Source organism: Sinohyriopsis cumingii, chromosome 9 (genome assembly GCF_028554795.1).
Source record: "Sinohyriopsis cumingii isolate HCF-2022 chromosome 9, ASM2855479v2, whole genome shotgun sequence".
NCBI classification, from domain to species: Eukaryota; Metazoa; Mollusca; class Bivalvia; order Unionida; family Unionidae; genus Sinohyriopsis; species Sinohyriopsis cumingii.
In genome coordinates this window covers 34,234,294-34,284,987 of record NC_142969.1, presented here as the reverse complement: position 1 = coordinate 34,284,987, position 50,694 = coordinate 34,234,294, and the positions used below count along the sequence as shown (strand labels likewise).

The window sequence follows — 50,694 nt, the reverse complement described above, 5'->3', positions numbered from 1 at the left end:
ATTAAGGAGCCATATTAATACCCATTATTTGTATGTAATTCCTATTATTAATTTGAAAATAATTATTTTCCAAGATAAGTTTTATTATTATACGAATATCTTAACGAGATAGTGTGCTATTATTAGGATCGTTATCAAGAAAATATTTACACACTTCAATACATACTGCATGCGGAAAGTTGGTATATAGTGATGTTACATCTAATAATACCAGGATTGAAAATAACAGATAGCTGTGGAATAGACTTCAACTTTTAAATAAAAGTTGTCGTATCTTTAATGTATGATTTAATTATGAGTTTTGGGTAATATGTAGATTTGAGGTGTATGCATGTTAAGAGGGAAAGTATCAAATTCCTCATATATGGAATTTTTTTTTAGTCATCTCATTAATGCATGTTGAAATGTTTTATTTAATTTAAAAATCTAAATACGAATCACGTAAAAGATGTTTTAATTCTGTTATAAAAAGGTTATCTGGGTTTTGGGGCGACTTCTCCAGACGAAGTGGGGCGACTTCTCCAACCACGTTGGGGCGAGTTCTCCCAGGGCGAGTTCTCCATGGGGCGAGTTATCTGCATACCCTTAAATAATAATGACTGCAAGTTGTTTACATTACTAATAAATACAAATTTGAAGTTCGATTGTCATCAGCTAAATTCGAGTATTCTGGGACACTTAACGAGATAGATTTCCGGCTCTAAATATATTATTCGCAAGCACAATATTTCAAAAGTGTCCGGTGACACAATAATATTGTATGTCATAGACAATGCTGAGATATTTGGTTATTTAACTGTTCAAATTTTAATGCTACAACTTTTTATCCATATAACTATGCAAATGTTTTTCATTATCTTCAACGGGGCATTTTGAACATTGCAAGCAAACCTGCGTTAATTTGCATTCAGCGAAATGATCAAACTTTACCAAAACAGATTCTTTTGTCCGAATTATATTTCGTAATTATAAAATCTCACAACGTTTTAAAAGAATTTACATGAAACAAATCAAGGTTGTTTATGTCAGGATGTCCACATTGTTTTGTATATTTATTACTGGACTTCCATGTCACTTTAAGAACTATCTTTTAAATTGTCCTATATTATCATCGTCTCAATACAGTTTGCAAGACTTCTCTTTAGAATTGTACCTCAAGCCATCATTTGGATGTAAAGTTTACATTCCCATTGTAAACTGAACAACATTTTTCGACCAAGATTTACAATGATAAAACTTAAAAACCAGTGCAATAGTGACCCAGTGTGTCAGTTTATACAATCGGTGATTTCGCCATAACTGATTTAAGAGCTGTTGTATTTTTTACATTCCCAATAAAATACGGTGCTTCCCTGCGTTGCGAGTACTTGAACTTATCATTTAAGATGCCTCCATTGTTCCCACTGGTTAAGTAATCTTTATTCCTAGCGTGTTAATACTTGCAGCGTGATAAATTACACGCAGGTCACAATATATTTTAGTGATACTTGAATGCAGTTCTGTTTACTAAAATGTTAGTTCATAAAATCTCCAAGTTACGTGTTTACACCTTTCATGTTATACGGTGATTAACTTTGGATGATCACGTGAATCAGAATTTTTATAGACTGTGGCACGAAACCTATCCATAGCCATTTTGAAAGCAAAAACATGTTGGTTTCGTCACAAAATACGTGCATTTTGCTTTTTCTGAAGGAAACATTCAGTTATTTGCAACACAGGTTTGTGTCTGTGAGACTAAGTAGTTTCGCATTGTAACTTCATCTTGTCGTATTCGTATTGTAGATTTGAGTCTTCACGACTTCTCATCTTCGCATCGTAACTTCAGTAAAAATATTGTTCAGTTGATAAGAAAACAAATTTAAATTTCCCACTTATGTCCTGAATTAAAAACTATTAGAGTACAAAACACTTATCGAGACAGCGATGAACACCAAGAGGCAGACAATGAACAACGATGAGACTTAATTTCCATGTACTTTATGTCACAAAAACAATCTTCCAGACGAGTTTACTGAAACTGTTGAAACAGTATTAATTGTGTTTGTATTTGTTGCATGCAAACCATTAAAATGAAATACCGTATTTAAAATAATACAGTTCCTGGAGCTTTTGAACATAAACGCTGTATTAATAATGATTCCAGCAGCCTCAAATAATTATTACTGACAGATCATCAAAGCATGGTTACTTCAGTAGGTTTATTAGTATGAAATAGTAACTATGGGCAACACAACAGTTCAAAATAGCTAATATGTATATCCTCAGTCAGTTTCTATGAAACGAGGGAATGTACCAAAAAGTTCTGAGTTATCTGAACAACATTTTTTTTTGTGTTGTCAAGTGGCATCAGTAGTCGACAAGGACGCACGTCATGAAAGCGTGATTTTGTAGAATCTTTCCTCGTTATGAACTCATCCGACTTGCCGAAAATATTTATGCCTGTTATTATTACAATTATGAATGAATTTATACAAAGAACTTGTCATGTTTACCCCGACCCAGAGTAGCCCAGTTGAAACATGTATAATCAAGGTAATTCTGACAGGCCAATGTTTGATGTTGAACATTGCCGAAGGCTAGCACTAATCCGTTACGTAAGATTGTTGTGGCTAGAATAGAAGAACCGGACATCGGAGTTGCAAAGTCACAGACAGCCAATTATCACCTAGGTGTCGAAATGTTTCCAAGATCAAAAGAAATTGCCTGAAGAAGTGGGAGTGTCCTAACTTCTTTCCCATGCAAACAGACAGACAGGTTGAACTGGCCGCTAAGACGATTGGACAGGTGCACAGCGCCACCCAATCAGAATCGAGATGGGGGGAGACCTTGATTTGGGTAAAATGATATCCCCGCGTTTTCCGGCAAAAGTTAGTTCGCTGAAAGAAATTACCCAGAGAAGAGGTTAGCGTAACTCCGAATAGCCATTCGTTATTGGCGGGAAAATCTTAGAGCGGGAAATTCTAAGTACAGAAAGCTTCATAAGGTCAGTATATATTTGTTCGGTCTTTGTGGAATGCGACTGCATTTTAATTGTAGGTCGTATGTATACTTTATTATTACTAGAATCGTAGTACGAAGAATTACTTTGTTTTGTTAATATGTTTGCATATTTTGAAGAAATGAGTTGATATTTGTAAAGAATTATATAGCTTGCAGCCGTCGTAAGAGTTAACATTGTAATTTGCTATGTTGGTATTTTATAGTAGACTAACACATATGTTCATATGATCATAGATTTTGCCATTGTTGAATATTTGTAATGTACATACATGCGTCTGATTGTTGTCAGATTGTAGTACGATGAGATTAAATATATATGCGTATATACTGACGTGACGCAATGTATTGATGTCTGTATAACAATTCGCCGATACTGTGTTATTACGCCATTGTTTACCCTGCAAGAAGTGTGTGGGAATTTCGATGTGTATGCATGCGTGGCCGAAACAGTGACAGCTATCTGATGATTAATTGTCGATATAGTGTGAGGTGAGATTCAATAAAACATATGTTAACGCCTTGTGGTTTTTCACAGGAAGCTTTGAGGGACAGACCAGTTAAAGTTGGTCCCGTAGTCTCGGATAGAGAGACGGAGGAAAGGAGAAGAAAGGAGAAGAAGGTGAAGTTGAAGTCTGGGAGCGAAATTGGAGGAGGAGATAATAGAGAGGGAAAGGAGAAGAAAGGAGAAGTTGAAGTCTGGGAGCGAAGTTGGAGGAGGAGATAGTAGAGAGGGAAACAGAGACAAAGGAGGAGTTAGAGGAACGGAAAGAAGGAACAATCAGCGGGAAGAAATAGATGAGTAGATGCAAGGACAGGGGGAAAATCGAACTCACACTGTAAATCACGGGATGAATTAGGCTGTCACTTGGTCGAGGGAAAGACGAGTGATTGGAAGTTATCGTTTTTAAATCATCACATTTATTAAATTGTTATTGATTGAATTTCATCTTCGTGTTCTCTATAATTTAACCTTCGGCATTGCTGACTGGGGGCTCAGAGCTGTAAATCTACATCATCACTAATTTAACTTTCTAACCTAACGAGCCAGGGTGGAACTTTCATCATAATTTAATTAAATTATATTGGAAGAACCCCATCCCAATACGTCAGAACGCCACAGAACTATACACGAGAAAAGGTTTGAATACTTGTAATGTTTGCCTAATAGTAAAGTTTAAGAGATCCAGTAAATGTTGCTGCTTTTAAAGGGGATTACATTACAGAGTAAAGATACCTGCCAAAATAAGTTGAAACACAACAATCTTTCGTAAGGTAATGCCACATGGAATCGAGTCACAATTAATACTTCCAGTTCAGTACCCACGAATGTAGTTCTAGTCTATTTTTAGAACATTTTTCCTTCTCTCATTTTGGTGGTGATAGAAGAGTTTTATTTATGCTTTTTTGGTAGGGATTTAAAGGTAATTGTTTATTCTTGAGAATATTAGCTCAGGGTGTTGTTATCTGTGTGTATTTCGGCGACAGTGCACAGTGAGTAATAAGGCCTTGGTGATGATCCGGAAGTGAAATCTGTGTTCTGTTTACATGCTGCTATGTTGACAGTCCAGCATCTAAAAAAAGAGCAGGTCAACCTTTGACGAGAACTTTACCTTGAAGTCATCTTTGAAGGTATTTTAGGTTAACATATGATTTGTATTGATTGTCACACAGTGGAAAGGTCAGTACTGAGAAATAAATGTAGAGTACATATAGTAAAATTAATTGTGTTATATGCCCACATAAACCAATGCCATTCAAGGGGAATAACTCCTTAGTAACGTTATGCTGCGGAACCAAAGTCAGGAGAACGGCCTATTATACAGCATACTCCTAATACAGTTGTCGACACTGTTGAGGAAACCAAAGCCAGATCTAATTCGTTAAAGCGAATAATCACTAACACAGCATCGGAACCTTGAGCTGCACCAAAGTGAAGTGTATCAAAAAGTAAAATCGGTGCAACGAAAAGCAAATGTCACCTGCTGTCTAACAAATGTTGCAAAACCAGCTAGAGGCTGTCGTAAGCAGCAACTTGAATACACGCAATCCAGTGTTGACTTATAAATTATTTGCCAGTTAACTGTATTTTAGGCTGCAAACCACAATAAATACTATAGTATCATTTTTTTTTTCGTTGGGCCCAATTTTCGTGGTTTTTTAAAACAAGGCATTTTCGAGGGTACTTAAATTCATGGGTTTGCTAGGCAAACTTGGCATATTAGTAGGTATTTAATTTTATGGCATAACCTCTACAAATACATAAAATAAAGAAAACAAAAGAATAAAACTATGCCGTTGCAAACGGCGGTCACTTTCATGTTTAAAACAATACTACCACATGTATGAGCACAAATTAAAGACTTGGCAAGTTCAATACTTACACCGTGTTTTCGACCAAGTGAATAGCATCAGTTGAAGCCGACGCAGCCAACAACACTAAAACAATACTTCCATCTTTATGAGCACAAATAAAACACCTGTCAAGATTCAGCACTTTCGCCATGTTTTTATTTGAGTACACAACATTAAAGGAAGCCGACGGAGCCGGCAACACTAGGCCAATCGGTTATTAAAGTACATATGAATGATCTCTTACTTAAACCAGTGTCCATCAGGTTGCACCATCAGTACTTTCGGACGATCATGAAGTTAACACAGTGGTTTAAGAGTGGTAAAATTCAACTTAGACCCCACCCCACCCCCGCTGAATGTATAATTGCAGCTCACGCGAAAATGAGTGAAATATTGGATCTTATTATCAGTGGTTTTAAGAAAGCTGGACTTATTTAATTCAGCAATTTGGGGATTATTTATCTGAGAAGCAGCTGTGAGTACCGTGAGACTTGATTGGCACGATGCTGATACAGAGGCTATGTCCACAAATGTGTGAAGTGTGAGCTTTTATACTCTGCTGTAATTAGTGTGTATATATATATATATATATATATATATATATATATATATATATATATATATATATATATATATATATATTGTTTCATTAGTAATAGTGTTTCAAGAAATAGTTATAATATTTTATAGGATTGTTCTTTTTGGATTAAAAATGCATGAATAAAATGTTATGTGCTTTCAGAAGGATTTAAATGTTTCAGCAACAGTTGTACTGGAATGAAGGATGGATTTGAATAAGTATTAAACTTAATTTTCATATACTGTTATTTTGTATTATTTCTTTTCTTTCATTTTCATTATTACTATTGTTTGAATACAATAATATTTTTCTCTATTTTCTCTATATCCTTACTTACTTCACATATCGATTTAAGGCAGTGCGTGTAGAATTACGTCTATCAGATACCTTTTCGAACGTGTGCATTGAAACAGTATAAAATGATTTCTAATTCTTGTTTCAAAAGGTTTAAAAATAAAACAAACACATTTATAAGCTAATATTTAATTACTAGATTACAGTATTGATATTGATTTATCACATACTAGTAGCTGTGTTAATCTCTAGGAATGAAAAACTGTACAAAAGCGGGGGAAAAGGCATCACCCTACGTGGCTCATTTTTCGTTGGGAATTTAATTTCGTCGTTTGAGGCAACAACGAAAACCACGAACATTGGTCCCCCACGAAAACTGATGATACTACAGTATCATGTAACATACTAACTTAAGTAAAGATCTCTAATTGTACAACCGCATTTGGTGGCCTAAACATGCTCTCAATGCACATGACTAAAACCAAACATCCTATAACTGGTACCCATCTCATTGTCATCATAAGAATGTTCCATTAATTTATATCTTAATAATAAATATCCTCACATGAAAAAATCAAGTTTCAAGTACAAATTACATCTGCATATACAAAAGCTCTGTGCTTGGATCTATAAGGAAGTGTCGATTAAAATTAGCGTTATGTTGTTAAGCTATCTTACTTTACAAATGATATAAAATACTTGACAGTTTGGTACAGTTTGTTCGATATAACTGTTTTCTACAAATGATTGTTAGAACAGATAAGCAGCTTGACTCCGCCCTTTTATCAACACATTGGAAACGCCTTGTGGTCTTAACAGTTCTATTACAACTCCCCTAGCATACCATGGAAGCTACCATTATATTAAAATTTGAATAACTTCACATTTTTAAGTGTTCGTAATCATTTTTAAGTCTCTCGATAAAGACCCGTACTTGATGGAAGCTTCTATGCGGAGAAAAATACACGAGTTGTAACATTTTCTTGGGGTACGTTTGTTTGAAACGTGTATTTCAGATTCGGTACGGAAAGAATCAGGTGTTAATTCCAGTACTGTGTATTCCAAGGTCACGTCTGTAAAAGGACTGCACCATGATACATTGTCTTTATTGTTTTCAGTTACAAATAGGGAAAGCTCTCTAAAGGTTAGTATAAAATTGTTACTTTACATTATCAACCAATCATGCTTTCTCAAACACAATCACACTCTATTTTATGTACACCTATGTTAGACTAGTTTGTATATTTCCAGCTCATTAGTACCGTTAGTCATTTAATGTTTAAGGTAGAGGTGTTTTGTAAGGAGTAACTGATTGGTTGATATTGTCCTACTTTAGAACCCAGAAACGCTAGGCACGTACTATATAAATGCATGAACATAGTATCATCCCGTGTCGGACTGCATTACCATTGCAGCAATCACAAGGTAAGACGTTTTAAATTTTTGTTGTTGAGATAGCATATAGAATGAACATAAATGCATAATGCTTGTATGAGGCATGCAAAGGGATAACCATAATGCAGAGTATTTATGATGTGAGCACTAGAATAAACATAAATTCAAACTTAAAGTATCTGACATAAATGCTGATTTTAAACTAACTCGTAACAATGAGTCAAATAATTGCTTTTTATGCAAGTTTGGGGGACAAGATGAGAATCAAATAAATCGACGAATCTATTCATTTTATTGTTCTTGTCAGGTTTTAAATGTTAACATACATATAAATGCAAAGTATAAAATAGGAGCGAAAATGCATATAAAGTATTATAAATGATATTTTCACGTTGAAAGGGTTCTAGATTATTTTTTGCTAACTGAATCGTAAATTTAAAATTTAAGTTCTATTTTAATTATGCAGTTTTCAGACAATATTATAAGTAATCAGACTTCCTGCATATTTTACATTGGATTCTTATTCCCAGCAAATGCCACTACCTTCACTTAGTTGCTCTTATCGTCCATGCAGTATACTGTATTAGTTTCCTTATATATCAAGGTCCTATTTCTTTAGTACATGAAGACAAGAAATAACACAGAGAATATATCATTGTCATGCAGAGCAGATATGGTGTCAGATTCTTTAAAAATATATGATCATCAGAAATAAGCATAAGCCAGATTCTAGTCTATTTAAAACAGAGATTAATTAACAATGTATAAACCAATTAATAAATTCTAGTTAAGCTGTTTCTTACCCAGTATGTATCTTCACAGTATTTTACATACGACTCTGTAGCGAAGTTAACAATACATATACCGACTGGGGGAAAGCACCGTCACGGGAAGAGTACACAATTTTCGATATTAAAGATATAACTCCGTATATGGCGTTATAACTTGTACTAGTGTTATTCTTGTTGCTATTTTAGTGTCCTAATGAAAAACTCTGTTGCTAAAGCAAAAAAGCAACCTCTCAACGTAAAATGTTAAAACGTGATCAAAAGTGACTCTTTGATGCAATTTAGTTACATAGGTTTAACGGAAATGGCAGTCATGTGACATAAGCAGTATCATCTCATTATATCACTGCCTGCATCTAAGAATATGTTTTCCGCTGAAATCTGAACTTTCCATAAAGGCAATATTAGTTATTTACTTAGATGGCAAGACCAAGAACATGGTCTGACCTATGTCAGAGCAAAGAGCGCGAAGTAGATATGACCCTACTAACCGCCTTCAAACTGCAAGTATAGAATTTTGTTGAAGAACAGTTCATGGTCCCTTGATATTTTAAGCTAATTAATATTATTAGTTATCGAGTATTTAAATGACCAGATGCCTGAGTTGTATTCTGAGGCAACAGCCATGAATATTATCCATGATAATTCATCACATAAAATAGCCCCGTCTATGGTAACTAACGAACCAGATTGTATTAAGTAAACAAACACTTAAAATTAATATGATGAAAACCACTCAGTAAAGCATACATAAATATATTTTCCAGAATAGTGGAGTTTTCTTTGAAAATATATTTCTGCGATAACATTTTGAGATACATCTTGTAATAAATCTATTTAATTTTGGGCAGTTTTAAGTTTTAAAGCGGACAATGTGGTCGTGTTCTGTACTTTGAATGACTTCATGCTGGTGGAAATCCCGTAAAATTAATCTTTTATATTTACTGAACAGACCTGTATGCATATCTACACTAAACTTGTTTCGAGATTTTATCTTATTCAAGGCCTAAACCAAGTCCGGTAGCAATGTACACTAATCTCCATATGACTTTGGTTACCAAAGCCAATGCCAGAACACACAAATTGACCGCACGGATGGTCTACTGTTGAGTTGTTACTTAATTCTTTTCCCATTGCCAGAAAAACATTAAAAGAGGAAAAGAGAAACTAAAGGGATATAATCTCATCCGATAAAAATTTAACCCAGATATCAAACGTGATACTTCCTTATTTTATAATTTCGTCATCTATTGAAAATGAGTAAAACGCATAAAAAAAAATTCTGCATAATGCTATATACCAGGATTTAATTTATGTGCGTATGATTCAGAGACCTATGGGTTTGCAATGACGTAATTTGTTACAATTATATTTCGGACACACTTCACCGTATTTGACCATGGCAACAAGTCGAAACAATCCTAATAACACACCACATCTAAATTTTAACCCACATTGTTGACAATGGAAACAATGTTGTAAATAATCGAACGGTGGTGAGTCAAATGTCTTCAGCAAAAACAGAGTTTAAGTTCCTTAAGATGACGCAGTGTACATAGTTTATATGTTCTGGGTCACTCAATTAATGAGTTTCATATATGCATAATTCCTGTAGGCCACACGATTAATGGCTTTCACATATGCCTAACTCCTGTAGAAAAGTGTATTCAAGCTTTCCATGTCATGATGTGGAATCTTTACCTTTTATAATGTCCAATAATGTATACATGAGCAAATATTCGAAAATAATATTCTTTATTTCGCTCTTAAGTAAGCAATCAAAGTATAACTTTCCATCATTTCACTTGCTTTAATCTTCTGCCTGACAAATTTGAATCTTCTAACTGCCTTAAGCACAAGGCGTCATTCCCTTAGCACGTACCTGCTTTAAGATAGGAAAAGAGAAACCAAAGGGATCTAATCTCTTCCGGTAAAAATTGAACCAAGCAAAGCGTGCACAATCCAGATATATCCACATTCTTATCTAGTCATCGAACGTGATACTTCCTTATTTAATTTTATCCTCCACTTGATGCTGCTACAAACGGTTCTCTATATTTATCCCATAAGACGAAATATTGGATACCTGCTTTAGCTGAGGTGAACTCTCCGCTCGGTCTTTTCATATAAGATTGCTAAAACGTAGAAGAACCACGTGGGATCCACTTCCGAAAGCATGTGGAAATTGTTGTTGACTTTAATCGGCGCGTGCGCAGCAGTCGAGTCTGTACTCATATCACTTGACCCTTTCACTCAGGAGAGTAAGTATCTAACAAATTATAGCATTTCAGGATACAGAACATGGAAGTATTAATGTCATCATAAATTGTACGATGAAATGCCATCCACCCAACCGTGCGTCCGTTCATCCACCCATTTATTCATCCTATCATACAGCCATAAACACAAACTCACATACGTACATATAAGGATAGACAAAGTATATTTTTTTTTAAATGGATACCCAGAACACCCACTACACCTACCTTCCACATTATGCTTGTATGCCCATTCTACCTCACTGGGTGAAAAGGATACCTACTAAAGTATACAATAAAAAATAACTATCACAACTCTTCCGCTAAAGCCGAGTTTTATAAAGGATTCCCTTTAAATTTATTTCAGCAAGATTTACTCTCATTTGGTACTATTGTTATACAAAAACAACTGAATTTCGTATTTAAAGGTAATTAAGGTAAACCTTTTGCGTTTTTTTGTTGTTGATGTTGTCTTTGCTTTTCGGTGAGAGACTATTTCTCATTGTATTGAACTTTGCAATGAGTCATAAATTACATCTTTTTTTATACAAATAGCAGCATCCAGAAGGGAGATCATTAAACTCGGAGCATACGTTTAAGATTAAGGTTTACTTTTCAGCTTATGAATTTTAACGTAACGACAGTAAAACACTTTGTGATTGTTTGGTACAAAATCACAAGTTTAAATGCATCCTCAGAAGTCATATGATTTCGAAACCAGGAATGGAAATTTGTAATTCCAATGAATACTCTGAATACATAATTCCTCTCAAATTTATTTATAACTGCATTAAACTAAAAGTGATTCCAGACTGATATTAAAATTGGAATGAATAATCTTGTTGCTCTGAACGTTATATACATCATCACTGGACCTATGTTGCACCATCATTTTCTGAAGAAAACAAAACTCAATCATCATAATGGAACATTACTCCAAAACTGTAAGCAAATCCATTGTTAAACCATCTAGCGTCAGAGTCAATGCTACGTCATGAAATCAAACCCATCTATTTATAACTTACAAACCAGACACAAAGTAGATACGTACAAAAAAATTATGTTCAATCATGGACAAATGTCAAGCACACAAAATAAACTAAATAAATATAACATTGTCTCAAAACACAAACTTCCAATTACTAGAAAGGAGTCTAGTTGATTTATTATTTTGGTTAAAATGGTACAAAATCAATAGAAGAAAAAGTTATTTCCTAATGCAAAATCAGAAATTCTTCAAAATGCAATCTCATATTTCATATATCTAAGGTTTACGAAAGAAGTCAGAATTGCCGTTAAAAAATTCTAACAATCATAACTATTTAAAGCACGAATATCTTGAGAGATACTTTATCTCCAAACGAATGAACTAAATATTTAGAATGTGTCTACACCGTGATGGAAACTGGCACTGCTTATACGAAAATCAGATAATACTTATGAATGTGTTTATGTATATATGATTGATGGAGGCATGGATTTGAATGGATGGGTGGGTGGATGGGACGTTGGATGGACGGATAGATGGATGGGTGGATAGAGACGAATGTATGGGTGGATGGATGGATTAATGTATCTGAAGACATATTGTATTAGTTTGTAAATCTCTCTGCATGTACGAAAAAAGATAATATGTTTAATCATCCGTTCTGATAATTAGTTTAAGCCATAAAATATTTAATTTAATGTGCAGTTTTCGTTGTAAATATTTTTAATTTTGTATCTAATTGTATATAACGAGGTTTGTAGTTTTACGTAAATACTTCATTATCCATGTGGACTGGCGTATTGAAGTTTACAATTTCATTATCAAAATAAACATTTTAAACTTGCATTTAACGGACTGAAGTGCATACATACATACACATACATACATACATACATACATACATACATACATACTAAGAGACATGGCCATAGTTCCTTTATATCTACTACAACTGCTTGACTTGATCGCATTCTTACAGTGTACTAACACATTAATCGCCTCTAAATTCTACTGAAACCCGAGCCCTCTACTCATAGTACAACAGAAGCACCAAACTAACAAACTGCTTACAGGAAAGACAAACAAAGCCCACAGTATCTTTCTCCCTCATTTTGAAAGGATTCACGCCCAATAGTATCCACTGGCTCGATATGATGTTCTCATAAATATCGGAAGCAGGTATTTGTAGTGAATCAGAGAATACTTGCAGGAATCAACACTGGAGCCTTAAACATTCACCGGAGCGTGACCTATTTTGCGGGAAAGTAGAAGATTTGTTCCAGACTTCATGTTTTTAAATGTTCTTTGACAAACACTAGGTTCGATAAACAGGATGAATGAAAGACGAACTTTTACTGACCTTTCTTAAACTGCATTTCCCATTAATTCGATTAGTTTAAACATCTATTTATAAATATCTCGTCATCAGTAATATTTCAGTAGCTTGCTTGGAACGCTGTTATAAAAGAGAAGTTGGAGCAAACAGAGCATCACAATGATCCTTGCTTATGGACCCAGTTTTGCGGTCTTCTTCATATTGTTGGTACCGTCAGCAAAAGCACTGAGGCAGGGCAAACTAGGTATGTAAAGTTTAAATGTGAAATACAATCTCATTAATGATAGATAGACAGATAGATAGATAGATAGATAGATATATAGATAGATTGATAGATAGATAGATAGGTAGGTAGGTAGATAGATAGATAGATATTGCATGATGAAGCGAAACCGGTTGAGATAGAAGGCGGGTGGAAATAGGTGGCCTATTAGTATTATAGAAGGTCTTCAAGACCATACTGGAATAAGCACGCACGAATTCTAATACAAATAAGCCGATTTGTATTACTGTTAGCCAAGAAACGTAGACAAACATGTCATCTGACCATTCAGAGAGGGAATCCATCGTTACCATCTACCCAGTTGTTTAGGTCGACCAGGGTGGTATCTTAGAACTCATGGTACTAATTTAGCTGCATTAGGAAACCATTGCAAACACCATGATATTAAAAATACACTAACTTTAAATTTCTAAATGCGCAAGATAACACCCATATTTTTTTCTCTCAGTATAAACACATCCTTGATGACAGCTTCGGTATATCAACAGCATATGAATCATTGTCTGGATCGGCATGTGTTTGAATCACGTGCTTTCATTTCTGTGCAAAAGAGTCATGTGCTAATTTCAGTAATGAGTTTTCTAAACTCAAATCTGTAAAAGAACTGAGGTTGTATAAAAAATAATGTCCCTGTATTTTTTAGATACAACTAGGCTAAGCGCTCAATATATTCTTTCCACTAAAATATTATTTTCATTATCAACCAATCTGGCCAGCCAGACAGCTTTATGCTCTATTTTTTGTTCACCCATTGCTAGTCTGGCTGTCATTCGTCCATGTCATTAGCACTGTGAGTCCGATATCTACCCTTTATTTACTTGAGAAACCTATTAATAGTAGTATAATACATAAGTAAAACAGTGTATATAGTTCTGCTTGTCAACTATTTGCATAGCTCTGCTTGTCAAAGATTACGTTAACGAATATTAAATTATATTGCAAATTAATGTAGATCAAATATAACAATGACGAACTGCAGGCATTTAAGTATTCGAGCATCGTGTGAGAAACCTCAGAAAAGAATGTTAAAGTAAATCTTCTCTGATAAAGAATTGTCTGTTTTACTATCACCTTTTAACTCCTTTCAATGTATGATTGAAATATAATAGTCATAGTTTTCAATAAATGAGTAAAAGAACAAGGTGACCATACATATATGCATATGTCATCAAAGGAAACAAGATTTCAGTGACAGAAATTACCTAAAATATCCCCCACAGCACATATAACTTAAAACTAAAGTAACGCATGCATAAGTCAATAAATACTATGAAGTTCCAAAACGTTCACTGAATCAAACTGGTGTGAGACAAAGTCATGAAACTTCATCACCATTAAGCATGTTGCCAGAGACCTAAGTGATCATATCTGAAGCATAATGGTTCACAACACAGCTAGGAAATATTGTATTGCTGACCATAAATGTTCCCATTCAAGAGTGCTCTCAAAACTCACTTATTTAGACTGCAGGAACAAACTTAAAGACCTAATAATGTTTCCTACCTTAAATATTCTCAGCATGTTTTTTATGTTTTCTAATTTCATGGTGTTTGTTTTTGTAATCATATCATTAATGTTTTTTATCTTATAGGTGTTGTCTAATGTTGTAAAGCGCTTAGAGCTTCTAAAGATTAGGCGCTATACAAAGTCCTCATTATTATTTTATTATTATTATTATTATTATTATTATTATTATAAGTACTCTTTAAATGTTAAATTATATCAACGTTACCTCTCTGATTGCATAGATATTAAGCAATGTTCAAAATACTCCACCTAGCATAGTCAAATCTACACACTTTGCACACGGTCCCCTTATCCATTTTCATGGCAACCGTTGTCATATCTAAAAAGTGTTTAACATCCTACTGACAGTCACTGAGGTTTACAAAGGCATTCATTTACATGTAATCAACAAAAAATAACCGTAAGTTTGCATTTATTGTAAACCTATTTGTACATGCATATGTGAAATCACCGCAGGGTTGTTCTCCTCTGTAGGATTATCGAACAAGATAAGTTCACATAGTAAACCTATGAAAAGATCATGATATTAAAAAATTCAGTAACTTTAAATTTCTGAATGGTCATGTTCAATCCAGGACACACGGTACTAATTATACGGAAGAACTGTGAACCAGTCTAGAAATGGGTGAAGAAATGATAGAGCATTTACAGGTTTGGTGGTCCATAATTGGTTAATAATGAAAATTAAAATTTTAGGAAAAATATCTTTTTGAGAGCTTGTCCTATATGCAATGTAAAAAAAATATTGACAAATTTCTACTGATACAATTTTAGCATTTTTACAGGCTTGACTCAGGAGTACTCAATACTGAAAGTAGCACCTGATTCATTTGGTACAGAATCAATAACACGTGTTTCATGCACATGTATGTAAACAAATTGCCGCGGGTCATATGGTGTTCTCCACACATAAGCTTGCACCAAGGTTAGATGTGCACGAAAAATTATAGGTGTCATTATCAGCACCCATAAATTTTAAGTTATTGAATTTTGAATATGACAGTGTTTCCATATGTTTACCATTGGAGTGGAATTAGTACCGTGAGTCCTCCAATAGACATATCTTTGGTAGCAGCGTACGGCATCCCTGCAATCGCAAGGCACAGCATCGCACTCAACTTGCGAATGACTCAAACTGAATTGCGTCTGTCTCAAAGGATTCATCTTTCTAGCTTGGCGTTTGTAGTTACAATGAACCATCGGTCTTGGACGTTTTCCCTTTTTATATGCTGACCAATAACAACGTGTCCGTACGGCAAAATGAAGTGATTCGGAAGTCGCACTCGGTTCTTGTACACGTATTGATACAGTTTTTCCAAGGGTCGACTGACGGTTTGATGTGTAGATAAACGTACAATCTTGTGTGGTTCGTAGGTAGGCATTCTAAAGTATTGATCCTCTACAGCTTGTAAGGCTGCGTTCACCATTCACTTTAAACTCGGTGTGCACTTCTCCTTGATGATTCCGCTATTCATAACGTTATTTTTTATTACAGCCACTAATAAAAATTAGAATGTTGTCGTCGGGGTGCTCGTCCGTCAAAGCTCCTAAAAGGTCTTCGATGTCAGGATGATAGTGACCAAGGCGATCAATATAGATGCAACTGTCCGTATCAAAATACATCACATAATCTTCTAACTAGTGTAAGACTTCATACAATTTTAAACGAGCATGGGCTGTCACGTAGGCCGCAATGATAACATTTTCAAATTCGTCGGCCTGTACAAACTCAAATTCTTCTTCGTAAGTGACTAAGATAAAGACTTCACGAACGATGTCCACGTGTTTCATGTATTTGGTTTTGTCATGAATCATTTGGAAATAGCGGGAAGGTTCTGTCAAATACTCCGTCTTGGGTAAAACCGGACGTTGTGCCATTTTTCTCCACAAACAATTCAACATCATTTTGGCAGACGATCGCCTTCCTTCGTTTTTCTCGATATGATCTAAAGTGACGCTTTCCTGCTCAAAGTATTTCTATTTGAATTTCTTTTGGTCTTCAGGAGTTTGACACCAGGAAGGATATCCGCTGCCTTATTGTTTCAGATTCAAAAAGTCATCCGTAGTCCGAGCAAATGCCTTTCTGAGTCTCGTCACCCTTGTGCTACTGTTCTGTCTTGGGAAAGAGGTAAATTTCGTACACTTCTAACAATTGGTATCCCAGGTCCAGAGCTTGAAACAATTTCACGTTGACACACGCTCCCGTCAATGCTCCTTTTTCCTCAATGTGAGCTTGGTCTTGGTTACAAATTTCGGCACAGGTGCAACACAAGGGGAATATCAGTTTTCCTTGACATTAGTGAGGTAAGACGGAATGATACAAGTCCGTGGGAGGCAAAACTTTGCACTTGATTAATCCTTCGTATTGTGGAATGTTTTCCTGGTCGATGTGTTCTGTCAGCAATTTCGGGTGACCTGATGGAAAGTGACGATATTTTCACACATAAGGATACAGCGAACACACGTCCAAATATTTGATTTCCTTTCCTTTATCCTCGTCGGCGTGGTACAGCAAACAGGTGGCATTCGTCCGTTCCCCATAAAACTATCCCTCGGATTCAGAGAGTCTACCAGTTTGTACATTTCCACGATTTGTTTAAAGTCGGGATCGGTTTTCAAACGGTGATTGTATTCTTGTTCCCACATTTCCACGCCTTGGCATCCTTGCTGGTCTAACTTTAAGTACCGCTGACAAGTGGCCTCTTAGAAGTCTTCCATGGTGCGTTGTCAAAACTTATCTTTGGTGTCCCGTTGAGGGTAGCAGATCGGACATCCGTGAAATAAGCAGCCGTTAAACTCGTACTCGTTCTTAGGGTTTTCTAAGTGCCAGCCATCCAATGAATACATTCCGATGGTCTTTTCGTGTCCTTCGTTTCGGGCATGTTGGATCCATTTGTCTTTCTTGTCGCAAAAAGTTATGCAACCAGCGCAGAGCTTTGACCGAGTAGTGATGCTTGACAAAATGGGTTATTTGAGGACGTATGACAGATAGGTTTTTTTTTCTCGGCACGAATGATTTGCGGTACACTAAGGAACACGCTTTGGCTATGGTGCAGGCGTTTTGTAAAGGACCGATCCCTGCGAGCTCCATGAACAATTCTCGAAATTTTGCACAGCATTGCCGTAAAATGTCCATGTCGGATCGACAACATTTTACCATTTGTTCGAAAGTCGAAGGGTTCCGAGGTGTGAGTATGGTACCAAGCGTAGAAACCTTCACGTTGTTCGGTGCACATATTGTAGGTGTCGTAGTAGTGAGCATCAGGCATATGTGGAAGAACGTAATGTTGATTACTGTCGGTATTGAACAAGTGTGGAAATAGCCTTTGGCAATTTATGTCATTCGACTTAATGGCATGGTCAAGTAATTTATCGAATCTTTAAACTGCACTTATTACACTTGCATGGAAATGAGTTAGGCTCCATTCACAATGACTTTTAGACGTTAGGTGCTTTGTTCCATATAGTATTTCAGAAGAAACTGTCCATCGTATCCCGAGAAATTGTGAGCCATCACCGTGGCATAGCGATGCAATCTTCGTAACGTTCGATGTCCTCTTGACTCCTACGTCAATGGGGTCTAAGATCCATCGGGCGAAATCGGCCAGTGTGTTCGGCCCTCGAAAGATTTTTTTTGCGTCTTCCAGGAATCTTGCGACAGTGAGGGCAATGACAAAATCTCGATGAGCCACGCATAAATTTGGAATGGGGCTTCTGGTCTCCGCATGCATTCGAAATCTAAAAAGATGAAATTCCTTTTCTTCTAGTCATCTTTTTCCTCATCCTATTTGGTGACAAATGTGACATTGTTCTTTCCTGAACATACATATGCCTTATCCACAAGTAGGGCGCAATGTCAGGACAAGCACTTTTGAGCTGTGAACCTTGCGTCTTCAGATGTTGTTGGTAACAGGTAGGGCTGACAAAAGTTCGCCGACAAGCTGGGCAATGTACCTGTTTTTGCCTTTCGTCAAGACAGAGATAACACTTGGAATGAAGGTTGATAGAGGAAAGTAAGTATCTGAAGGTCTAAATAGAGAAAGAACATCCTAGAGATGGGAAACAACGAAGCGTAGAAGGATAAAGGACACGATACAGAAGTCAAAATGAGGAGCGGAAGAGACAGGCACATGTATAAAGACGAACCATAAAATGATGCTAGCTTTGCCTAAATCGTGCGGATTATCAAACATTATACCACACAGTGAAAAATCTGTTTAGCAGCAATAGAAAACAGGGATGCCAATCAATATACCAGTGGAAAAACATTGTCAATGAATGAAGAAAAACTGGAACAATGGAACAATACTTCCATGCTGACCAAAACTTTCCTGAGCCAATATTTTCCCACAACTGTGACACTTAAGCGGCTACCACGTAACTAAAAAACAACAAATAAGTAGGAATTGACAATATCCTAGCAGAATATCTGAAGGGCGGAGCTAAGAAGTACTTACCAGACTATGTAAGAAGGTATGGAAATCAGGGGACGTTCAAAATTGGAAAGTGGAAATAAATTTGTACTACCAAAGCAACTAGATCTCGCACTGCACCAACTGGAGAGGAATAGTTTGGCTATCTATCCCTGGAAACGTTCTGGCCACTGGTCGGCTTAGCACGATGATTGAAGCGGTTGACAAGCATTTACAGCTTCAGGAAGCTGGATTCAGGCGAAAACGATCCTGTTGCGACCAGATCGCCACTTTCCTACAAGTCACAGATAAGTATCTCGCATGTGAGAAACTAGTGTTAATTAACTTCAAAGGCAATCGACCGATGTATTAGCATAGGTTACCCGTGGCATGAATATAACCAGGCATATTAGTATTGTGTTGCATAGCACTAATCAATCTGTGCGTGGAAAATCAAACTGAGTCAACAAACGGACACAAGTTTTCAGGTATACAATAGCTGAGTTTTGATATCTAAAAAAGTATCAGTTAGAAATAGCTTCATATCTTTCAGGTTTCTTATTTTGCAATAAACCCAAACATCTGAAAACTGCACAAAGCCTCTTCCAAAGAAATTTCCTTGTGCAAAGGTACGTTCTCACAAGACAGCACATCGCCTCTGCCTCTTCTTCAACACATCTCAAACTTTTTTTAGGATTAAGGTAGAGGTGTTTTACAAGGGGTACCTGATTAATTGGTATTGTCCTACTTTTGAACTCAAACACACTGCCTAAGCACTTTAAAAAAACAAGGAAACTGCATCATCCTGTCTAAAAAGAAAGCAAAAAATACATCGCTAGAAACTCTCTCAGGGCTTTGCAGCAATTACAAGATAAGACTTTAATTTTTCTAAATCAGATGACCGCTAGAATGATCATACATGGAAAATAAGAGTATCTGACAGAAATTCTGATTTCAAATGAACTTCATAAAACGAGTCAAAGAGTTTGTTTTTTATTCAAGTTTTGGTAACCCTGCGAGGGAAATGATTCGTAACCCCTGTCAGTGAACTATTTGTTTCAAGATATCCAAATAACGTTTAGATCATCAAACATATTGAATTTGGATCAGTATAAAGAATCAAGGTTTTGCCTTAAAAATGTAAATAAATCTATATGTGAATCATGCCATACAAGCTCTGAAATAAGTTATCCAAAGCGAGGCAAACATATGTATGGACGATTGTTTATATGATTACGCATGTCCCTTGCTAGACTCAGTACTATAAGGTTGTCTTTCTTATAATGCGTGACTGGTCATTGTTCCCATAAATTTGATTTAAATGAGTTCTACTGCTGCGACTTAATGTGTTATACTTTGATATCGTTTCACATTGATAAGCACGCAATCTATATCCTTATAGTATTATCATCGCACGGTCATGTTAGAACACAGTTCGTATAAGGTGGTTTCACATCATTAAATATGTAATTTAGTGTTTATTCAGTATTATAATATCACGTCTTGCTAGAAAAAAGTGGTTTCATTTATTGCTCTCATGAAAAACGTTATATAGAGGAATAATCTTTCAAATACAGCTGGCCTAATTGATGAAGTGCGAAGTCAAATTGAAGAAAATAATGTCCAACCGGACGGCAGTGAAAGCAGACAGGCTGCTACGTTGAAGGACGTAGAAAAGAGACTTCGCACTTGGTTCCATGAAGAAGACCTGATATCCATACGGGGAAGATACTTAAACAACATCATTAACACTTTAAACAACCTCAGCGCAACCTTGGACGAAATAAAAAAATGCATGACATGTGGGAAACGTAAGTAAAAGTTTGCTATGAACAAAGGCCTATGAAACAATATATTCGTGATTCAAACAGCTTCACTGACGAGATACTTAGAGGATATCTACTTGTTTTAGTAGATGCAATGATATATTTCACTAGTGAAATGCGAAACATTGTAGTATCACAAATGGCGAAATCGCCAGTGACAAGACAAAATGTTTTCCACTTCAAGAATGAATTATTACCTTATATCTATTCAAAAATGGTAGATTTGCTTTTATTATATATTATATTGCAATAACCATTGATTTACATGTTTTATTTTTATCCGTTCTGTGTTAATGCGAAAAACGGATTAATTACTACATCCATAGAAAGATGTGATGTGATGTGATTTTTATTTGTAACGTAGCTTTAACAATTTTTCAGTCATATCGCTACGATGTCTGCAATGTGGCAGTTTATAGTGATGTCTAGCACTGGGGCATCATCCCGGAGACATGTAGCATGATGTCCCACCCAGTCACATTATCCTGACACCAGGCCGACCAGTCCTAACACTAACCTCTTAATGCTGAACGCCAAACGAGGCAGCTGTTAGTACCGTTTTTTAAGTCTCTGGTATGACTCGGCCGGGGATCGAACCCACGACCTCCCGCATCCAAGGCGGACGCTCTAACCACTAGGTCACCGGAGCGGTTCCATAGAAAGAACTTCGGAGATTTACAAAATTTTAGTATAGCGACCTTAAACGAAAAAATTCTTCTAATTGGGTATTTTTAAAAAAATCAATTACTTTTATTTTGGTTAACACGTTCTTGCGCGGATTAATGCAGTGACAATGGTTGGGGTAGGGGTACTGTAGAAATATCACAGCACGTAACATCCTTCAGATCATTCAACAAAAGACGTTAATGATTGTCAGTTTACCTGTATGGATTTTGGCTTTTAATTTGTTGTGTTGATTTCTGCTATCAAATGTGAATTTTTGGCCTGTGCATTCTTGCAATCTGATTTGGAAAAAACCGCAGGACCGAAATTTTGATTGTCACTTAAGTTTGGTTTACAAACAACGCTCATCAATGCCAGATTTATCCATCGTGCTCAAACATAAATTTTATTGTGCTCTTAGTTAGAATCGTGACTTAAACAAATTTCTTACTATATTCAACCAAGCGTTTTCACTTAAAATGTGCCTGCTTCTGGAATGGAAAGTAATGTGCACGCCGTATGGGTGATGGAAGATATAACGTCGAATGTAAAGGGCACATCGTTTGGGTTACTACATCTAATAGCAATAGTTCATGCAAATTCAGTCACTATTAATTTGCAGGATTGATGCTGAAAACTAATTTAAGAAAAAGTTGTCGTGCTAAGCTTTTTGTTGTTTGGCGTTTGTTTTGGGCATATTGTTTTATGGCGCCTTCTTAATGATGAAATAAATGAATATTAGAGGGTGTACATGTACATTTTAAGATGTGTTCATCCTGAGAAAGAGAGAGAGAGAGATAGGAGGACGAAAGGTGAAGATACCTGTTAAGTACATAAGGGCAGAGGTATTTTCTAAACGGCAAAAAAAAATATTTTCAAAAATGATATTGCCATCGAGGCGATAAACGTGATATCGCCACTGTAGCGATATCATTTTTCTATCAATTTTGAAATATGTAATAAAGTGTAGTTATTATCTAATTAACGGAATTTAAGTTGATGTGAAAACGAAAGCAATCGTCATCATAATCTTCACTGCCTAAAACAAAATAACATCATTTATTCAACAGGTAGAATTGTTTCTACACAGGTTTGATCACGGAAGAACTTCATTAGGGCTGCAAATACGGGAGGTAAATGTAGAATGTCTAATAATGTCTACAGGATTAACTCGAACCTGTGGCACTAAATGCGCTGTATTTGTTTATTTATTGTTTTATTTATTTATTTAGCTACTCCACCAATGACATGTCCAGCAGGGTATAAAAAATATGTAAACGATACATGTGGGAACTCGTGCTACAGATATGAATCATCCAAATGCAAATCCTGGAATGATGCCAGACAAACTTGTCGAAATGAAGGGGGTGACCTCATGATCCCAACCGAATGCAACTACCAATTCTTTAGGGAACAAGCAAAACAAAATGAGGGTAAATATAACTCGTTAATATCTACCTCTATTTACAGTACGGATTTAATTAAACTTGACATCTTTGTACATTCCTTATTCACTACGTTTTCATACAGTACTGCTTTACAACAATCGTAACAGTTTTTGTACTACGTACCCCATCTTGCCGTGAGCATAACATTACTACATAGTTTAACGCTGATTATAACAATTTGTGTGTGTCGGTGTTGTAGCTAATTGTTCACCAGATAAATCTTAATATAGTAATTTACAAAACATATTTATTTATTGTATAAAAAAAATGTGTCATTATTGGCAAGTGCTACAAACTGGGCTATATGTTGTTTAGCATTTTGAACTAAACAATCAATGAGTTTTAAAAATATAAACAATACATCAATATTTAGCCTTTGTGGCTATTATTTAACCGTTCCTGTCCGATTCTGACAATTCTTGCAAAATCAATTTTATCTCTTTGATTCTAAAAGCACTTACCACATTTACACTCTTACACTATAGTTTAAACAGTCATTGCGTAGATCTGATTTTATAGTGGTAATTGTTAACACATCTCAAAGTATTATTTTCAACAAATATATACAGTCAACTTGACAATGCAAAACACCCAAAGGACTGTGCGAAAGAATCCTAAATTCTGATGTGTTTTTCATTGTCAGAGCTCGTCTACAACAATTAATTTTCCATCAGGAAGATGCAGCCTTCTATAGAATGAGATACCAGTAAAAAAATGATGTATCATATCGAAATATACCTTATTACAGTCTTATCTTCTAACAGTCTAACTCTATGAATAGTAACCTAACGAGTGTACATGTCGTCTACAAAGCAATGCTGACGTTGTACGTTCAAACAAGACGTCATATTGCAAGTACTACATGGAATAATTTCCACGACAGGAACGTAAACAATAAGGTGTAAATGAAAGGAACTGTATAGGCGTTTACACAAAGCTATGAACAATAAATATCCATAATGGTACGACTATATATGGTCAAGGATTAGAACCACGCGCATAAAGAAACTGCATGTATGAATGAAATAATATGAAATGCAAATCGTTCACTATAAACTAATGTCCGAAATGCTCTCTCTCTCTCTTTCTCTCTCTCTCTCTCTCTCTCTCTCTCTCTCTCTCTCTCTATATATATATATATATATATATATATAGAGAGAGAGAGAGAGAGAGAGAGAGAGAGAGAGAGAGCGCACGATGCTAGTGTGACATAGTAGCGTAAAAGTGAGTTTAATGTGTTGTTCTGTGTTTAGTGTACACAATTCATATGCTGAAAACTAGACTTTAACAGACATAGCAACTTCAACAAAAAAAAACAGTTTTAGACTTACAGAACTTCTGTGCTAAGCAGTGTCAGAAAGAAACTGTACTCAAATGTTATTAATGAAACGTTATTAATGAAACGGCAGTATACTAATTACTTTTACTGTTAGCCATAAATATAATGTAATCGAAAAGATATTACGGGATAATATTAACAAAAACAAGATCTTCTAGATTAGCAAATTAGAGGAAGTAAAATTTATTGCAGAGGAAAATTCATATTACCAATAAATACTAGAATAAAATTCCTGATTCTAATATTCCGCAATCAAGCCACAGTGAAGATGTAAATGTTAGCCAGAACCAGATTCATGTTTCTGTTCCTGCTGACCAGGATGTTAAGTCAAAGTTATTAGCGATAATTATTTGTCTCGCCATTATATTTCTGGCTTCTTCAACTTGAAATGCAAGATTGGCCCGAATATCCTTCATGCAAAGAGCAGCGTTTAAAATATGTCGCACAGGTACACGAGTTATGAGCCAATAGTTGTACATTCCATCGCAAGCCATAACTGAACCACCAATAACAAAACTCTGAAATTATGTACAGTATACAGCTGGTACTGCTTCTTCTGCGGCTTTCGGTACTACATCGCAATTACCAACACCATCAGCACCACCACTGTCTTTATCATGACTGTCACCACACCACACTACTACTACTACTACATTGTATCACATTGGAAGGCAGCGATTACTGACAAAACTAACGACACTTAACCTAACGATGAATCGAAGCGTGCTTTGCGAAGCTTGTTGGTTTAAATACTATTGCATATTTCATTAATACAGATTTGTCCTTCCAGGAACGTGCAGTCATTTTTGGATAGGTGGCAATACCAACACACCTGGGAAAAATTACGTAACGGTAAAGGGTGATCCTATTTCCACACGTTTCTCCTTCTGGTCAGTTGGCCAACCGGACGGTGTAGGAGGAGAGAGTTGTCTGGAGATGAGGAGTTACTTCACCAACTACCTTATGAATGACTTTCAGTGTAGTGTCGCAGAAGGCTTCATTTGTCAGATATCCCCATAAAACCTTTGCAAAATTAGGTGTGCAGATGAAGCCCTGGCTAAAATAGGAGCAGTTATTTGGCGATTTTGTGAAATATGTTCCTGTTTATTTTCCCATTAAAACCTCCTGATGGATAAGATGAATTTGTACCGAAATCCATAAGCTGGTCTCTACTTTTAAACAGACAAATCTATTGCATGTCACCTATTTTGTTTTTTTTCTATAAATTATTTTCGTCTCCTTTCTGCTCTTTTTGGACAAGCACCAGTAGAATTAAATTTTGGAAATCAACAAACATCAACAAACATCAAAATTCGAAGTTTGGTCTCAACCATAAGTTGAAAAAAACCCGGAACCTATTCAATTTTAAATACAGATTGATAGTGGTTCTCTTACACTAGTGGTCATTTCAAATGAAAGTTAGGAAATGATTCTAATAATTGTGATCTTTTAAACTTTACCAAGCAAATAAATGAAATAATTAGACGAGTGTCCATACAGTTCATTGAAAATGGGCACATATTTAAGATATGTATTTATTACATGACGTACAATGCTGATCTTATTTTAGAAAAGAGCAGAACAGTTTAGTGAAATGACTTTGGAAAACATTACGATGTCTCGGTCATTACACCTTTGGTTTACGTTACGTTATAACGTAATTGGTTCTGAGGTGATATTCCACTTGTTACATATATAATGATGGTATGGTATTATCATAACATTATTTGTCCTGTCTAAAAATAAATATAAAATTGAAACAAGTAATAATGTGCTAACATAATCTAAGATCACTGAGTTGTCATCAATAAAATCTTCAAAACATAACATCTTATTTACTTCAGAAAAGTAATCATTTGGTAATAAATTTTGTACGTGTGTGAATCAATTAAGGTTATACAATAGTGAAAGTTACAAATGTGCGTCTGCTTAACAGCACATTTAAAGTTGGAAACCTGCAATGTAAGAAACTAGTGTTATAAGGACACTCCCGAAATGACCTGTATATTATCAATTACAGCTGATAACTTCTACTTTCTCCTTCTTCATTTATATTGTGACATATACACGTTCTGCTTATGTTAACAAATGTAATTATGTATGCCTTGGTATAGTCCTATGTATTTATCTCAGTGTCCATTATCTGATGCATCATTTAAAGTTTAAATGTCACTTGTTTTCAGACGTTAATATGAAACTTTTCATAAATTGGAATAGTCAGTTGGAAATTTTCATTGAACTCATCAATTAGGATTTGAAATCTGGTATCTAATTTAGAATCGCCTTTTTGACAAAATGTTACTTTACTTTGCCATTGTTGAAATATTTAAAATTATACACGTTAGTGTGTTTTCGTCCACCATTGAATAAGTAAGAACTTCAGTAAAACTCGTCATTTCCTTTGTATCGAAGGCATATTAACGGATTAGTAACCAATACTTTGTATCCTTGTGCAAGAAGTAGACCTTCAGATGATCACTACGTCTGCAGAGAATTACCAGGACTAATATTTGTATTCTTGTGCATAAAGTAGATATTCGGATTATCGCCATATCAGGAGACTCATACCACGACCTTGAATCCTTGTTCATAAAGTAGATCTTGTGATTATCAGTATGTCAGTCGTAACATACCACGACTAATACTTTGTATCCTTGTGCATAAAATAGATCTTGAGATGATCGATGATCAGTATTTAATTTGCGACACGATCAATATCACGCAGGAAAGGCAGAAGATATAACATCAATTTTAGAATATGTGATGAACTATATTAAATTTATGACACTTTATGCATTTTATCTCCTGTCATTTTCCTTTATTCTATACCACTGAAAACAAGTAAAAGTACATGTTAAGTAGTTAAAGCATGTTTTGTGATATTGCTCTGCAGTCCATCATTGATTTATAATGTCAGATAAAGAAAAGAATGACCTGATTGTATGGCAGTTTGTGAATACTTGTGTGTTCAAACGACATCTTAACACTGACATACCGTATGGGGTGGCGAATATTCATAACAACACAAGTCCTGGGACAGCCTTTTTGTAATGATAATTATGACGGGATAGGGAACACTAATAACAATAAAAGTCCGGGAATCGTCATTTTGTAATGATATTTAGTGTTAGTAATTCAGGTTATTCATGACTGTGCTTCACATAGAAGCACGCACAAATTTCATCGATATATTCCAAATCACATGTGTGATTTTTAGGTGTTTAACCTGAGGCTGACATTCCTTCGCAAGGGGCTTCAAAAATATGGGGTCAGTGGATTATGGCTTACCGGAGAGTTGAAAAGGTATTTGATTTTCAGGTAAATGAATTAACAACATTAAGATTTTTAAGACGCTTTCAGCATTTTTCTTTGATTATAATTATGAGCGCTAATATGTCAAGCTTAAATATATAAAGCAATGTATTTTCTTGATTCAATAACATTTTCTTTTTTGTGTGCTTTGTGTGTGAACTAGTGATATATCTTGTAATTATTCGGAGGATTTAAGTTTCAATGAAGTATTTTCTTCAAAAATGAAAATATCTATGATATTCTTTCTCACATATAATTAACGTTTATTTCTCATTTCTCAGGTATTTGTTTTCATTTTTGTGTTAAAAATACCATACGATATGCGAGTACAGCATGCAATAGAAAGTTACAATAAAGACACTCATTTCACAATATGCATAAACTGATTCTCTCTCTCTCTCAGAGTGTATATGCAGTTAATATTGTTGGGATCGGTTTGCTGTGTAATAGGAATTCGGTATGAAAGATACGATACAAAAATCAGTGATGATTTGGTCAATAGATAGAGGAAGCGTGGGATATAAGTGCACTTGATAAATCTTTCATCTCGTCACTTTAAAATTGATGATAGATATAAACAAATACAATTAAACCAGTAAAAAATATTCCGAGGGTTTGTGATAACCTTTTAAGCGCAAACAAACTGCAGACACCCCTGAATAGTGTACTATTATTTGACTGACGGTTTGTCCACCGTGCGCCCGAATTACGCTTTAAAACGCTATGAATACATTTCTTGCTGCGCTAATACCTTGTTTGGAAGTTCTTTCCATTGATAACTGCTGACATTTCATAGATGTCTTTAATATGCTTTTGAAATGACAGATCTCATATTCCTCAAGAACTCATAAACGACATCAAATGTGTTTCCTCAGCTACTTAAGGCATCCACAACGCCGACTTCAATAGCACAATGTGGCAAGCTATACCTACATGACACCAAATTGCATAATTATCGTTAGGTTTTTGGTACAATGTGTGTGCTTTGCTCCGAAAATATCCTTGCTAAAATCTCTGCAAAGCCCAAGTATATAACTGAGCTGAGTCGCGCACAAAAATGAAAATGGGTCTCCTTTATGTTGTCCTCGATTCTGTGCGAATCCAAGGCCGTAATTTCGCAGGAAATTTGAAAAATAGAACAAGACAGTCGTGGGTCCAAAACGCCACCTGTGCAAGTTGATGAAGGCTATACGGGTTAAGAATATGCATCGTAAAACACTATGGACAGGACGGATGATCTTGCATAATCGTCACTGTATCTTGCCAATCTGAGAATTGTCGTGGCAATATCAACATTGCTCAAAATATGCTTAAATGTTCTTTCCATTGATGGAATCACGTACTTTCATGCTCATGTTGGTTGTCCATTCTTGGAAACAATCCATGCGCTACTCTCCCCGACTTAGGTCTTTACAGATGCACTGGTTTAACTCTCTCTGATACGTTTCTGTTGGACGGCACAGGTGGCAAACTGATTGCCATGGAAGTAGCATCCATGTTTCAAGCTGACTTACACTTCGTGCAGCATCAAGTTCCCAAGACTATGACCACGATACCAGAGTAACTCACCTTCCATAACCTGGATTTACATGGCGTCAGTTTATCGATCTTATCCCAGTCTTCTGATTTAAAATGGAAATTAAATGTATTTTAGTATGGAGCAAATAAGAATAAACATACATAATTAATATCATGAAGGTCAGATTTTTCATGTACGTATTTGCCGATCGAAAACTTTAAAAGCCACGATATCACATCACTTCGGTATACATTTACCATCTCTTAGGTAGCCCCGGTCTTACTACTATAATCAAATGGACACGATCAAAGGCTACTAAATGTGGCACTCAAAACGCAACAGACAATATGAGACAAATAAATACCAGATACCATTGTTGTGTAGGTAAATCACTATGAACACCTCCTCACTGTGGAAGCTGGAAAGGTTATTTTTGCTCGATAACGAATTTGATGACTATGCATTTAATTGTTATTGGAGTACAATAATAGAAATCATATTTCTAGTAGCGTATTAACAAATGTGCGCACAAAGCACGAACAGCAAAAAGTATAATACATAGCACAGGATAGAAAGAATGATGGCAGAAAAAATAGAGAAATATAACGCTGATGTTAAAATATAACCACAAACAAAGGAACCAAACGCAGGGTGCAAATGTATTATAGTCTACGGACTAACAGATTCACTAGCATAACAGACGAAACTTAAGCTAAAGGAAATTGCGATGCAGTGAAATTAGCATACAATTTTGGATGAAAACGGATTCCATTGTCGTCTGCTGTTTCAGAAATATCGCACAGCAACATGCAAAACTTCTTGATTTCTTTTTAATAGGGTCTTTATAAGCATGGTCGTTAAAGATGGACAGTTTTGTGGGTCCCTTGCCAACGATGATTTTGGTACAGATAGTGAAAACCACATATAACCCTCTTCATAGATTTATGGTCAATAATGACAATGTCATTGAACGGAATGATATATGTCTAAGAGAGAATGACATATATTTCAGTGCCAAGGGAATGATGTGATATTATATCAGGATATAAGGCGTAAGAAATGGTTCGTTCTGCTTAACAGAAGGTATTGGATTATTGACATGCGTACAAGATGCAGTGTTTCTTGAAAACAGTAAAATTCTTTTCCACAGATTTAACAAAAAATGCAAATTGTATATGCTTACTTGTTGTTGAAGTAAGTGCCTTTTTCTTTCAATATATATCCACAAAATTACTCAGATTATTCAATGCAACGATCCTCCATCCATACAACCCCTCCCGCCCCGTTGGTAGTCTGCTTCCAGCGCATGCGTGACATGTTAAAATACATTTGATACCTGTTCCATTCCGAACACAAAGGAGAAATTAATAACCGAACATTTATTTCCTGCTTCAAAAAAGTATGTTTTAAGGATTTATTACAATAATAATTTTTAAAGATTGATTACGATAATCCTTTGCAGAATCCAATGTCTGCCATAGAAACTACGTGTGTATCTGTCAAAATGCATATATCTGACTGTATGTCTGTCTGTATAAGCAATGCATTCTTATTAAACTATACCTCGTTTTGCCTGCATGTCCAAGTATGTCTCTTATATGTAGGGTCAAGTCGATCTTCTTTTACTGATCCAACACTGAAAAGGTATGTGACGCCGATAAACTAAAAAGGTAGATCTCGACATTTTCAAAACTTGACAACGTCCATGCAGTTGCGTCGTGTAATTGCAAAACGTGGGGAGGGATCACACATGATAGTGAAGACAGGTCAAAAGTTCACATAACACATTCTAATCTTATACTTAACGTGGTATAAAAGAAATAAATAATAATAGATTCAACAATCAACGTTTATGTTCAAGAGAATGCGAGTTCATAAGTGTCATTAAGAAACCGAGAAAACTTGTATTCCCTGTTAATATAATTTATTCGACTGTGCTTCGACCCATTTACTGTCGATATATTTGTAATGTAGTTAATTAATTTAACTTTGTTTTATTTAATAAAATATTGAAAGTTTTGCATCTGTTTCCATTTTTTCAAACGTTCAAGAATATTCCCCCGTATATTTCACACCATTGCGACAGTTTTACAACTGCTTGGAATGTAGGAAAATATTAATACATCAGTGACAGTAATCACTACTCTCTTCTCTGTCTTCCCCTCTATACCCTATATATCTCCTCTACATCCTATATATCACTGCCTGTGATGACGCATACACTGATGACGTTTCTGTACAGCCGTGTATTAAATATGTCCACTAAGACGTTTTGTTACTTCGATACTTAGAGCATTATAATTTAGCCTTATAACGGAATAAGACACATTTTCAAACCGGAAAATGAGAAATAAACAAGTTGAAATTAAAATGATAAAGTCATATTTCATTGTCACTAGGATTACCGCCTGGAAAGATATTTCTAATATACGTTTGTCGACTTCATCGTTCCCATCAGATCAGAGCGGATCCAAAATTATCAATAATGATTTTATATCAGCAATGTACAACTTAAGTTTACGTGATTCCCACGGATATGTTGGAAACATTATGGGTTTTGATAAGCTCCCTGGTGATTGTTATACATATGTAATGAGTACAAAAGAATCCTGCAAGGACTAAAAACAAAAATTATTAAACGAATACATTTACGCCCTTACGCATTTGGACCTCTTTTATGTTCTCCAAATTCTAGACCCTTCAATGTCAAACGTTAGAAACTTTAGCCTGAACAGTTGCCAGCTTCTATTTACAAATACCACCCAATGTATTTTTCAATCCCAAGGATGACTAATGCAGTTATTATATGCACAAAACAGGTAGATGAAGCAACGTAATGTGCTAATCGAGACTGAAATACTCTCTATACTAAAGTAAGAAGAATAATTTTGGTACTTTAGAAAGGTAACGAGAGAGGACGGAAGAGCAATGGCATGTAACAAAACTATAACTTAGGTCAATATGCAAGAAATATTTCATGGGGATGAAATGTACTATGTTCGATGCATGTCATTTTTTTGTGTGCATGATTTGCTTTGAACGGTATCTTTGAACACATTATTCTGTATATGAAGTCATGTACAGAACAGAAATATTTGATATAAACAAGCTGAAGTTTTCCTATCTCATAAATAAAAGTATGATAGAGCAGAAGGAAACAAAATTAATTTGAGGAGAGAAAGATAAATATTACCTAAGTTTACATGTAAATGTATATTAATTGAATTAGGAACACAGTGATGAAATAAAGCAAATGGGAGAACTTAACAAATGTAATGTTACGACTGCATGCTTATGGTTTAAACTATGTAACAGAAAAAAGAAGTAAATTGAACGCTGTTCTTGATCAATTTTGGTATGTTACAATCTGAACTATATGTTCCCTAATAGTAGTGAAGTGGGCCACCCTAGGGTCTATGGGAATTAGCATTAAAAACACCCCTGGGCCACTCTAGGGTCTATGTAAATTTAACATGGACAAAACCTCTGGGCCACTCTAGGGTCTATGGGAATTAACTTGGACAAAAATCTTGGGCTGGTCTAGGGTCTATGTAAATTTAACATTAATCACTCTGGGCCACTCTAGGGTCTATGGGAATTAACATGGACAAAAACCCCTGGGACTGTATAGGGTCTATGGGAATTAACATGGACAAAAACCCCTGGGACTGTATAGGGTCTATGTAAATTTAACATTAATCACTCTGGGCCACTTTAGGGTCTATGGGAATTAACATGGACAAAAACAACTGGAACTGTATAGGGTCTATGGGAATTAACATAGACAAAAACCCTGGGACACTCTAGGGTCTATGGGAATTAACATGGACAAAAACCCCTGGGACTGTATAGGGTCTATGTAAATTTAACATTAATCACCCTGGGATTGTCTAGGGACTAGGGGAAATGGAACAGGGTAGGGACCCTATTTTAATATGGTCCCGACCTGATGGGTCTCTATTTTTTTTAAACAAAAAATAATAAATAAAAAAATGGGGTAGGCAATTGAAAGTCTATCTCTTTTCGAGAGATTGGAGTGGCCCTGAAAAGGGCCTTTGGGTTTATGTTAATATGCCCTTAACATAAAGGGCATCTTCAACATCTTCTTCGTCTTAGGCTTCGTCTAATGGTAGCTCCATACACTAACACTCTTTTGAGGCATCCTTGCCTCTCCACGTAAATCCTACGTATCCATAGGCTGGTGTCAGTCCTATGGATAGCTGTCCATTTGGATCGGACATACATCGGTATGTCCGTCCTGAACATCATCGAAGACACAAGCGTAGAAGATTGAACGTCGGTTAACATCTTGAGGCGCCGAGAACAGGTGAATCAATGCAGTGAACTGCGCTTATTTATAGGGAGAGAAAGGATTGAAACGGATTGAGTTCATTGACCAATCCAAACACGCGTTACAAAATTCAGTCATGGGCCGTCCAATCGGAAGAGAGCAGTTTGTGACGTCACGTGGTCTATATAGATTCGCTAGCGCCTGTGTGTAGTCAATTGTTCAACATGACGGAAACTCAGAAAACGATCAATTGGGGTGCACCAGCAGTGGAGACCGCCCAAGTGAACCCGGACTTACTTTCAGAAGAGGTGAATTGGGATTTTGTGGATTTTCTTACCTCGCAAGAATTTGTTCCGGAACCTTCGTCTACTTCATTACCGCACGTGGATAATTTTAGACAGAGGCAGAAAGAAGAATTGGAGAAATTTATACAACAGCAAAAGGAAGCGGAACAAGCTTTTCTCCTACAGCAACAACAGCAAGAAGAAGAGATAAGAAATAAACAACAACAAGAAGAAGTAACAGCAAAGAAACAAGGGTGTGAAAATCAAACGGTCACAGTACTGTTAGACATTTTAGCGGAGTTAAGAAGTCTGAAACAAATGTATCAGACTTCTTTATCACGACCGAAGAGAATACGACCTTCCGAGCTAAACCCTCCAACCCTGTGACTAAGCCTACCGTACCACCCTTAGTGATTTCAACCAAATCATCATCATCATCAACAGTACGCAGTCCAGAAGTAGGCCTTGGCCGTGGCAAAGGCTTAAGGCAGTTAAAGTTGATTGCTTAAACTCACCCCTACACCAAAAAAAGGCCCTTTTCAGGGCCACCCACGTCTCTCGAAAAGAGATAGACTTTCAATTGCCAACGTCCATTCAAACTCAAAAAAAAAACAAAAAAATCAACCCATTTTACCCTATAGTATGTGTATGAGTGTGTGAGTGTGCGTTCTTATTTTAAAATCAAAACCCAAAGACACTTACCTTTTAATACTTAATTTATTCTTTTATAAATATTAACAATCCAATTCACAATTCACAACAGAGCACTTTAAAAAGTTCATACACTTCTTCTGTCTCATAGTTTAGTCTCTCTGTTTTTTCAATTTCTTCACCGTCACAGGCTTTACCTCTTCTTCCTCCTCACTTTCTTCCCTTCTTTTCTTCTCCTGTTTCTTTTTCTTTGCCTCTTGTAAATATAATTGTCTTCTTTCTTCCTCTTCTTCCTCTGAAGAATCCCTCTCTTCTTCTTCTGAAGAATCCCTCTTTTCTTCTGATTCCTTGTGTTTCTTTTTTGGGCAATCTGGAGACCAATGTCCTTTTTCTTGACAATAATAACAGGTATCTTAACTTTTGTCTTTTCTAACCCCTTTTTTCTTTTTTGACGGTCTGGACACTGAAGACCAATGCCCTTTCTTCAGACAGATATAGCAAGTATCTTGACTTTTATCTCGCAAGGAAGGAGAGTAGTCCGTCGGCTGGTCTGAAGATAATTTTCTAATGACCCCTCGCAACGCTCTGATGAAATGTCCGATCTGGGTAGTCTCTTCCATCGTTGTGCTCGGTTTGAGAGTGAAATGAATAGTGAAAGGACAAGACACACACCATTTTATATACGCTGGTCTGCTAGGACTATAAATTAGTCCATGGCGTTTAAACTGTAGTCATTTGACGTTTTTCTATCAAGATGAAACGATCCAATTCATTTGAGAAGAAAGAAGAAGAAAGTAAGAGACAGAAACGTGATCTATCGCCTCGTACCAAAGCTGAAGTCTTGGCACAAATTCATGCCAGTGATTTTGAAGAGGACATGAGTGAACCAGAATCCAAACCCTCTAAACAAAGTTCACCACCCTTAGTTAACCCTGAAAGGTACTATGACATTCGAGAGACAGAAAAGCGCTCCTCTAGAAAATTTAGAACCACGGCTTACAAATGCACGGTGAAGTTTAAAGATTTCAAGTCCGAAGTACCGTTGGAGAAAGCAGAAGGGTTCATCACTGGGGTGTGGGATTCTTTACTTACCACACTCAAGCGACAATGTCAACCCAAAGAAGACGATCGCTTGAAACTTTCCATACAACACGACGGTTTGAAATCCCCTGTTTGGATCGAGTTTAGCACCCCTGCAGAATTGACCGCTTAAAAAGTCATGGACAAGATTCAACACGTACAACAATCCAATGACCAGTTTTACATCACCGATGGAAAAGCCACACTGGACATGACCCACGTCTCTCCTCCTCAAGGGACTGGACGCAGAAAGATGTTATTGGTGGACGAGCTTCGCAGCACCAAAACAAGTCTCGTCCGAATTCACAACCCTGAAGACCAAATGTATTTAGCCAGGGCTATTGTGGTGGGACGAACCTATGCCAACAAAAACGACACGGCAGAATGGAAAAGAGACTGGGAGAACATTCGACAATCGGACCGAGCCAAACAACGAAGTGAAGCAGAACTCCTGTTACAACAAGCCGGCCTGTCCACAGACACACCCTGTGGCATTGCTGAGATGCAAACATTGCAAGATATTTTAGCTCCACGCTACACCTTGAAAGTGCATCCTCAAGAAATGCGTGGGCCACTGTTGTTTCGAGGGAAAGACTTTAAGGATGGAAAATACATTCATGTCTATCATCACGATGACCATTTCGATACCATTACCACCATCACCGGATTCCTGGGATACAGATATTACTGTGAGAAATGTGACTATGGCTATAACAATCGAGAGCAACACAAGCATTGTGGCTCGAAATGCTCAGGATGTTTGGTCTCTCCACCCTGTCTGAGCGAATGGCAAGAACCAGTGCATTGTTCAACTTGTCAGCGCACGTTTGTCAGCCCTGCCTGTTACCAACAACTATTGAAGGCGCAAGGTTCACAGAAGAAATGTGCTTGTCAACTCCTGAGATTGTGCCCTACGTGTGGCCAAGGCATACGTACCAATAATGCCAAGGCACACGTATGTTCAGGAAAGAAAAAATGTCACATTTGTCACCGAATCGTGGACTTGGAATATCAATGCTACGTGCAAAAATACCAATTCCAACCAGAGAAAGAGGATGGACACAAGAAGAAAGGCAATTTCATCTTTTTCGATTTCGAATGCATGCAAGAGACCTGTATTCACATTCCTAATTTCTGCGTGGCTCATCGAGCGTGCGAGAAGTGCATTCAAGAACCTATCTTGAGTTATTGCCCTCACTGCAGCAAGATTCCTGGAGGACGTGAAAAAATCTTTCGGGGACCGAACACGCTAGCCGATTTCGCCCGATGGGTCTTAGACCCCATCGACAAGACATGGAACCAAGAGGACATCGAACGTTACGGAGATTGTCATCGCCATGCCACAGTGATGGCTCACAATTTCTCCGGATGCGATGGACAGTTTCTTTTGAGGTACTATACCGAACAAGGCACCGAACGTCCTAGAGTCACTTTGAACGGAGCCAAAATCATTTTCATGCAAGTGGGACAAGTGCAGTTTAAAGATTCGATGAGTTACTTGGCCATGCCTTTGAGTCGAATGCCTAAAAAATTTTGGAATGACAGAAATGGCTAAAGGGTACTTTCCTCACTTTTTCAATACGGAAGCCAACCAACACGCCGTTCTACCCCATTTGCCTGAGGCTCACTATTACGACCCCGACAACATGCGTACCGAACAACGAGAAGCTTTCTACGCTTGGTACCAGGCTCACGCCTCAGACCCTTTCGACTTTCAGGAAGAAATGATAAAGTATTGTCGTTCCGACGTGGACATTTTACGGCGTTGCTGTGGAAAATTTCGAGAACTGTTCATGGAACACGGAGGGGTCGATCCTTTGAAAGAAGCTTGCACCATTGCCAAAGCGTGTTCCTTAGTGTACCGACAACGATTCATGCCTGAAAACACCCTAGCTGTCATCAGTCCTCAAACGACCAACTATGTCAAACGTCAATACTTGGTCAAACCTCTACGCTGGTTACATTACTTGTGCGACAAGGAAGACAAAAGGATTCAGCATGTCCGCAACGGAGGGGGCGAAAAGACCATCGGAACGCATTCGGTCGATGGCTGGGACTTAGAAAACCCTACGAGTTTAACGGTTGCTTATTTCACGGATGCCCCGACTGTTACCCTGATCGCGGCACTAAAAATCAGTTTTTACAACGAACCATGGAAGACTTGTACCAGGCCACTTGTCAGCGAGGCCTAAAGTTAGAACAGGAAGGATACCAAGTGGTGGAAATGTGGGAGCATGAATACTATCACCGTTTGAAAACCGATCCCGAGTTTAAACGCCTCGTGGAAATTTACCATTTCATGGACCCGCTGAACCCGAGGTATAGTTTGTACGGAGGAAGGACCAATGCCACCTGTTTGCTGTACCAAGCCGACGAAAAGAAAGGAGAAGAAATGAAATACTTGGACGTGTGTTCGCTATATCCCTACGTGTGCAAATATTGTCGCTTTCCTGCAGGGCACCCTCAATTGTTCACCGAACACATCGACCTGAAAAACATTCGACAATACGAAGGTCTGATCAAGTGCAAAGTCTTGCCTCCCACGGACTTGTATCATCCCGTGCTATCTCACCATTGCCAAGGCAAACTGATGTTTCCTTTGTGCCGTACTTGTGCGGAAACGTGCAACCAAGACCAACCTTGTCATCACACCCAGGAAGAACGGGCCTTGACGGGGACGTGGGTCAGCGTAGAGTTGTTCAAAGCTTTGGACATGGGAAACCAACTGTTAGAAGTGTACGAAATTTGTCACTATCCCAAGACACAACAATACCACAAGGGTGACCCCACGCAGAAAAGCATTTTGGCAGACTACGTGGATGCCTTTTTGAAACTGAAGCAAGAAGTCAGTGGCTGTCCTTCCTGGTGTCAAACTCCCGAAGACCAAAAGACATTCAAAGAGAAATACTGGGCACAAGAAGGCATCACTTTAGATCACATCGAGAAAAACGAAGGCAGGCGATCGTTTGCCAAAGTGATGTTAAATTGCTTGTGGGTTAAATGGCACAACGACCGTGTTTACCCAAGACGGAATATTTGACAGAACCTTCCAGCTACTTCCAGATGATTCACGACAAAACCAAATTCATGAAACACGTGGACGTCGTTCGCGAGAATTTGATCTTGGTCAATTACGAAGAAGATCTGGACTTTGTACAAGACGACCCCTTTGGAAATGTCATCATTGCGCTTACGTGACAGCTCATGCTCGCTTAAAACTGTACGAAGCTTTAGAACTGTTAGGGGAACGCGTCCTGTACTTTGACACGGACAGTTGCATTTACATCCATCACCCGAGTCAACAGCACCCTGACATCGAAGGAGACCGTTTAGGAGCCTGGACAGACGAGCACCCCGACGACAAGATTCTAAGTTTCGCCAGTGGCGGTCCTAAAAATTACGGTTACGAATACCGGGACAAACAAGGAGAAGTGCACACGCAGTGCAAAGTGAAAGGATTGACTCTGAATTATCGTACCAGTCGAGTGGTGAACTTTGGGGTATTGAAAGAAGCCTTGCAGTCTAGAGAGGATGAACACTTTAAAGTGACCACCTATCAGCCCAACAAGATTGTACGTTTACCCACTCACCACATCGTCAGTCGGCCCTTGGAAAAAGTCTATCAAATCGTGTACCAGAAGCGAGTGCGGCTTCCCAACCACTTTACTTTGTCGTATGGACATGTTGGTATAAAACAATGGCTGTAAGAGGATAGCCACCCACCAGAAGTATGACTTTGCCACAGCAAGAATCGAGTGAGAAATCCAGTGAGAACTCCAAGTTCAAACCCTACCATTTTCCGGTCTTCTTACCTGGCTATTGTGATTGTTCCCGTAGACTGGAAACGTTTCAAGCATGGCCTACGGATAGGGAAGGATTACCTTCTTCGAATGTTTTAGCTAGAACAGGATTTGTCTACTTGGGACCTGAGTCTGGATTGGGATACGAAGTACAGTGTTTCGCTTGCGGACTGAAGTTACGAATGGATCTATGTCTCTATAAAGATTCAGCTATTTTGGAACATACTCGATGGTCTCCGCACTGCCCTTACCTTTCTATGGCCTTTACACCCATTACACCACGGTACAATTATGACGGTACCTTAGAGACGGTACCTTCCAAAACTAGACATAAAAAGGAACGATGTACAAGCTTGAGACTGCATTGCGACTAGTATAAAAAGGGGCTATGGCCAAGATTGATAGTTCATTGTGACTACCAAGACCAAGCGAACAAGATGAATACTTTCAGAGAAACACAAAACAAGTTCAGAAGGGCACAATTCAAGTTTGGGGGCTCTGAAGTCGAATGCGATTGTGAGCCTTGCGATGGGAACGATGCTGTACGCTGTAACTTTAGCGATGCCGTAAAGCATCATGGGAACTTTGTTCTCACTACCCCTATCATGGAAAGTGATGCTGTGCGTGTCAAACCTGAGGGATGCGAAAGCGATGCCACTCGTCCTCTTGGACACTTTACTGGGTTTCGTTTTAAAGATGAATGTCTACCTTCACGTCTGCCTCCCTACGGATGTCACCCAGCCCTGAGCAAACACCTGTCCATGTCACCCAACCCTCATCGAAACGAACCTGTGAAAGACGAGTATTCGTTCCCTGTGCGTTTGTCGGAATACTGTGACTTTGAAAATCGTCTTCAATCGTTCAAAGGAAAATGGCCTAAGTATCTGGGAGGACCGACCCCCGAAGAATTAGCCAGAGCCAGATTTTACTACTTGGGTGAAGGGGATAAAGTCAAGTGCTTCAGTTGCGGTGTGTCACTTCACCACTGGGAACCGCAAGATTCGGCCTACCTCGAACATGCTCGTTGGTCACCGAATTGTCATTACTTACCCTTAGTGGGACCGAGACATTAAAGTAACTGATCATGTCGTTGATGAAGAAACCAGATTGGCTAGGAGTCAAATGTTGGACCAGTATTTAAACTTCATTTCAAAAACGATATTGAATCATTACCTAAAGAACTGCAAGAGAAGATTTACAAGGAAGTTTGGCAGGGGTTTGCCAGAGTGAAATCTCAATGGGTAACTGTAGAGCTTTTGTGCCGAGAAATTCACAAGAGGAAAGTGAAAAAAGTCAACCAGTGTGTTAGATTTCTCTGGGTCAAGTGTGCATTCATCCTATTATATCACTCTAGACCGTTTACATCAAAAGAGTTCAGTGAGATTCTTGGACGTTACCCTGAATGGCAGTGGTCAGAAATTACTTACTATGTGGATTACTTTTGCTCTAGGAGAAGATTGTGAATTGTACGGACTGACCTTTTCATGGATACTTTACAAGAGAACATTCGTGGTTTGCCTGTGGAGTTGAGAGAACGCATTTACCGAGAGCTGGTCAAAATACAAGTCAAACGTAAAGAACAGTTGCATCCGTTACGTCACCAGATGTTTAACCACTGGTACCTGAATGGTATAAAAAAACTGATTCGTCAGAAATTGTTTCAGTGGTCAGACCTTGTTCAACACTTTGAGTTAGTGAATGAACGAAATGTTTGTAATTTTGGTTACTTCGAGATTCACCTAGAGCAACGCATTGAGAAAGACAAGTTAAAGGATTACCAACATATTTTACGTGGAATTTGCTTAGCGGAAGAGGAAACATCTAAACAAACTCTGAAGTGTAGGTCACATTATGCAAGATTTAGATTCCTCACTGGGGAACGAAGATGTCTAGTTAGAAAGTACCTTTATTGCTTTCGAAATAAAGAGACTATAAAATCAGGAATCCATGCCACGGCTTATGTCACAAGCGATTGAACAGATTCCATGGAAGGAACTCAATGACCATATTCAAACCGTGGATCATTACCATCAATTATTACAAGAACTGTATCCAATCAATTTGGGACGACGCATAGTGTGTGTCTTAGTGACTTGTTTTCTGGGATTTCGTTTACCAGCCGATTCCTTGTGGACTCTTCACGAACAGTATTTACCACCCCATTCAACATGAATGTGGTGCCTTTAAATGTTCACGAGAGACTCATTTTGCTCAAAGCCTTACATTTTCATCTGGATACTTCTCGACCTCTACGGGAAAAAAAGATTCGTCAACTTTAAGCTACCCAAGACGTGTATGACGATGTGTGTGTAGCTTGTGACTTACACCCCCATTGGACAGATGTCCGTGCCTGAAAAAAATGGGATTTTGAGGCTTGGACCCAAGAAGTGGCCCAGTATGCTCGAGAGTTGTGATCCTTCCTTTCAACGTCCAAAGAAAAAAGTTACTTTTCAACAAGTGTTAGTGACAGTACCAGAAGAACCTGTCACCCAGGACAGGACTATCGTGGACATGCCTGAAAGACCCTTTCGGGAAGACACTTGTGTGACCTTACCCCCTACAGAGCTCGTCAGAACATTGCCCAAAACATGTTGTACAGACACTTGTGTTTATTCCACGTTAATGGTTTTCATGTGCCTTTTATCGATGTACTTAAGCCTTTGGGGTTTATGTATTTTTGTCTTTCGTGTTCATGTTTAAAACATTCAATAAACGTGTTCTGAAAACGTATATAAACTCTTGTCTTGTCTGTTTTCGTGTCACAAGTGACATTCCTGACACTATGGCTACCTCAGCTGTCTCTGCTCCCTCTTCATCCACTGTCAAAGTCATCGACGAACACTTAGATCGTGCGAGTTGGGAGGCTTTGTATCTTCGCCATCCCTTTAACATGCTCATTGCTGGACCTAGCGGTTCAGGCAAAACCGAATTCGTCAAACGTTTGATTGAACATAAACATCATTTGATCGATCGTCCACCTCAACGCATCGTGTGGTGTTACAAAGAGTGGCAATCGGCGTACAGCCTCTTGCGAGAAAGCCAAGGCGATTCCATCGTGTTTGTGGAAGGCATTCCTAAAGAAGACGACGGCATCGTCTCTGACTCCCGTCAAACTCATTTGGTCATTTTCGACGACATGTTAGGAGAAGACGAAGAAGAAATTAAACTATGGTTTACGCGCAAAGGGCATCACCGTAATGCCAGTGTCGTTTACATCACTCAAAATTTGTTTCAACAAAGTAAAGCCCATCGGACCATCAGTCTCAATGCGCACTACGTGGTCTTGTTTAAAAGTCCTCGAGATAAATCGCAAGTGCAAGTCTTAGCCAAACAGTTAGGAACGCCTTGGCTGACTCAGGCGTACGACGATGCCACTCAAACTCCACACGCCTATTTACTCGTTGATTTGAAACCTACGACCCCCGAGGATTTGCGATTTCGTACCCACTTGTTTCACCACTGGGGCCAAGACGGAGGGCCTGTCCTGTACACGTCTCCGTCCTCGACTTAATTTCACTCAACAAAAAAATCTATAAAAAACCTCAGACACTTTTCGTCTGTCTCACACACAGTTTGAACATGACGTCCCTTCAGTCGCATCTTCCCGTCAAATTGATTCGTGCCTTGTATGGCATCAGTCGAGAAAAAAATCCACAAATAGGGGCTCGTGACTTAGAAGCTAGTCTCAAAGAAGTCTTACGATGGTTCACGGTGACAGCACGTCAATTACTACAAGGGATCATTCAGATTCCTCATCAAACTAAACGCTTTTTCGATCGAAACAAAGTCGCTTTGACCCAACTGGCCGATCCTCGCATCGACACTCAAACCAAAAACAAATCATTTTGAAACCTGGAGGGAGCGGTACTCTAGGAGGGGACATCATTCGCTCTCTCTTAAGATAGGATCCTAATGCCCCCAAAGTTCTCACCAAGAAAAAAGTCAAACGAAGCTCCAAGAAGAAGAAGACCAGGTCCCCAAGGAGACCCGTGTCTGAAAGAACTTCTCCAGTGGCGGGACCCTCCTCTTACCAGACACCACCCCGGAAAAAGAAAAAAAAACAGGAAAAGAAGCAGAGAAAAAGTCCCCAGAAAAAGAAAAGTCCACAAAAAACTAGCCGCAAGAGAGGCACTTCGGCCTGGACGCAACCTTACACTCGCAAACCACGACCTGCAACGGCCGTGACCGCGTCTCCGGTAGCCTCAGGTTCATTCACTTCCCCGTTGATGTCACCAAGAACTGAAGAGTACTTGGAGACGTTGATCACACCAAGAACTTCTCCGTTGATAACCCCAAGAACTTCCCCAGTGGCAGGACCCTCCAATTTAGTGGCAGTGGCCGCTGCTCACAAAGTACCTGCTCACAAAATCAAAGTTCAAGAAAGATAAGGCATGTTACAAAGTTTACTGGATTTGTCCAAGCAAAAACTGGCTTGATTTAGTCCGTTGCGTACCCCTGCACGACGTCTCATGCCTGTCCTGAAGTTGCTACGACGTAAAGCCAATCAGTGGCGACGCGTTCCAGTATAAAAAAGGCCTGTGACCAAGACGGGGTATCAGTGTTTTTGGTGCTCCTAAAGGCTCAAAGATGTCACCCTCCAGAAAACATCCCTCTTCTAAACAACCCCAAGGAAAGAAAAGGAAAGGACTACCTCCTCGTTTAATCAAACATGGGGACATGTAATCTGTCCTGTCCAAAGCTTCTCCACCCCTACGAAAAAAACTCATTCAAACGGCCTCCAAAGATGTCATCGATACCGTGTGCGAATGTTGTTTGAACGTCTTGAAAGGTACGATCCCTTTGTCCAAACACCAGAAAAAATGCTTAGGCAAACATCGTCACGTTCTTCGCCAAATGGTTCAAAAGAAAATCCCTACTCGTCAAAAAAAGAAGATGTTGGTCCAACGTGGAGGAATTGTACCCCTCTTGCTAGGCCCATTGTTGAAAGGAGTCTTGGGAACCATGTTGGGAGGACTGGTGGGAGCAAGATAAAAAGGCCCTCTGAAGTCCCAAGATCTCAGAATTGACCCCTGACATGCCATGGAAGGACGAAAACTAGCTTTAGTGCCTTACAAACGATGGATGGAATACCATCTTTGGCAAGAACAACGGAGCCTGCATTTACCTCCCAATCCCAATTTGAGCGAGAATGTCCCAGTTACAACACGAATTGCAATCCTTGATGGATCGCCAAGATTTGTCCGAAACAGAAAAATCGCAAAAGTACGGTCAACTCTTGCAACGACTGCAACACTTTCACCAGAAAGCCTCAGACGAAACAGCTCTTCCCACTCTGAAAGATTTTAAGACCTTGATGAAAAGTTCAGCACCATCACCACTACCAGTGACCAAGACAGGAAAAGGAGAAGAAGAAGAAGAAGGGTTTGAAACTCCACCAGAAAAAGTACGCAAGTTAACAACACCACCTACCTCCAGAATTGGATGGATTAAAAAGATGATGACCACTCCTTCTTCATCACAAGAGAAAAAGAAAGTGAAGACAGAAGTGAAGACAGAAGTGAAACAAGAACCGATATCCCCTGTTCAGACATCCTCCTCTGCGACACCTATTGCTGGTCGCACACGCAAAGCATTGCAATCCAAGAAAGTACCCCAAGAGAAAAAGAGTAGCATCCTCCAAGAGTGGGTGCCTTATTAGCAAACAAACAAAAAATGGAAAAAGTGTTAGCCAGCATTTACTACGATCCCTGCCATCCTGCAGGTTACGCAGGAGTTCAAAAATTGTATCGTGCCGCCAAAAACTCGACTGAAAAGTCTCCGTTTACCTCAAGTACAACGATGGTTACAAGAACAAGCTACCTACACTTTGCACAAACCCATTCCACGCAAGTTTTCCACAAGTCGCACCCAAAAGTGCAAGGCATCGATCATCAATGGCAAGCCGTTTTAGCCGATGTCTCTCATTTGGCCAGCTACAATCACCGCTACAAATATTTGTTTTGTGTCATCGACGTCTTTTCCAAATTTGCCTGGGTCGTACCCTTCACTTCCAAATCGAGCAGCGAGTTAGTGCGAGCCCTGCAACGAGTGTTGAAACAAAGTGGTCGTCACCCTCTTCGATGGCAAACGGACAAAGGCACCGAATTTCTGAACCAAGCTTTCCAAAAAGAATTAAAGAAACGTAACATTCATTTTTTTACCACCGAGAATCCTGAAACCAAAGCCAGCATCGTGGAACGTTTTCAATATACTTTGAAAGAACGCATGTGGAAATATTTTACGCATCACCACACTCTGAAGTACATCGACATCTTACCGCACCAGGTGCAAGCGTACAACCAATCTTACCATCGAAGCATCGGACGTGCCCCGCAAGAAGTGACTCCCGAGAACGAAGTGTTGGTGTTTGAGCGCCTGTTTGGTACGTCCCCAACGAGGGCTGCCCTCAAGAAAAGTGGAGTGTTGACCGTAGGAGATTGGGTGCGCATTGGCAAAACCAAACGCACTTTCGACAAAGGTTACTTACCTAACTGGATCTCCGAATTGTTTCGTGTTACTGGACGAGTGCATGGCCGTCATCCTGCCGTATATAAATTGGAAGACATGAACGGAGAAGTGCTCAAAGGAACGTTTTACTTACCCGAGTTACAACGTGTCACCAAAAAAGAAGACGACGTGTACGACATCGAAAGCATTCTCGAACGCAGAACCCGTAAAGTGGGCAAACGACGTGTCAAAGAAGTCAAAGTACGTTGGAAAGGATATCCACCCAGTTTTGATTCTTGGATCGACGCTTCACAAGTCATCGACTATAAAAAGAAGTGACCATCATGCCCTTTCACACAGATGCAGTTACGTCGACCACTCCTTCACCTAGTTCTTCTCTGCAAGATTTACAAAAACAACCTTTGTGGGTGTGGTGTGGAGAACGTGTGCCTAAAACGCAAATCGTCTTTTTCTGCCAAATCTTCGTGGTGTATTGTGTCATCGGGGCAGCCATCGCCAATTTAAGTTTGCAACAAGGAGACAAACAATTGTGGACCATTTTATTGAGCAGCTGCATCGGTTACCTGCTTCCCAATCCCTCCCTGAAATTCACCTCGAACGGGAACAACGGGAACCTTGTGTCCAGTGGCAGTGTCAGTCACCACTCTAATAACAACAACAACCCTATTTTGGGCGGAGACACTCATCTGACGTCCAGTAAACCCTCGGACAGCCACAGAACTCTGGAATTATGAGTCACCAAAACCAATTTTACTTAACCTTACCCAGTGACAGTTCCATGGAGGTATTTCCCAAGAACACGTTGTGCTGTTACACGGCCAAATTACCTCAGACCATCCCATTAGATCACGAATCCCATTGGGAAGTGGCTTTAGTAGAAATCATTCACCCGACCCAAGTCCTCAATGTCCTTCCCAATCAAAATGTTTTTGATGTGGAAGTTCATGACGAGCAAATGCAACAGTACTTGGATACCCATGGCAAATATAACATAAAAATCCCTGGCACACAAAATCAAAAGTACACCACCTATCACTTGTTCATTCCCCCAGGCTATTATTTTAGTGGTCAACATTTGGTGAGCACCATAGCCTCCAGGTTTAATGTCGTGTTTCTGAAATCTTTGGAAAGTGTCAAAAAAAGTGTCACCATGGAAAACCACAAATCAGCTCGTCGCTTCTTGATGAAATTTGACTGGAGTAAAATCGTGTCCATTTTATTTTGTCCTGAATTGTTTGACATGTTGGGCGGAGACATGGACATGAGAATGGCCATGCTGAAGGAAAACGAATTACCAATCATTTACGACAACGAGTCTTTTAGCAAGTTATTTCGTGCCCCGGTAGAACTGAATCAAGGACTGAATTTGATGTTTGTGTACTCCGATGTGGTGGAGTATAACGTGGTGGGACACACCTCTGTGCCGTTACTGCGTGTCATTCCTTTCAAAGTGGATTCTGCCACGAACGCTGACGAGGAAGGTGGAAACACTTACCACGTTCACCGCAAATTTGTACATCCTCACTATTTGCCTGTCAGCAAGTCATATTTGGACACGGTCAACATTGCTATAAAAGGAGATCTGGGACAAAATATTCCATTCACCAAAGGAAAAGTCACGGTGAAACTCCATTTTCGAAAACGGTTCTCTCACGACTCGTAAGTCATGTATCCAGTGTACCGAGGGGTTGCTCGACAGCGAAGACACGGTTTAGGAGATATGCTGAAATCGGCCTTTTGTTCGGTGGCCCCGGTGTTGAAACCGATGGTGACACGCGGATTGCACGCCTTGAAAGATGCGGCACTGACGTAAGGCAAAGAATTTCTCCAAAATGTCATCATCGACAAACAAAACCCTAAAGAAGCCTTCATGAGGGCAGGCAAAAATGTCTTGCTGCAAACGGGCAAAGACCTTTTGGGTCGACGAGAAACACCTATAAATGCAATGCACGCTACCGAGTCAGGCATTCAGCAAGGACAAGGCAGAAAGAGACGACGAAGAAAACACCCTTTCACCAGACTTCACACTTTTAAAGCTAGAAAGGCAAAGAAAAGAAGAACCGTCCGAGACTTAGACGTTTTCGATTATTGAAACACAGAGAAAATGATGCACCGAGAGTCTTGCGCTTGTTCCAAGTCGGAACTGGATCTGTTTGCTATGCCTCCCACGATGATGACGATGCAAGAATCCCAGTGGGTGGAATTTCATCCCGTCTCCTCTTTGACGGATTCCGCTTCCATCGAGTTTGAAATCAAAGGACAGCCCGAAGATTACATCGATCTGAATAGCAGTTACCTGTATTTGAAAGTGAATTTGATCAAAACGGACAACACCAATCCAGGACGCGATGCTAGATTAGCTCCTGTCAACAATTTCATGCATTCCTTGTTCAGCGAAATGGACTTGTACTTGAATAACAAACTGGTCAGCAGCAGCATGGATACTTACCCATAAAGTGCCAACCTGGAAAATCTCTTGACTTACGGAAACGAAGCCAAGAATACTCATCTGGATGCTTGCGTGGTATGGAAACCTGACATGGCAGGTGTAGCCACGTTTAGCGACACAGTCCTGACAGAAGATGACAATCCTCACAATGTGTGGTTTAACGACCTTCGTAAGAAAATTCTGCAAGGGCGAAGTTTAGAACTGATGGATCGTTTGCATTTGGACATGTGGTTACAAGAAAAGTATTTGCTGAACGGGGTGGATATCCGTCTCAGACTGAATCGTAGCAATTTCGCTTTCCATTTGATGGCCCATGCCAATGAATACAAAACTATTATTCAAGAAGCCCGACTTTACGTGCGTCGTGTGGAAGTGTTGCCTAAAGTGGGAAACGACGTCAGTCAGACGTTGAGCAGAACGACCGCCAAGTATACGATACGACGCGTAGAAGTGAAAACGTTCACCATTCCCGCTGGACAGCGATCTATGATCGAAGATCATCTGTTCCAAGGACAGTTACCCAAGCGTTTGATTGTTGGTATCGTCAGGAATTCAGCCTTCAACGGAACCCACGATCAAAATCCTTTTGAGTTTCAACATTACAATGTGTCCAAGATCGAAGTCAGTCGCGACGGCAAGACCTTGTGTACCCGACCCTTTGAGCCTAACTTTGGTGTCGCGAAGAATTATTTGAGATCGTACTTGTCCCTGTACGAAGCCACGGGACAGTTAGGAACCAACACCAGTCACGTTATTTCGTACGACGATTATGCAGGAGGCTATGCTTTGTGGGGTTTTGATTTCACTCCAGACCAAGGCAGCGACGAGGGACATTTCCACCCTATAAAATCGGGTCAGAATCGTGTGGAACTTCAGTTTGCAAATCCACCTCCAGATCACACAGTGAACGTCCTCCTTTATGCAGAATTTGACAATACCATAGAAATCAACAGTTTGAGAGAAGTCATTCTAGATTATTAGAAGCCATGGAAGACTGGTATCCCTCTTTACCTAGTGGAGAAACTTTGAAGATGGAATGTGAGGAGACCGTGGAAGAAGAAGAAGAAGAATCCCAAGACGAAGAAGTTATCATGATGAAGTCGAGATGGCCAGAACAAGAAGCCCATTTAGTCTCCTGTTTTGCTACAGTCCTGGCAGATATAATTAAAGAATTGATCAAGGAAGAGTGTTACGAATGTCACAACGATCATCCCAGTCAAATTCAACACGACAAATGTCTGATGTTAAGTCAAGAAGAAAAATTGGACGAATATCTGGACAAAGCTTGGGATCACATCGAGATAGAATTCGTGTTGAACGAGTGGTATAAAGGCTTGGATAAACATTCTTCTCCTCCATTAACGTCTCTGGAGTGCCGTCGCATCGAATTTCTCTTGGACCAGAGTAAGAAGTCGGATCTAAACGCCTATTACTTGTCAGACATTTTCAAGCAAAAAGTCAAGATCGAATTGATCACTTATCATTACCTGTGAAGAAGAAAACCACACAAATCAATGGATACCTGGGAACTTTATTACCTTTTGAACCACAACTCGTACACGGCTTCTTGGAATCCTGTCGTCTGTGCTAAAGATGAACTCCCTCATCGTAAACCTCAAGACCATCTAGCTTATGTGATCAACACGGACGACAGTCATCTCCCAGGAACCCACTGGGTAGCCGTCTACTTTCCTCAAGAAGGATGTGTGGAATATTTCGATTCGTATGGATTGCCTCCTTTGGAAGACGATATCATTGACTTTATGAGAAGAAATGCTCAGACCACCCGATTCAATAATGTGAAATTTCAAGGCACATATTCCTTGGTGTGTGGCCAATATTGTGTGTATTTTCTGCATCATCGCAGCCTGGGCTATTCCTTAGAACATTTAGTGACTCATTTTGATCCTCGTTCTTCTTCTAGAAACGACGTGAAAGTAGATCAATGGTTTTGTGACCATTATGCTTATCTTTTGTCTCAAGCTAGGAAACGTAGTGTCCATCAATGGCCTAATGACTTCCAGCAGTGGAAATCACAATTTCATTCACAACGTTGTCAGCCTTGTCCAAAATAATATGTGAGTTGGAAAAAAATGTTTGTTATTTGAAAAAAAATGTTTGATGTTATATTGTTAAAAATGTTATAGTTGTTTGTTAGTGTTAAGTGATTTTGAATAAAAAAATGTTGTTTTGAAAAAAAAATGACTTTGTCTTTTATTTGGCTATAAGAATTTTGATTCATGCTCTTTTACTTCTTACTATCCCTCTCATGACACTCATTGAACGTTCCGGCTCGAAAACCGTGGAGGGATGTTTTCCTTCCCGTCCGCGCTTTGACTTTAAAGCCG

The 50,694-nt window shown here is 38.5% G+C and overlaps 1 protein-coding gene across 3 annotated transcripts; it reads left to right on the top strand.

Moving 5' to 3' along the window:
- The first annotated feature begins 7,219 nt into the window (after positions 1-7,219).
- On the top strand, positions 7,220-31,344 carry LOC149791515 (perlucin-like protein). 3 transcript variants are annotated; one of them, XM_089970040.1, is made up of 5 exons: positions 7,220-7,654; positions 13,088-13,238; positions 20,794-21,027; positions 22,938-23,138; positions 25,283-31,344. In XM_089970040.1, exons 2-5 carry the CDS (start codon positions 13,154-13,156, stop codon positions 25,510-25,512), a joined length of 750 nt encoding a protein of 249 aa, XP_089826166.1. In that variant the 5' UTR covers positions 7,220-7,654; positions 13,088-13,153; the 3' UTR covers positions 25,513-31,344. The 3 variants fall into 3 exon arrangements, with proteins under 3 accessions (XP_089826166.1, XP_089826167.1, XP_089826165.1); XM_089970041.1 differs by lacking the exon at positions 7,220-7,654 and having other exon boundaries at positions 12,822-13,238; positions 25,269-25,445; XM_089970039.1 differs by lacking the exon at positions 7,220-7,654 and having other exon boundaries at positions 12,832-13,238.
- The last annotated feature ends 19,350 nt before the right edge of the window (positions 31,345-50,694 follow it).

Excerpts from the sequence above, each read along its gene's own strand:
- LOC149791515 (XM_089970040.1), top strand. The coding sequence starts at position 13,154 with ATGATCCTTGCTTATGGACCCAGTTTTGCGGTCTTCTTCATATTGTTG. Across the intron at positions 13,239-20,793 it reads ACTGAGGCAGGGCAAACTAG|CTGGCCTAATTGATGAAGTG; the intron begins GTATGTAAAGTT and ends TTTCAAATACAG. Across the intron at positions 21,028-22,937 it reads ATGCATGACATGTGGGAAAC|CTACTCCACCAATGACATGT; the intron begins GTAAGTAAAAGT and ends TTATTTATTTAG.